Raw genomic sequence first — 70,535 nt, 5'->3', positions numbered from 1 at the left:
CCACACCCACACCCACACCCATCTGCCCATCCCCCCTCCCCCACCCCACCCCAGTCCTGCCTCATGCAGGCATTCTCTGCAGGGCTCACCCAGACATAGTCACCAATGACTACAAAGCCGCTGGGGTGGGTTCCGGGTTACCATTGGCTCAATCCAGTGTTATGCAGCAGGAGTTTAGCAAAGCAACATTAACACCGACCTCCTGAGAGCCACTTGGTGTTATCTTGCCCCTGACACTCAACCTTCATCAAAGAAGCTTCTTGAAAAAAAGATGTTGATTAACACCGAGACCCACACCTGATAAATGTGCAGAGAATGAGCCACCTTGGAATGGGATGTCTTTATCACGTCTCTCCCCTCGAGGCTTAAGGATCTGTGTAACCTGGCTTTTGGGCTACTTTACTGAGTTCCTGTATCTACCACCCTTCACCCCAATCCCTTCCAGGCCCCCAACACTAGGTAAACAAGGAAAAAACAAGGGGAAAAGCCATGCACATTTCTTTAGACTACTTCCTGCTGATTAGAGTCGTTGAGTTCCTTGGGGCGAATTTGATCTTCCAGACAGGATGTCCAATTTTTCTCTTCATGCACAACCGCTTGACAAACCTAGACAAACCACAGCAGCGGGGGAGGGGGGGCAGGGAGCCTGGATGTGGCCAGGCTGTGTCCTGAGCATGAAGGAAAACAAACCCAAAGTTTGACATCTTCAAGGCTCATTCTGCTTATGGCAGAAATATATAAATAACCCAGTTGAGAGGCCTTGGCAGCAGCTCGGGAGATAAATATGCCTTGCCTGGAGCCCATGAGAAGTGGTTGGATACACATACCCTTGGGGGTCCAGCCAATAGGAAAAGCTAATGCAAGACAGAAAAGGAGGGTGGTGACGAGTGTGAGGCTTTGGGGCTGAGCTGTCAGAGGCACCATCTCATGTAGCCAGAGGGGATGGGTCTCTAGGCATGTGGGATTAAGCATTTTATTTTGTATAGAGTGGAAATATCCATTGGTTTGTGGCATATGCCTGGCAATAAGGGATAAAAGTCTATATGACGTGGGAAGATAGAGAAGGAAACTGAGGTTAAAAAAAAAAAAAAGGAGGGCTACCATGAAAGAAATGGTCCTGGTGTTCTTGGTGGTAGACTCTGTCTCTTCTGGACAGGAACCCTATAATCATGGGGGTGATCAGATGTCCAAACTTGTCTCAGGGGTGTCTGTCCTGCCATTCTGTCACAGGCTAAATGCACTTTGACTCTACTTCAGATTCCAGACGCAGCATCTTGCACTCTGCTGAGGCATCACTAAATCATTTCCACCATCACCTAGACAGACTACAGGCGTTGGGGTGTTCTTCTACCTCAGGCCCTGTATCCCGAACACACGCCAGAGCTCCTGCTTTGCTGGGAACACTACACGCTGAGTCAGTGCTTCCCCTAAGGGTCTGGTCACAGACACAGCAAGACCTTGGTCCTGATGCTTCCTACAATTTTAGGCACATTAGCTATGGATTCACTACCACTCACCAATGTGTGTGTGTGTGTGTGTGTGTGTGTGTGTGTGTGTGTGTGTGTGTGGCGGGGGGTGGGGGAGGAGGTTTCCAAGTCAAAATCTTTTGGAATTGAAGAAATCTTGAAGTCAGATTTTTTTAGGCCCTCTTTTGAAACTCAAAACAGATGGTAGTCTACGTTGGGGCTCACTCTAAGGATCAATGGATGTCTTATAAAAATTAATAGAGAAAAACAAAGAAGCCAAAGTCTCCAGAAATTAAACTTAAAATTTTTATATTATCTCTTCATTTGTACCATTATCATGTGGACATAAGAGAGCCTGAGGTGAGTCTATGACGTCATAGCTGAAGTCACAAACTGTTGAGAGGGAAAGGTGAGCAGCAGGGGTCTTCTGTGATATGGGGCTGAAAAAGGAGAAAGCTTAAGCCGGAGCGGCGAGGGCATGGGGAGGTAAGTTTCTGGGCTGAGAACCCGGAGCGGCGAGGGCATGGGGAGGTAAGTTTCTGGGCTGAGAACCTGGTTGCTGATGGCTTGGAAGGTGAGGAGGAATCTCGGGGGAGAAGCAGAATGGATCCCCATCAAAGGAAGGATTTCTCCTCATCTGGATTGCCGCTCTGTCCTTGCAGAACCATGTGTATTGACTACGGGTTTTCCTTCCCCTTTTCAAAGCACTTGAAGGCTAGCGCTGAGGGACCTCCACCCGGGTTTCCACCCTTCGGAGCTGACTAATTTGGAGTTCACTATACACCCTTCCTATTCTTGCCTTAGATCCCAACTCAGCTCACAGAGCCTCTGGCCAACCCTTCCTACAAGCTTAAATATGATTTCTTCAGGTAATGAAGGAGAGCTTTCCTGGAACAAATGTCTCCTTCCTCTCACCTTTATCTTTCTTTATCCATAGTGTACACACACACACACACACACACACACACACACACACACACACACACACACCACTCTGACCCACTCAAAACAAGGACATTTCCTGAACTGTGTAACACAGCTTCCTATGCAGAGAACAAGTGCTTTCTTCATCCCATACATCTAAGAGTCTCCTCTGATTTATTTTAGGGCATGAAACTATCTCCATCTTCAGCTCCGAGCCCCAGCCATACCAACATAGGCAAGAATGACATCTGAGCAGCAAAGGTAGTGGCGCCACCAATGACCCGAGAGGGCCCCCTGGTCAGATTTATCTATGGGACAAGTGGCTCCACTGTTTCCCAACTCCATCTGGCTGCACCTGGGGGGTAGGGAGGGGGTAAATGGGGATTTTTTGTGTTCCCTTTACCTCCTTGGTAAAAAGGGGCAACAGTCTTTGCATTCTACCCAAGAGGGTGGGCTTGTTCTCCTGAGGGATGGCTGGCTACTTCGCCCTTAGAACATTTAGTCATCCCGGGGCCAGCATTCTCTAAAGCCTTTGTGTGCTCTGTGGTGTGACGCAAAGCCAGGTGTTCAAAACCACGCTGCCCTCAGACTAAGAGAGTCAAAGCAAAACAGAAAGACAATTCTGTTAAGTAAAAGATGCTAAGCACAAGACCCAGACAAGGGTAGCTAAAATGAGAAGAGAAGAGTTTGCTGTCAGGAAAGCTGCAGAAAGAACTGGAACTTGGCTTAAGTCCCTTGAAGCGTGTGACAAATGTTTCAAAATAAGACTTTATTTGAATTAGGGGGGTGAGGAAGAGAGGGGGGCCTCTCATGGGTTTGCACTGCCTGTCCTAAGTACTCTGGGTGGTTCAATTTGCCCAAGGCCTGAGACAGAAGCTGAATCTCAGTAAATTGGAAGAGTTGTCTGCCACACAACTGCTGACCCCGAGAGGACAATGCTGAGCCTCTTATGGCTCTATATGAACAGCACACAAGCCACGCCACAGGCTTGAGTTCTCTGCTGAAGAACAGGTTTTTTGGTTTGGGTTTTGGTTTTGGTTTGTTTGTTTGTTGTTTGTTTGTTTTTCTGCAGCAGAAGTGGACAAGGTGCCAAAAATAAATAAATAAATAAATAAATAAATAAATAAATAAATAACACAAATCACAATAATATTTTGAATGACCATAACCGTTGCAAAGGCTTTCCTATTTCTGTGTTTGTTTGTTTGTTTGTTTGTTTGTTTGTCTTCTGTTTCTAATTCTCCAAGCCCCCCAGAACTGCAGTACTACATGTTCAGTCCTCTCTGAAGTAGAGACCTTCCAGGGCTTAGCATCCTTTGGGAATCCTTTGCTATCCTCCATGTTCCCAGACTTCTTGAGATTACAGGCATGTGTGTTTTCCCTCGGAAGGGCAACTTTCTGATGACAAGAACAGCTCAAGCAGGATCCCAGACGAAGCATCAGGGTCCTTAGGTCCTTAGACATGTTTTTCCCTCCATCACTGCCCCATCTCTTTTGAAACCCTATCTGAGGGACTCTATCCAGAGGGGCCGGAAACAGGTCAAGGAGGCAATGGCCTGACGGTGCTTCTTCCAGAGCATTTCCCTTGGTTTCCTTTCCGGTGTCACCCCTACACAAATCCACACGTGGCCCGGAGATCTGCACTGAGTTCATTCGGGAGCCAATAGAACAGTGGATAACAGATTGCCCATGCTTCAACCATCTTCATTCCTCTCTCTGCTATCCGTGGCCTACTCCACTCTCAGCCACTTGGACCATAGATATGCTATTGGATTTTTGCCTATAGCTCACTTTATCTTGACTCTGTGCCCCTGACTTTAAAAAGTCTATGTACTATAGCACCCACTTCCCCTCGTATTTTCTTTCTTCGGAACTGCATTTCCTAATAAATGACACTTAAGGAAAACAGAAATAAGACCTTCGGTTCTGCTGCCCAAGAAGAACAAAGTCAAGTCTCCCTCAGAACTCCATCAATCCCAACCGCACTGGAAGTCATGACGGAAAAGTGGGATGCATTTGGGGACACAAAGACAGCAGTTTTTGTTGCTGTTGTTGTTGTTGTTGTTGTTTTTACTCGCATGCACTCCCTCAAAGGAGACCTAGGCAGCTCAAAGACAAGAGTCAGAAGTAGCTATGAAGGGTAGGGGAATAGTGAGGAGCCACCTTCACCTCTGCTGCTCTGTGGAGTTCCCAAAGTTCTACAGAATTGCCAAGATACCGAGAAGATGGAGTTAGGAGTTTGCAGGGTGGGTTTATGAAATGTAGGATTGTTGGAGGACCCTGCTGCTTGAGGTTGCAGTCCTCCTGGTCTGGATAGCCTTTCTGAGCTCGCTTGGCATTAGATGGAGGCCTCCCTCTCCCCAGCAAGGCCTCCTGCTCTCTGCCTGACCTCATCTGGAGAGTGTCTTTGGGAATAGAAGCTTCTAATTGTATCTGATATATGAACTTTGGCACGGTTCCCTGCTAACACTGCCCTACTTGAGCCTATAGGATTAATTAGGTACTGTGTTCCCGTTCATATGATAGGAGCGTGCTGCCAAAGCAAATAAAAGCAATCCCTGGAGTCCCTAGCCTTAACCAGTTGTGCACACCGATCCTGGGAGCCCCGACGCACTCACCAAAGACCATACAGCCTTTGGTTACCCAGAATACAGTTGATCTATCTCACTGAAGTGATCCCGAGGTCATTCCACCGTACTTGTGGGCCGTCCAAATCCCAGTTCATCCCTTCTGCTCCCTTGCTCTTGAGGACCGGGGGCCGATGGCCCCCAGGAATGAGGAAGAGCCACACGGAATAATGACTATTTCTAAAATTTAAGAATTCTCACTAGTGCAATGGAACTGAGAGAAGCCATTGGGTTATCTTTCCTGTTTTTAAACACATTTCTTTCTTTTCAGCACATCCACTGAACAGACGATAAAACCACAGGTAGGTAAGAGAGCCGTGGGCGTTGGTTTTCTGGGGGCACTCCTGGAGAAGAGGGAGCTGTAATCATGAGGCACAAAAGTTGTGTGGTAAATGTTGTGTCTTTGTGGCACACGGGCTTTGTGGTTTGGGTCTTTGAGAGGCTGGTAGGTCAACTGATAACAAAGTCAAGTCACAGTTCCAATGCCATTTCTATATCTGATGGCTCCAAGGTGGGCCGTTGGATATTGATAAGGCTCTGAGATTCCTGGGAAAAAATAGAACACCTTTTTATAATCTCACCTCAGTTTCAAGAAATATCTTTTACTCCATCACTTGCGTGTATGTCAGGTCAGATTGCTGGAGAGTTGGGATGATGTGGCCAAGATGTGTTTATTTCAGCAGGAAAGGGAGCTGAAGATCACTGAAACCCTGTGGGACCAGGTAAGGACACGACAGTGGTGCTTTTGACAACACTGTGGCATGTGGGGAAAGAGAGGGGAAGCTAAGTTCTCTTCTTTTAAGCAGATTAAAGATGAGAAGCCACCTTGTGCCCTCATGCCTTTTTCTATCACTCTTTCAGCCCCATACCTGCACATCTTTGTGCGGCTTCCAGCTCCCACCATTCTGGCCCTGCCAAGAGTCCCTTCTGTCCGTGTTGTTTTCACAACTGTTGAAGCCCCCCGAGGGCTGAGCAACTGTCACAGTCTTGTAAGCACAGGTTTGGCCTCTCCCACGGGCTCAATGCCATGCACGGTAAACGCTGAGTAACTGCACTCCCAAGCCAGCTTAGACTAATTATTTAGACGTTATTGACTACCTCCATCTGCAAGAATTTAAATGAAAACTCAAGGTGGAGGAGAACAGTGCACATGAGCCCCAGTTTTGTGTTCTGTCCCGGCAGCACCCCCTGTAATAGGCAGATGGAACCCCGCGGAAAAGAACCTCCAAAGTAAGTGCCTTAGAGTAAGGGTTTGGATGCAAACTGGATGAGAGCCATCTGTCTCCAGGACCACGGGTAGAGAAGACACCAGCTAGCAGAGTTACCTACAACACAATGTTTGAGTCCCACCATGGGGATATTGATGGAAGTCAGTGTAGCTTTAATTTCCCTGGAGGCCAAAAATGTTAACATTGTTTAAATTGTTTACTGCCTATTTTGTTCCTTATTTTGAGAGGTGTCTGTTCAGTTTATTAACCAATTACTGGCTGGAAATTTTAGGAGGGTGTGGGTTTTGGTTTTTTGTTTGGTTGGTTTGTTTTGTTTTGTTTTGTTTTTTGCACTTCTTTCTATAGACGTTAGCGCCCTCTGATGTCTAGTTGGCAAAGACTCCTCCCCAACCTCCTGACTCTGTTGCTATCTCTTCACTCTGGAGATCTTTTCCTTTGCTGTGACGATTTTGATTTATGTCAGTTCTTGGAGTTATTTTCTGTGTTGCTGAATTCCTTTCAGACGGTGTTTGCCTTTGTCTATGTAATTATTTTGTTTTGAGATAGGCATGCAGCACAGGCTATTCTCAAACCAATAACTTCTCGTTAGTGACACTAAAAGCCAGGAAAATGTGGAATGATACATTTAAAGTCCTGAAAGTAAATCACTGCTAACCGGTTGGGCATGGTGGCGCATACCTTTTATCCCATCACTCGGGAGGTAGAGGCAGGCGGATCGCCGTGAGTTCAAGCCCAGCCTGGTCTACCAAGCAAATCCAGGACAGCCAGGGCTAACACAGAGAAACCCTGTCTTGAAAAACAAACAAACAAAAACCCTGCTCACCAAGATCATTAGATACACAATGCTATGCTATCTTTTGAAATTAACAGAGAAATAAGAACAGATCATGACTCTTTATATTCGTATTCAACCCATTTATATAAAATATGATTTTTTTTGGGTCCTTTCGCGACATTATCTCTCAATTATACAGTTCTTGATGCCCTGAAACTCTCTATGAAGACCAGGCTGGCCTCAAACTCACAGAGATCCACCTGCCTGAGCCTCCTAAGTGCTTGGATTAAAGGCATGTGCCACCACCACCAGCTTACATTAAAAAAATAATAATTGAAGCTATCTTACACAAGGGATAATTCTCCCAGAGGCCATAAGATATTAGATAGAAACCCAAGGCCAGGTGTGTTGTTGGTTAGAGGTGTCCCAGGAGTTCCCCCCCCCCCAAAAAAAACAATAAAAAGCATTGCCATTGCTCTCGATTGCCCACCAGAACCTGATGGTAAAACCCTACTGTTGCAGGCCACATACTTTGGCCACGTGACATGGGGATGTCAAGTTGGTGCTGGCCAGGACACTTCCAGGCTGGCTGGCTTTCATCATACTGTAAAGTGCCACACAGGCTGAGAGGAGGAAAGCCAACAGCGAGCCCTGTAAGCTACAAAACAACCAATGTGGCAAGAGGTGCCTATGGGTGCAGCAGTGGTAAGGCCTAGCCGTCTTTCCATCTGGGCGTCATGTTCCCGTACCCTGCTCAGCCTCTTTTCAGCTTGATATGTGTAGTGGCCCGGATGAGAATGTCCCAGTGGGCTCACCTGTTTGACTATGTGGTCCTTGGATGGTGGAACAGTAAGGGAAGGATTAAGAGGCGTGGCCTGGTTGGAGGGGGTGTGTCCCTGGAGAATAGGCTTTGAAGTTTCAAAAGTCCACTCTCTAGCTCTCCCTCCCCCCACCCCACCCCCCACCCCCGCTCCCTTCCTGTGCTTGTGGATCAAGATGTGAGATCTAGCTACTGCTGCAGAGCCACGCCTGCCTGCCTGCCTGCCCGCCCGCCCGCCCGCCTGCCTGCCTGCCTGCCTGCCACCAGGCTCCCTACTCTAACTCTCTGAAACCTTAAGCTCCATACATTCTAGAAATTGCCTTGGTCTTGGTGTCTCGTCATACCAGTAGGAAAATAACTTAAGGCATTGTCCTTACAGCACTCCTGTCTGGGGATGGGGACGTGGGATGCAGCACCTTCCTGGCACCCACCACTGACCTCACGAGGTGGTTTGAATGCGGGCAGTCCCTGTAGCCTCATGTATTTTGGTGTTTGGTTCTCAGCTTTACTAATGTTCTCTTCCCATCCCAGGCCTTCTTGAACACATTACTAAAATTCACTCACCACATGCAGAAATGGTAGCCTAGAAACCTATGTACAGTTGGAGTCATTGCATGTTATTACCAAGGCTAGAAAGCCCCTGTTTGCTGGCACTCACACACTGCACACACTGGAGCATTTAGGCTATAATATAAAATAATAACCTGGGAAGTTGGGTGACTTAATTTTCTATATAAGTTCTCTCTATAATAAGGTGATAGTTTATAATATTCTCTCTCTCCTTCTCTCTCTCTCTCTCTCTCTCTCTCTCTCTCTCTCTCTCTCTCTCTCTCTCTCTCTCTCTCTCTCTCTCTCTCTCTCTCTCTCTCTCTCTCTCTGTGTGTGTGTTTCTTCTGTCAGGTGCTAACAGCCTTTAAAGACATACAAAAAGAGGTGAGATTAATTTTGATTCTCTAAATTCTTTGGCTTTTAACATTGTTTTTTCCCCATGTCCTGCTGATATGTGAACTCTTAGCAAGGTTTTTGTTTCAAAGAATATAACTGACGCTGAGTGTGGTGGCACACACCTGTAGTCCCAGCACTCAGGGAGGCAGAGGCGGGCAGATCACTGTGAGTTTGAGGCCAGCCTGGTCTACAAAGTCAGTCCAGGACTGCCAAGGCTACACAGAGAAACCTTGTCTTGAAAAAAGAACAGCAAAAATATGACTGCCATCTCACTCCATGCAACTGAGGCAAGAAAATCCCTAATAGTCCCCTAAGAAGAACTACAGTAAAACACTGGGGAAAAGATTTTTTTTATTTTTATTTTTTCTGAGACAGGGTTTCTCTGTGTAGTCCTGGCTGTCCTGGACTCGCTTTGTAGTCCAGGCTGGCCTAGAACTCACAGAGATCTGCCTGCCTCTACCTCCTGAGTGCTGGGATTAAAGGTGTGAGCCACCATGCCCAGCGGGGAAAGATGAATTTTCCAGAACTTCTTTCAACAGACATTCTTGACATGTTATACAAAATGCTAATCAGAGACTACATCAGCTACCTCCAGGTAGTGTGGAAACTGCCTTGGGAGGTGATTGTGCCTATTAACTGCAGGTGGTGCAAATTATAGGCTAGATCTGAATTTGTATCCTCTGCACAGAGTTCAAACTGATCAAATATTTAAACATTATATTGAAGCAAGCTCTATACTGCTGGCCTTTCCCCAGCGGCTGAGCTCATTACAAATGCTGAGGTGCCTCAGACCCCCCAAGTCCCCTGCTGTGCATCTCCTTTCTCCTTCCTCCTTCCCTCCCTCTCCCTCCCTCTTCCTGTCCTTATTCCTACCCCCTTCTTCCTCTGGAGCTATAGAAATATATATAAAGTACCTATTATCAGACTTTACATAGGCTATAATCAGAATTAAAACGAGATTTTGAACATGTGTTATAAAATAAATATCATAAAACAAGGGCAAACAGGAAACTTCCCTACATACTTCTTTTGTTCCTCTGGGAAAAAGACATAATTTCATTAAAGTTTAGACTCTAAACCTAGTAGGAGCCCCATGTAGTCTTAGTGACAATAATGGGCAAGCGGGCTGGGAAGGCACTAAAAATACCTCCTGTTTCACCATCAAGATCACTTTGTCCCTGGATCCGGGTCCCTTTCTGTGGTCCCAGTAGCCACAGTGTGTGTCCTGCCACCATGTCTGGAATTCACTCCCATGAAAAGCAGAGCAGCCTTTGCTTCCAGCTGACATAAAGTGGGCACTTGGCAGAGATCAGAAACCTCACACTTGTTTGCCTCTGGGGTCGAGACACCTTCGCTCTTACCTAGACTTCTAGTCCCCTGAGACCACAGTCTCCTGCAGACAGAACCCTTTTCCCCGGAAGTGGGACTTGGGTGTGTTGACTTGAAGCTTCTCAGGGTGTATATGAGGTCCATAGTCCATCTGCTCTCCCATGCCTCACAGAAGGCCTCTGCGGTGCTTCCCCTTGGAGTTGCTTAGACACAGTCCCTTCTCTGATAGATCCCTCAGACCGGGTACCCTAGTCATGGGATAAGGGAAGTTTTTGAACACAAATACTCAGAAAAATCGAGCAACGTGCTGGAGAAAGAGTTCAACGTTAAGAGCAGTTATTGCTCTCTAAGAACGTTCCCGGCACCACAAGGCAGCTAACAAAAACTGTAATTCCAGTTCCAGGGACACAGTGACCTCTTCTGGCCTCCGCAGGCAATGCATGCACGGGACGCAGCCGTACATGCAGGCAAAACACTCATACTCGTAAAATAAAAATAAATCTTTTTTTTTTTTTAAGAAGTCAAGCAAAAGAGAATAGAAAAGGTGAGAATTAGGACAGTACAAAACTGAGACCCACGTAAAGCAACCATCTGGGTGCCTTGCAGGAGCTCAGTAGGACCAAAATGTACCAGCAACTGCTGTGTACTCGGCAGAAAGTAGGAAGGTCTTGAAAATGGCGCTTCCTAAGTCTACAGAGAAGCACTGGAGACACCACGAGGAAAGCGAAAGGGCAAATAAAAGTCAAAGCAGAACAGCTGGGGGCGAGGGCCGGGGGGGGGGGGGGGGGGGGGCGGGGCGGGGGGCGGGAGCCGTGAGACAAGCTCATCCTGTGTGCTGCCAGGCTGTTCCGTGCTGAGCCGGGTCTCCTGTCCATCCTTAATTATCCAGCACCTACTGGCCACGTGTTGCGTGTAAGGCATTCTCTTAAGTGGTCAGCTCTTTGAGGTACAAAAACAACATACGCTCTGCTTTTAGGGAACCTAGGGTTCCGTTCCCCTAATCTGACCAATCTGTAGCCAGCACACTGACAATCCAGGGGCACTGGTCTTCCAAGTCTGACACAGAATCCCTGTTCTCTTTCAGCTTCAGGAAGATGCTCGGAATCGAGGTAAAAGAAATGAAGGTGCCGAGGTCTGGACATGGGAGTGAGGGGGGTACAGGAATAAGGGGGGACATGAATAAGTGGGGATACAGGAGTGAGGGATGGAATTTGAGAGTAAAGCGGTTTGTCGTGGAGTCTCACCTGAAGATCTGCTGTCTGGATTACAGCTGGATTCTGGCTTGCTTCTAATTGAGCTGAAGTTGGCTCAATTTTATGATCCTTCATAAACACATTTCTTCATGCAACCCAATCATGTCAGGGGCCACAAGAAGTCACATTCTTCTTAAAATGTGTGTGCGTGTGTGCATGCCTGCCTGTGTGCATCCGTGCGTGCGTGCATGCGTGTGTGCGTGCGTGTGTGTGTGTGTGTGTGTGTGTGTGTGTATGTGTGTGCGTGCGTGTGTGTGTGTGTATGTGTGTGCGTGCGTGTGTGTGTGTGTGTGTGTGTGTGTGTGTGTGTGTGTATGCACATGAGCACACTCTCAAAGACCACAAGAAGTCATCAGATCTGCTTGAGGAGAAGTTAGAGGTGGCTGTGAGCCAGCCACTGTGGGTACCAGGAACTAAACTCTGGTCCTCTGAAAAAAATAGCAATTACTTTTAACCACTGAGCTATCTCTCCAGCCCGAAGTTTAGTTCACGAAATATTCAAGAGTCTGGAGTTATCAAAGCCACACTTAGCGTTTCCTCCTCTGCTCATCCAAGAAGAGAGCCCGTCAGCCGTGGTTCACTCAGTTTTTGTGCTTATTCCAAGGGCACGGGCTCTTGCTGAGCAGCACGCTTTTATGCAGGAGTCCTAGGGTGGGCCTGAGTTCTGAAGACCCAGATGTGCGTCTCGTGTGACTTCAAAGGTGCCGACCTGTCTGTTAGGATAAGATGAGATTAATTCAGACACCTCCACGTGCCGTTAAGGACTGGAGAGACTTCACCTGTGAACACAGCAGGCAAAAGGGCATTATCCTGAGGGTCTGAGGGTCTCTCCACAAAATAGAGCTCACAGACGCACACGTCTCAGGAATATTTAAGTACAGGGAGTTCAGGAAAGAGTCCCTCTGGTCTTTCTCCAAACCCAGTCCATCACACCCACTCCAGGGCAAGGGGATATGTTCTGTCACTGTCACTGAGGAAGGTTTTCTTGGGGCAAAGGGCAAAGGGCAACACTTACTTGAAGGATCTTCTCTACATAAACCTGATTCCCAGAGAAGTCAGTGTAAGCCTTAGGAATCCCACTATGAATGCCCACACCGTAGAAATGCGGATTTGGGGTCTAACCACTGCTATTGATGTTCTGTTTCCTATAAGAAAGCAGGTGATTACCAAACCAAATAATCCAATTTTTAAAATGGGGTACAGAGCTATACGGAGGATTCTCAATGGAAGACTCTCAAATAGCTGAGAAACACTTAAAGAAATGCTCAATGTCCTTAGTTATCAGGGAATGCAAATCAGAACAACCCTGAGATTCCATCTTACACCTGTCAGAATGGCTAAGATCAAAAATTCAAGTGACAGCACATGCTGGTGAGGATGTGGAGAAAGGAGAACACTCCTCCATTGCTGGGGGGAGTGCAAACTTGTACAACTACTTTGGAAATCCATCTGGTGCTTTCTCAGGAAATTGGGAATAGTGCTACCTCAAGACCCAGCTGTACCACTCCTGGACATATATCCGAAAGATGCTTCACCACACAAAAAGAACACTCGTTCAACTAAGTTCATAGCAGCTTTATTCGTAATAGCCAGAATCTGGAAACAACCTAGATGTCCCTCAACTGAAGGATAGATAAAGAAACTGTGGTACGTTTACACAATGGAATACCACTCAGCTATTAAAGTCAAAGGAATCTTGAACTTTGCAGGCAAATGGATGGAACTAGAAATGATCATCCTGAGTGAGGTACCGCAGACCCAGAAAGATACGCACAGCATATACTCATAAGTGGATATTAGCCCAACATAGATGTCCTCTGAGAGAGACTACCCAGTGGAGGATGGGACAGATGCTGGATCTTGCTGCTGGATTTTTGAGTGGAGCACAGAGAGTGGTATGGAAGAATGGGGGAGGATGGAAGGACCCAGAAGGTTCAGGAGCCCCACAAGGAGACCATCAAAGCCATCAGATCTGGACCCAGGGGGGGCCTGCACAAACTGTTGCACCAACCAAGGATGATGAATGCAGTAAACCTTGACCCCCTGTTCAGATATACCCACCCAGTGGACAGCTTATTCTCCACAGGGGGGGGGAGCAAGGGCTGCCTCTGACATGAGTTCAAGTGGCCCAGATTTGATTACTTCCCCATGGTGAGGAGGCCCAGCAGACACACAGAGGAAGGGGAAGCAGGCTATCCAGATGAGACCTCATAGGCTGTGATCATATATATGGTGGGGGAGGAGGTCCCTTTCTATCAGAGATCTAGGAGAGGGGAATATGGCAGAAAAGGGAAGGAGGGTGGGAATGGGAAGATACAAGTGAGGGGATAACAATTGGCATGTAATCTGAATAAATTAAAATAAAAATATTTTTAAAGAACAGGTGGACTTTGTGTGTGTGTGTGTGTGTGTGTGTGTGTGTGTGTCAGGGTTTCTCTGTATAGCCTTGGCTGTCCTGGACTCAATTTGTAGACCAGGCTGGCCTCGAACTTAGAGGTCCATCTGCCAGGTGATACATTTTGAGTGATGAGAATCTATCCATCTTTTTCATAGCTGGAAATGTAGCTCAATTGGTAAGAGTTTTTACCCAGCATGCACAAAAACTCTGGGTTCAATACTTGGCATCACATAACACCTATAATCCAAGCACTGAGGAGACAAAGGCAGGAGGATCAGTAGTCCATGGGCATCCCAGCTATATCAGATCCTGTCCCAGATAATATAAAATCCACAGACTGAAGAGAATTCTGTCAGTAAGTTTCTTGCCTCGCAAGTCTGAGGACCAGAGTTCAGTCCTGGAATCCACAGAGTGTGCTTGCATGAGCTTGTAAACCCAGCAATGGGGGAGTGAAGACCAGTAGATCCATGGGGCTTGCCAGCCCAGCTTTGCTTGGTAAGCTCTGTGCCAGGAAGAGATCTTGTCTCAAAAAACAAGGTAGACAGTGCTTGAAGAACAACATGAGAGGTTGGCCCCTGGTCTACACACACACACACACACACACACTACTTACCCATTTAAAAAAAAAAAAAAATATATATATATATATATATATATATATATATATATATATATATGAAACTACAAAATGGCTCCTCAGTTGGCACTGCGTGAGATTGAGGCAGCTGCCCGCCCAGCACCGGTTTGGTAGATTTCCATTGCCATAGCTGACTGTGTTTCACAGCTCTCTGGTGCCACATCCTTCGCTCCCCTGACAGGTTCTATGTCACCATGAGTCTGGCCCCTCCCACTCTGCCTGGCTAGACCAGTAACACGGAAATGTGAGTTTTTGGCAACAGGGGAGACGTTTCCAGGTGCCTGTAACCAAATGTGTCCTTCCTCAGGAATGAGCGGCCGTTCTGTGACATCCGGGCCACCTGTACCCCCTAGGACTCGGTAAGTGTCCCTATTCTGATGGTCTGCAGAAGGCCTAATGTCCATCTAGATATGTCTGTGGTGGCCAGGAATGCAGCTGGCTGTGACACTGCCTGCAGGAGCCCACAATGTAATGCATGTCCTCCTGAAAGAGTGTGAGTCAGTCCTCCCTCCCTCTCAGTGGATGGTGAATGACAAAACCAAGGCTTCCTTCTCCATCCAAAGCTTCCCCTCCCCCTCCAAGATCAGAAATTCCTGAAATCCCACAGTCAGACCTGGACCTCACCAGAACAGATTTTCGGAATGTCTCATTGAACCTGGGAGCAGATGAGTTCTGAGGTTTTTTCTGACTCTTATATGACGCCAAAGCCAATGATAAGGACACATAGAAAGACAGTGAGTCAGAAAGAAAAGCCATGAAGAATGATACGCAGTCAAGGGCTTCCTTAGCAGGTTAAAAAGAAAAGTAATGGACGCTTCAGAGTCCTGTGCCCCAACACTGAACACATTTCCACTGAGCAGACAAGGGGGAAAGATCAGGCTAGGGATTTAATTTAAACACCAAGGATAGCCGGGCGTGGTAGTGCAATCCTTTAATCCCAGCACTTGGGAGGCAGAAGCAGGTGGATCGCTGTGAGTTCAAGGCCAGCCTGGTCTACAAAGTGAGTCCAGGACAGCCAAGGCTACACAGAGAAACCCTGTCTCAAAAAAAAAAAAAACCACAAAAAAAAAAATCAAGAATTACTTCAGCAGTGACACCTGTAAGTTTTTAGTGAGTAATGAAGAAAGACCGTAACTTCAGAGGGATTTAGAGATACTTGTTTAAAATATCTTTTTGCCCTGTTTCAGGTAGGGCCCTGCCTACACCAAGAACTGGAAAAGGTGAGCCTGCTATACCCCTGCCTGAACGTACTTTGTCCCTCTCACAGCACCGTCCTACAGCACTGTCCTTACAAAATAAAGCCGTGCAGATTTATTCGCTTCTGGTAGCGCTGAGTACTGAGCCTGGCCAAGTGCCCTGCAGCTGAGCTGTACCCCCCAGCTCTTGGTTTGCACTCTTGGTTTTGAGTCACGGTCTCACTAAATTGCCCCAGCTCACCTCAGACTCATCCAATAGCCTGGACAGGCCTTGAACTTGGGGCCCTCCTGCCTCGGCTGCCTTCAGGGCTGGAATTTCAGATCTACTCAGCCATGACCAGAAAAAGCATGTCTTTTAAGCAGGTTGGTAAGTATGCTTTAGCGTGATCTGCGCTGGACATGTGAGCAGCACTGACAAGTTTTTACAGAAACTCTAAATTTAATTATCATAAACCTTTGCTGTGTGGAACGATTTTGATTGGCCCAAGTTCCTCTAAATCTACCCTCTCATCTTAACATTCCTCTGAAGCAAGCCAGAGGCTTTTTCCTGATGAACATTTGCCTCTGGTGAGTTGTGACTCTTAATAGTAATGCCCAACGAGGGAATTTTTTTTCATCATAGTATTAGAATGCCAGAGCCAGCGGTGCCCCTTTCTTCTGTCTAAATGTTCAGAGGCAGTGGAAAATGAGAAGGGGGCACAGAGAGTGGTATCACTCACCTTTATGATCTACCCTTCCTCCCATCTGGGACAGAAGCTTCAAGCCTCCAGATTTCTCTACAGCCCCAAATAAGGATCACAGCTCAATTCTGGAGAGCAGCCATGAGAAGCCCATTCCTACAACCCAAGGATGTAACCCTGTGACAGTCAGCCTTCTACCCTAGACCCTAAACTCTTCATCAAGGTAGGAGGCACCGGCCCCCCTCCCCTTGCATTTATTCCAGGTACTAACTCAAATTCTCCCCTTCCTGACTACCCTGGTACATGTCGAGGGAACCCAGGCCTCCTAGGTACTCTTGACAACATGGCGGAGGAATGCCTTAGCAGGCAGGTATAGTCCAGAGCACAGGGGATGAGGGCAGGGCCAGCCCGGGTTCTTTGGGGTCTCTCTGGTCAAGACAAAAGACTTAGTCATAGATGGTTCTGTGTAGGAAAGACTGTTCACGAATCAGAAAAAGGTGGGAGATGAGAGATGGAAACACAAACACAAAGCCTGCAGTTTCTTTACAAGAAAGTATTTCGGAAACTCACTTTATGTGTGGGACTTAATTCGGTATCAAGTGTCAGACACCAGATGGACATGAGCAACGGGCTTCATGTTGATGTTTATTACATTTGGTTTTTTTTGACAATTTCACACAACCTATAACAGCCTCTCTCTAATCTTCCCCCCTTCAGTCCTCCTCCTTGTCATTGCTGTTGCCGCTGTTTTGTTGAGACCCTGCGAATTTAATCGCAATTGTCTCTGTGACGGTGGGTTTGGAATCATCCACTGGAGGCTGGTAGGCTCTTCAGTGAGTCCACAACTGAAGAAAATGGCTGCCTCCCCGCCCCCCCCCCCAAGAATACATCAGTAGTTGGTAATCAGTAGGGAGAGGCAGGCCCCCATGATCCCCGATCCATGACCGACTGTTGATGGAGGCCCAGTCTCAAGTACGTTCCCTATGGGGAGCCATAACTGCCGTGAAGTCTCAGCCATAAGGGCTGCCACATGGACCCATAAGAGTGATTCCCAGCCCTTCGCCCTGTCTTCCAGCCCCTACATTTATCCTGTTCCTTTTCTGCAATGTTCCCTAAGCCTTAGCATGGGGGGGGGCGGGCTGAACCCTCAACTGTCACAAGGTGTCTTTGCATTCACCACTGTTCATTGCAGAAAGACTTCTCTGATTAAAGGTGAGAGTAATATTTGTCTATTGAGATATATATAGAGAGAGATATATAGATATATATATGCACTCAGCTGTCCTCAGACTCTTTTTACTAAAACAGTTGAGTGTGATGCCCCCACAGACACTGTTTAACCAACAGTCTACTTCCTCAACTCTCCTGAAGCTCCTTTACCTTAGGCTCATCCTAACCCCATATGCAGAAGACTTCCTCAGATGTTTGCTCTCTTTATGGCCTCCGCTGGGGCTTATAGACAATCTCAAGACACAGCCTGAGTTACAGGTGATGGAAAGGACTTGGCTTCATATGTCTGAGTCTTAGTACAGTGACTGTATTTTCTTAAGTGTCCCTTTTTACATATTTTATCTCGTTTCCCCAATAACCGAAATATACAAGCCAGGCATGGTGGCACATGCCTCTAATCCTAGCACTCGGGAATCGATGTGAGTTAGAGGCCAGCCTGATCTACAAAGAGAGCCCAGGACAGTCAATGCTACACAAAGAGACACTGTCTCGAAAAACCAAAAAGCAAACAAAACCAAAATGAAATATACAAATATCCTATTATCCAAAAATAAGATCACATCTTTCTTTTTTTTTTTTAAAAAAAAATTGATCAGAAAGCTTTTGTCATCTCTCAAAAACCCACTTTTTTCTTTTTTATTAATTTATTCATATTACATCTCAATGGTTATCCCATCCCTTGTATCCTCCCATTCCTCCCTCCCTCCCATTTTCTCCTTACTCCCCACCCCTATGACTGTAACTTAGGGGGACTTCTTCCCCCTGTATATGCTCATAGGGTATCAAGTCTCTTCTTGGTAGCCTGCTATCCTTCCTCTGAGTGTCATCAGGCCTCCCCATTCAGGAGACATGGTCAAATATGGGGCACCAGAGTTCGTGTGAAAGTCAGACCCCACTCTCCACTCAACTGTGGAGAATGTCCTGGGAATAGGGCTTCCTCAAGACCCAGCTATTCCACTCCTTGGAATATACCCAGAAGATGCTCCAGCACACAAAAACCCACTTTTGATTCGGGTTCTGAAGCAGGAATTTTTCCTGTTCGGACAGCAAGGTCATGACAACAAAGGACACTAAGGTGGCCCTGCCCAGGCACACAATCTCTGCAGTAAGGGCTGGCTTCCCTTGGTTCATGTTGGACATCTGGATGGAAGCCTCAAGCTAATCATGTCCCCATGAGCACACTTCTGTGTCGCTTGACCAGCAAATTATCTTTCAGGGCTCAGCTCCGTTGCCTGAGATGCAAAGGCTCTGTGACAGACACCATCACGGCCAGAGTCTACCGTCAACAGCTGTGAACTTGGACATCAACTGAGAGCTGGCACATCCTAACTGCCAAGCAAAGGATCCAGTAGATAAACAATGGAGGGAATAAATGTGATGTAAAGCGAATGTCTTCTTGGTTCTTCCTGGGTTGTGGAATGTGATGACGGAGCTGGTAAGTCATGGCCCTGTGCGGTGGGAGAAAACCCCAGTCACAGATTGTGAACGTATTCGTTGTCTCTTAGCCTTCTTTGTGGGATTTAGTGGCATTTCATGTGAAATAAAAGGGCATCAGAAGTGAGGACTGAAGGCTCCTTTCATGTCTAGCACACTGTGACCCAAATAGTCTCAAGGTAGCGTTCCACCACAGTCACCCCCACTCCTGGGAGCACCGCCTAGTCTAACAGAATTCCCTATACTCTTTACAATTTTGTAAATATAAATACATATGTTACAGGGCAGGAAAGGCGGTTTCTTTTCTAAACGGAAGCTGGACAAATAAATACAGCATATTAAATAATTAATATGGCATAGAACGTAACCCCAGGAGTGAGAACTTGTCACACAGCCAGTACAACAATAAACAGAATGTACCAGAACAACACAGTAAGTTCTTAAACTGTTCCCCTCCTTATACACTGACCTGGTAGTAGTTAAGTGCAAACTGGAACTCACTAATTAAAATAGAATTAGCAGGGGAAGTCACATGGTAGTCAGTAGTAATTACAGGGTTATGCTGAAAACAAACGCCAGATGCAGAAATTCTCTATTTTCGCGATGGTTTAACAGTATTCCAAATAAGCCCTTGTATTTCTTGTCTTTCTGAAAGCCAAATGGCAACCTCTAAAGAAGAAGAAAGGAAGCAGCAGTGGGTGGAGGGGAGAGAAAAAGATAGTGATGGGTGAATATGATGAGAGCACATAATGTGCACGTGCAAATGCCATACTGAGGCTCGTCACGTATATTTCATATAGGCGCCAATGAGTGTATATGCTAGTAACAAATCAGGCTATCTGCCTCAGAGGTCTATACAGAACTAGAGTCTTGCTCTGCAGTGAGAGAACACCAGTCAGTGTTTCAACTACATTTAAAAATGCAGGACATTCCTAAAAATAAATTTAAATAACCAAAAAAGAAAAAAAAACTATAGAAGCATATTTACACCTGGTTCATACTGGAGTTAGATTCTGATTTAAGAGAGGAGAGAGAAAAATAGAGGGGTACCTCTAGAGACCTGGAATCTACAAAATACAGGGGGAGGGGGAAAGAAATTTGAAAATACAACAGCCAAGGGTAAACAGACTAGGAACCAAAAGGGAAGCTGAGGAAAATGTCAAAAATTGAAGTATAAGAAAAACGTTAAGAAAGCACAACATATAGTAATGAAAATCATATAGAATTAAATAAAGTCTGGTGTGTATTTAGAGGCTTGGAATAGACTGTGAGATAGAAAAATGCAATTTCATATATAAAAAAACAAGGAAACAGGAGCTGATACAGATGATTGATAGATAGATGATAGATAGGTGGTAGATTGATTGATGATAGGTAGATGATAAATAGGTAGGTGATAGGCAGGTCAGTAGATAGAGGGTGGGAGAGAGGGAGAGAGGGAGAGAAAGGTATCAATCATCTACCTTCTCTCTACCTACCTACCTGTTATCTATCTAATCTGTCATCCATATATCATCTGTATATCACCCACCTACCTATCACCTATTATCTGCCCCTCTGTGTGTGTGGGGTGTGTGTGTGTGTGTGTGTGTGTGTGTGTGTGTGTGTGTGTGTGTATGTGTGTGTGGGGTGTGTGTGGGGTGTGTGTGTGTGTGTGTGTGTGTGTATGTGTGTGGAGGTGTGTGGAGGTGTGTGTGTATGTGTGTGTGGGGTGTGTGTGGGGTGTGTGTGTGTGTGTGTATGTGTGTGTGTGGGGTGTGTGTGTGTGTGTATGTGTGTGGAGGTGTGTGTGTTTGTGTGTGTATGTGTGTGTGTATGTGTGTGTGGGGTGTGTGTGGGGTGTGTGTGTGTGTGTATGTGTGTGTGGGGTGTGTGTGTGTGTGTGTGTATGTGTGTGGGGGGTGTGTGTTTGTGTGTGTATGTGTGTGTGGGGTGTGTGTATGTATGTGTGTGTGTGTGTATGTGGGGGGGGAGGGGGTGTGTGTAGGGTGTGTGGGTGTGGGGGTGTGGGGGTGTGTGTATGTGGGGGGGGTGTAGGGGGAAGGGGGTATGTGTAGGGTGTGTGGGTGTGTGTGTGTGTGTGTGTGTATGTGTGTGTGTGTGTGTGTGTGTGTGTGTGTGTGTGTGTGTGTGTGTAGGTGCCAGATAATGCTCCTTCCACTAGATGGAAACTGTGAGCCACCTAGTGTGGGTGCTGGCCACTGAACACTCACCCTCTGTAAGAGCAACACCCTTAACTGCTGAACTGCCTCTCTGGGTCTGGACTTTCTGTTATCGATCTGTGCAGTTTTCCCAAAAGCTCAGAGGGACTGTGGATCTGAAAAGGGCCTCTCTTGCGGCTGTTATTTCTGACAGAGATGAGACTGCAGATGGCTGTGCTGAGAAACACACCCAGATACCTAAGGGTATCTGCTCTAGCAATGACATGAATATGCATGAAGTCAAAGCCTTCTCTTCTCGATGACATGGAATGTGGTGTGTTTATTGTACCAGTTGTAGGAGATAACATTGGTGTTAAGATCAACCCCCAAAACTATTTGATGATAAATTGGAAAAGATCGCAAGGAGGTTCACGATGGAACTAGCCAAGGAGGGGCTCATTATCCTAGACGGTGGCACAGGCAGACACTTACGCCATCACCGCAAGGTACCTTGAGATCAATGCATACGGCTTTTCCTGATAAGCCTCTCAGTCAGGTTGTGTTCAGGGATATGTCTCTGCTATGGGCTTTAAGGTTTACATGCAATGAGAGTTTCTTCGAGAAACCTTCCTGTGTGCGCATTGCAGAAGTCGCTGGGGTTTAGAGAGAACACAATTGTTATACAGAGACACAGTGGCATAGACCTGTACATTATGGGATGCTGTCATGGCTCCCTTATTTACATGACCGCAGATGAGTGAGCTATTTTGTTAAAACTCTCCGAATTTGCTAAATAGAATTTTGACATATAGTCCAAATGATGTGACAATGCTCTTCTTGTTTCATTTATTTTGAGCATCTAACATGTTGCCTGATTGGGCAGTAATTCAAGTACCGTAACCCAGGTTGGAGTCTCCCCTCTCCGTACCATAACCCCTCTCTGGAGTCTGGCTGACTCAGATCAGCAGTTCCAATGCTCCTAACTCTGCCTGACTGTGCATCTCTCTTCTTTCAAAAGTTTAACATTGTGTGCACAGCTTGGTTAACAGGGTGCGCCTCGATCGTTGGATCAACTTTCTCATTTGTGATTTTTTTTTTCCGTCTCACACCGTTTGAATATTTCAAATCAAACTCTTAGATATAAAGCTTTTGTAAACTTCTAACTAAACTATTCTGCAAGTGTGTGACTTAACTTGGCAATAAAAGCAGCTGCTACAAGTATATCTACTGAAAAGGAAAGAAAAGTCTTTTCAGGCAGAATGCGAACATTTGGCACCAGCACACTTGCACGATGTTCAGAGAGGCTGAAGAGTTTCAGCATGCACAGGGAAAACCTTTCTATTGGAAGCATCAGAGTACACGAATGGGTAAGGAACTAATGAAAATATTATATCAGTAAGTTTAAGCAGTAGGTTTAAACACTAACCTATAGGACAATGTCTTGTTGTCACATCATACACAACATATAAAACATACATATGCAAACACATATATGTATAATAAAATGCAATAAAAATGCAAAAGACTGAAAGGGAGCTGAAAGTGTCGAAAAAAAAAAAAAACACTAAAATCCTCACCAGCCTAGAAAGTGACAAAAGTGCCGGTTTGAAAAGGAAGGTGATTGACTGTACGGTCTGCATCAGCTTATTGAAGGACCGTGGACAAAAGGTGTCCAAAGATAAGAGTAATGCAAGAAATTTTCTATCTTTAATACAAATATTTCAAGGGAACTTTACAAACCAGGAGAGAAAATCTGGAGTCTGCTCTGAAGGGGTTAGTTTGGCCTGGGAGAGTTTCCCCACTCACAGAGAAAAAGTAGCTCCAACCCAGACATTGCTGAGAGATGTGGGTCGGATCAGAGAGCCTGCTGTGGACTGTGTCTCCTAGGAATGTCAGAAGCTGCACCCGGAAAAGTCTCACCAGCATGACTGCCCAAACGTGAGCTGAACAAGGATGACTCCAGGGGACATCCCAGAGTGGATGGGGAAAAGCCCACAGGGCCTCAGCTTCAAAGGGTTAAAAGCAACTGGGGAGAGCTGGGAGCAGGAGAGGTGGGCATCCACATCGAAGAACCCACCAACTGGTTGTTCAGTGCCACGTGGTCAGCCTTGAAAACACACACACACAGACACCATTATAGGACTAGACAGGTTATATTTAGGAATCTATATGTATAGACATATATGCGTGCACTGACAACTAATAAAGAAGCTATAAATTTAAAGGAGAGTGAGGACAGGTATATGGGATGGTTTTGAGGGAGGAAAAGGACTATTACTTTTTTTTAAAAGATAAGCTCATAAAATTAGCATGGTATTCCCAGTAATGGACATTTTTTAAAGCAGGAAAAGGATTCAAAGAAGGAGTGAAGTCACAGTAAGACTGCAGAGTTTACCCTGGACACTTGGCCAGAACAGCATCTGGATGACATTTAAGAACTCGCTCCTGAACTGGCGGTTCAGTAGCCCGTGACAGTCTGTGAGCTGCGCTTTCAGGAAGCTCAGAGCGTCTGGCAAGAGCCCACACTCAGTCTGTTAGCACAAACAGATTGCCAGGCTGCAGAAAGGGGGTCTTTGCATAAAACACAAGCTGGTGGCAGCCAGTCCTCAGGGAAACTTGAACACCAGTTCCAAGCAAAGCGCCAGACAGTGAAGGGTTGCACAGGGCCAGTGGCGACACTAGCGAACAGATACTGACCAGCCCCTCAGAAGTGGGAGAAGCATCTGAGAGCCATCTGCGAAGAATTGTCTACCGACCAGCCACATCTGTAACCCCGTCTTCCAAAGGAAGGTCCAGAGGTAAGCACATAGCAGAGACATGACACACACGTCTAGGGCCAGACTGAACTCACGCTCCGTACCCCGATCCAGGGCTCTCCCCTCCACTCTTGCTCTCCCTGTACTTCCTGTCCAATCTAGCAAGGCAGCTCTATGCTGCTCAGTTATTATTCTGTATTGTTCTGTGTGTGTTTGTTTCTTACTCGCTGTACTTTCTGCTCCCATAGAACACAGACTGGCCTGGTTTGTGGGATCTCTGTACCTAAGATTCCTGGGAACTGAGAACGACATATGCCTCTTGATTCTGTTTCTCTCTCTCTCTCTCTCTCTCTCTCTCTCTCTCTCTCTCTTCTCTCCCTCTCCCTCTCCCTCTCCCTCTCCCTCTCCCTCTCCCTCTCCCCCCCCCCTCCCTCTCCTCCTCTCTCTCTCTTCTTCTTCTTCTTCTTCTTCTTCTTCTTCTTTCTCTCTCTCTCTCTCTCTCTCTCTCTCTCTCTCTCTCTCTCTCTCTCGTCAACCTCCTTCAGGCAAGGCTATCTCACCTCTGTCTCATTTGCCTGACCTTTGCCTCTTTTTTCTCTCTGCAGTAGCTAGTGTATCACTGCTCACACGACCATTAGTGCCTTTTACTTCCTAACAACTACCAATTAAGGGATGGTTAATTTTTTGTTTGTTTTTCCAAACAGGGTCTCTCTGGTGTAGCCTTGGCTGTCTTGGACTCAATTGGTAGGCCAGATTAGGATCGAACTTACAGACATCTGCCTGCCTCTGCCTCCTGAGTGCTGGGATTATAAGTGTGTGCCATTGTGCCTGGCTGATTAATTTTTTGACCTTTACTATGCTTTAATTATGGACCTGCTGATTGGTCGTGATTATTTTACAGGCAGGTGACCCAAGTCTAGAAAACACCTCTACCCTACAACAAGCTACTTCCTCTTGAACATTGCAAATGTCCCCTCTAAATAAACAAGGAGACTTTTTAATGGATAGATGAAATTTTTAAAATAAATTAATAAAATCAACCAACCACCTAACTTCAGATGCACACACCCAAACACAAAAACAGAAATACTTTGACAAACTAAAGCCATGTCAGTCCTCAATAAATACTAATCCCACAATAACTTTCCCAGTGAGAACGAACAGATCAAATCCAAGGCAAATAATTCAAAAGAATAATAAGTATAATTTAGAGAGCTCAAACAAGACACTAATTCTCAAATTAATTCCAAGAGAGCAAAAAAAATAGTCAAATAAATTTAAAAGCTAATGCCAAGTTAAATCAAGTTCAGATAAGCAATTTAAACAAACCTATAACTCCTAGTGAAATAGAAGCAGTCATTAAAAGTCCCCCAGCCAAAGAAAAGCCCAGCAAACACTCCTCAATGATCCCACAAATAAACTAAGGAAATCCCATTGCCCAATCCATTTATAGGCTCCACTTGCGTCAAAATAAAAACAGAAGGAAAATTGCCCAATCCATTTTATGAGGCCACAGTTACTCTGATACCCGAGCCACATAAAGACTCAACAAATAAAGATAATTACAGATCAATTCCTCTTATGAACATGCAAAAATACTTGATAAAATGCTTGCAAAGTGAATTCAAGAATACATCATCAAAGAGATCATCCACCCTGGTCAACTTAGGCTACAACCCAGACATGAGGGGATGGTTCAACACACATAACTCAATAAATGCAATCTACCACATAAACAAGCTGAAAGAAAAAAACCACACGTGATCATTTCATTAGATAAAGAAAAGGCCTTTTACAAAATCTAACACCTCTTCATGATAAGAGTCCTGGAGAGATTAGGAATATAAGAGACACGCCTTAACATAATAAAGGCAGTTTACAGCAAGCCCATAGCCAACATCAACTTAAATGGAGAGGAACTCAAAGCAGTTCCACTAAAATCAGGAACAAGACAAGGTTTTCTGCTTTTGCCACACCTATTCAATATAGTACTTGAAGTCTTGCTAGAGCAATAAGACAACTGAAGGAGATCAGTGAGACACAAATTAGGAAGGAAGAAATCAAAGTATCTTTATTTTCAGATGATATGATAGTATACATAAGTGACCCCCAAAAAAAATCCACCAGACAACTGATACTTTTATCTAAGTAGTAGGATACAAAACTAACTCACACAGACACACAGACACACACACACACACACACACACACACACACACACACACACACAAACACACACACAAAATCAGTCATCATCCTATATACAAATGACAAATGGACTGAGAAAAAAATGACAGAAACAACACCCTTCACAACAACCTCAAATAATATAAAAATGTCTTGGAGTATGCATTACCAAGCAAATAAAAGACCTGTATGATAAAAAAAAAAACTTTAAGCCATTGAAGAAAGAAGTTGAAGATATGAAAAGAAGGAAAAATCTCCAAAGAATGCAACTGTTACCAAGACTATAGGTTGCTCTCCACAAACTGACAGCAAAGCCCATTGCTGAAGGCAGCACCTACACAACTTGTTGAACATGGAGACCTTAAGGTGGTGCTTACTTTGAGCCTTCACACCTATGTTCAAGCATCTTTGACACAGGAAGGTACTCTACATGCTAGCAAACAAGAAATGTAAAAACCAAACCAACCACAAACTCTTTGTCTACAATAGTGTATTACCTGCAAGAGGCTAAGGCAATAGTCGCACAAAGCTTTTGGGAGTAACCAACCAATAACTAACCTGGCTTAAAGCCCACTCAAATGAGATGGAACCCATGCCTAACACTGCTTGGATGACCAACACCCCAAAACTAGATAGACCAGGGGTCTAGGGAAAACCCAAATAATACTGGTCTTAAAAGAAAAAGAAAGAAAGAAAACTGCAATGTTAAAAGTATTCCTAATGAAGCATCTTCCTACAACAAACGGCGACAGATACAGAGATGCACAGGCAGACATTACACAGAGAGCAAGAGACCTTGGAACTTTCCATCTAAGTGGGATGTCGCCATCAAATCTCCCCCCTCAAAACTCAGGGAAACCCCCACAGAAAAGGAAGAACAAAGATTGTAAGAACCAAAGGAAATAGAGGACACCAAGAAAACAAGACCCTCTAAGTCAACATGATCAACGTTTCCATGAACTCACATAGACCAAAGCATCACGCACAGGGCCTGCACAGATCTGCACTAGGTCCTCTGATGGCTTCCTGCTGAGTGTTTTTATGAGATTCCTGAGTGTGCAAACAAGTGGGTCGCTGACTCTTGCGCCCTCTCTTGGGCCTCCTCCTACTGTTGGTCTGTCTTGTCTGCTTTGTATTATTATATTTTATTTTGCTATATGTTTTTAAGTGAACAAATGTAAACCTAACCACTAGGGTAAAGGTTAACAACAGAACTGTCACTCACATCTGATGGGAGAGGGAACATTGGCACTGGGCATGTCAACCCCTCCAAGGCAGACCTCATGTTCAGGAGTAGTTATGAACTCTACAGTTGTGTGTGTGCTTTTATTTGATTACAGTTGGTAGGGTCTTGTTTCTTTGTTTCTTTCTAGGTGTTGTATTTTGATTCCTATGTTTGGGGGCTTCTATGGTTGTATTGGTTTTTTTATTTGTTTTGTTTTGTTTGTTTGTTTCAGAAAGAACTTAAAATTTGGTGGGTAGGGAAAAGGAGAGGATCTGGACAAACTTGGGGGGAGGGAAAAATATGATCAAAATATATTGAAATCTAAAAGTTGTTTTAAATAATAAAAATGTTTATAAAACAAAGTACCTTGTAATGTGTAGTTTATAACCAATACTAAGTCTATTGCTAATATCTTTGAAAGAGGAGAAGTCAAAGATCAAGGTGCCAACAGGTCTAGCATCTGGTAAGAGTGTGGTCTTTGCTTCCAATATGCATCTTCAATGCTGTTTTCTCCAAGAAAAAAAAAATACTCTGTCCACCACCATGAGAACACGACCCACGAAATCAACTCAGCAGGACTCATAGGGGCTCACAGAGACTGAAGTGACGGTAAGGACCTCTGCTTAAACATTATGATTGTGTAGTTTAGTGAACTTACAGGACTCCTAACAATAGGGGTCAGGGAGCTCTAACTCTTGCCTGCTTTTGGGACTCTTTTCCTCCTCCTGGGTAGCCTTGCCTGGATTTGAGGGTACATGCCTAGAATTGTTGTAATTTGTTATACTATGTTCAGTTGATATCAGGGATTCTTGCTCTTTTTTTTTTAATTATAATGGAGCAGAAGTGGATGTGGGGAGAAGGGAGTTGGGGGGGGTGAGGAAGGGGAAGCTGTAGTTGGGATGCCACGTATGAGAATTAAAACAAAAACAAAAACCTTTGTATTCAAATAGCAAAGAGGATGAAGGGAGGGCGAACCTAGCTTGTTCCCCCAGATCCTTAGTAAAGCATTACCCCTCCCCTTGAAAGATGACCTACCACAGTGTAATCACTTGCTAAAAGCCCCACCTCCTGATACCGTTGCATTTGGAATTGTGTCAATACAAATTTTGGAGGAGTCACAAATATTTAAGCTACCACGGTCAGCAACAAGAAGGCAGGACCTACCTTCAACAGCTTCCTCAGAATCTTCCAGTTAAGTCAACAAGTTCATTACTTACAAGTTGTGATTTTTTTTTCCAACAACTGTAGAACATAATTCATCTAAACTTTATGGGGCTGTATATAAAGATTTTTTTCCCAGTGTCCAATGGAGAAAAAGTATGCCTGATACAGCAACTTTAATATTCACATTCACACCAACAGGCTTCATAATGAAACATAAATTATCTAACCATAGCAGCCGTCTTTGCTGAGCTCCCTCATCTCAAAGTGACCCTCATCAGAATAGCTCTGAGCATCTGTATTTCAGATTCTTTAAGAAAACTTGAGGTTTTTTTTAATATCCTGTGCTTCACAATTCTTCTAGAATTCAACCATTACTAATGCTACTAATATAGTTTACATTTCTATACTGAAAGTTTCTTTATTAGTTTCTGTAGCTACTATGACAATTAGCAAAATTTAGTCACTTAAGACAGTGGAATGTATTCTCGCTCGGTTCCGGAACTCAGAAGCTCTCTGCTCCCGCAGGAGGCTCCTGTGCCTCCTCAGCTCCTAGCAACTGTCAATATTCCTTAACTGGCCCCATCCCTCTGCTCTCTGCATTCATGGTCTCATTGTCTGCTTCCTTTCCTTCTGTCTGTCTGTTCCAAATGTAGCTTTTCTTTGTGAGGACACCTGACATTATATTTAGGGCTCTCAGGGTAATCCAAGATGATCTCATCACAACATCTTTTGTTTAATTTAATAATATTTTCTATGACTTTTTTTTTACAGGATAAAACTTACAAGTTCTGGAGATTAGGACTCAGGCGTATTGTTTGGAGGCCACAATTTACCCTCTGCATAGTGAGATGTAACATAGATATTAAAGTAGATAGGCTAAAATAATGCCCTTTTTTTCAATAACTATAACTTGTTTTCTATGTAAGCCAAACTACAGATATACTGGAACAAAACAGGGAAAGTTTTACTTTCATGAAGCTTAACATGCTTTCATTTAATAAGAGGAGCTGGGTAATAAGGTAATAAGCAAATAAGTAGAAAAGTCTATATGATGGTTATTACATAGGAAAATAGCATAGAGCTGAGTAATAATGTCACAGCTTAGATCACTCGAAGTCCCTAGTGAGCATTTTAGCTCCAGTGTGGTCATGAAGAAAATAAACTTGATTGAGAATAAATTTTCCTAAAAAGAAACCTTCTTAACCCTCCGTAATTTCCACCAGTTCTCGTCAAGGCTTCAAATCATTGTCTTACTCCAGAAAGTTCAAGCCTTCTTGTTCTGCTCATTGCTTTTCTTTCTGGTTAATGAGGACCTGTGTGATTAGTGAGTCCAGAGACTGGCTTCAGGCCCAGACTTCAGGGGACGCTGGCCCAGCATCCCCTGGGGCCACAAGCAGCCTACTGATACAGGAGCATATATAGCCTTCTGATTGGTTCTGCCAGAGAGTTCCTTAACTAATATTCTTAAAATAACAGCATTCAGAATATCACAAAGGAAATAAATATTCAGGCTAGCACAGAGAGAGGGCAGCTCACTTATCTGAGATCGTGTGATAAAGTCTTAATGAAATGGATGCCTTATGAAATATCAGCTTCCTTAGCATTTTCCCTTAGTGTTTTGCACCACAGAATGACACCGCTCTAGGGTTCACACCAGGACTATCTTCTCCAGGAGAACAGCCTCAGTCTTGTAGCATTTCAAGTGTTTCTAGAGTCACTCTAAACCCAGCACTTGCTGACAGCAGGGAAAGAACTGCTGCTCCCGGAACAATGCTCTTGTGACAAGGTTCTCTCTCTCTCTCTCACTCTCTCTCTCTCCCCTCTCCCCTTCCTCTCTCCCCTCTCCCCTTCCTCTCTCCCCTCTCCCCTTCCTCTCTCCCCTCTCCCCTTCCCTCTCTCCCCTCTCCCCTTCCTCTCTCCCCTCTCCCCTTCCCTCTCTCCCCTCTCCCCTTCCTCTCTCCCCTCTCCCCTTCCTCTCTCCCCTCTCCCCTTCCTCTCTCCCCTCTCCCCTTCCCTCTCTCCCCTCTCCCCTTCCTCTCTCCCCTCTCCCCTTCCCTCTCTCCCCTCTCCCCTTCCCTCTCTCCCCTCTCCCCTTCCTCTCTCCCCTCTCCCCTTCCCTCTCTCCCCTCTCCCCTTCCCTCTCTCCCCTCTCCCCTTCCTCTCTCCCCTCTCCCCTTCCTCTCTCCCCTCTCCCCTTCCTCTCTCCCCTCTCCTCTTCCCTCTCTCCCCTCTCCCCTTCCTCTCTCCCCTCTCCCCTTCTTCTCTCCCCTCTCCCCTTCCCTCTCTCCCCTCTCCCCTTCTTCTCTCCCCTCTCCCCTTCCCTCTCTCCCCTCTCCCCTTCCTCTCTCCCCTCTCCCCTTCCTCTCCCCCCTCTCCCCTTCCCTCTTTCCCCTCTCCCCTTCCCTCTCTCCCCTCTCCCCTTCCCTCTCCCCCCTCTCCCCTTCTTCCCCCCAAAGATTCTATGTGTGGTGCACTAACTTTCATAGGAAAGCCTAATGAAGAGACTTCCTCCTCCAGAAGACACAGAGCATGGTAACATGTGCTGTGGGGGGCTGATTTTTCCTCCTGAAAGATAATTGTTGTTTTGATTTTGCTCTCTCTTTCTCCATCCCAACAGGGCTAGGCACTGGATCTCCTGCCCTGTCCACCTCACGTCCCTCAGCTAAAGATGGAAACATGCCAGTCTTTGGTAGGCCTTCTCCTTCCCTGAGGTAGGCCCTGTTGTCATAGTTCCAAATGCTTTAGACAGCTTTCTCAGAAAGGGCTCTTCACCCTCACAGCATGGGATGGGGAAGCAACACCTTAAATCCTATGCATAAGCCTCCTGCTTCAGGGCTGCAAAAGACTCTAGAAACACTCCCGCGAGGGGCCAACAAGAACATCAGAAACTGTTAGAGTCACTTCTCCCCCAGTTTGCACAGAGCCCCTGATAGTAAGGTTTTCTAGGGTTAAAACCACCGTGGATATAGCAACCACCGTGGATACACCAACCACCACAGAGATGGCTGAGCAGGGGAGATGGGTGGAGAGAGCCTCATCCTAAATAGGTCCTACATTTTGCTCCCAGCCCCAAAGATGCCCTACATTACCTTGTCCAGCCTGACCTTCCAAACCCATACTTTACTCACTTTCTTGTTCCAAGCGCATCTCCAAACAACCAATGAGTGAGAGACCCCTCCTGAAATCATCTTTTCCTGATTTTCACTCTTAATCATCTCTTATTGAACCCCAGTCTTTTGCTCTCGCCCGCCTATGTATAAACCTGACATGCATCTAAGTAATAGTATAAATGTGAGTCAGAGTCTTTCACTCAAAATAGTGATTGAAAGCTAAGATATTTATGGGCCAGAGAGATGGCTTAGTGGTTAAGAGCACTGGGTGCTCTTCTAGAGGTCCTGAGTCCAATTCCCGGCACCTACATGGCAGCTCACAACTGTCTGAAACTCCAGTTCCAGAGGATCTGACACCCTCTCACAGACATACATGCAAGAAAAACACTAATGCAAATAAAATAAATTATCAAAAAAAAAAAGAAAGATGATATATTTGGCCTGCTTAGAATTTATCTTGAATTTAGAAGAGTTTGTACATTGTCATTTTAAAATGACTGAATTGGGCTGACCCATCCTTCATTAGGTAAGGTTCCCCAATGGACTCAGTGGGACTTTTGGAGATGTTTTGTCTCATAATGCTCTATTTGGCCATTTTTTTTAACCTTATTGGACTTTTGCTTTTATATTATGGTTTCTGATTATGTTTTTGTTTTGTTTTGTTGTTTTGTTTTTTTGAGACAAGGTCTCTCTGTGTAGCCTTGGCTGTCCTGGACTCACTCTGTAGACCAGGCTGGCCTCGAACTCACAGTGATCTGCCTGCCTCTGCCTCCCAAGTGCTGGGATTAAAGGCGTGCGCCACCATGCCCGGCGTTCTGATTATGTTTTTAATGAATTTTTATGAGTGTGTTGTGTTTATACATGTATGTGCTTCTTGTGGTTTTTCTTTGTTTTTGTTTTTTGGGGGGGCATTGCTTTGTTTTATTCTGGTTTGGGTATTTGTTTACCTGCTTGTCTCCTAGAGAGTGAGAAAGAAGACGTGGAGTTTGATAGGCTCTGGGAGGAGATGAGATAAGAAAAACCATGGTCAGCCTGAATTGTGTGGTAAAATTTAAGTTTTTTCTAATCCCTAGAATCAAGGCACTGCGAAAATGGCTACATTGGTAAAGTGCTGCTGTGTGAACATAAGGACCCATGTTTGGCCCCAAGCACCCATGTTTGGCCCCAAGCACCCATTTAAAAGCCTAGGCCTGTGGTGCACGCTATAATACCAGTCCCAGGGAGATGGAGACAGAAGACAGGAGGCCACTGGCCTCGCTTGCCAGCCACACCTGCTGAATCAGAGAGTTCAGACTTCAGGGAGAGAAGTTAAGGAAGACAACCCACAGTGACCTCTGGCTTTCACATGCACTCACATATGTGTGCATACACACGCATGTGCACGCACACGTACACACAAACATAGCTGTGATAAAACAAAATGACTCCGACATCAGTCGAAGAAACCCTTTAAGATGGTAGAGAGCTGGAGCCTTTCTTTGTGATTAATTCTAAAATCATATGGTATAAAAAGATGTATTCCTTCATCCATACAGAATATGAACGTTTATAAGGAAAAACATTCCGGAAATGGCTACATTACATTATTCTTGAGTGAGGCTTCATGGACCCCAAAGACCCTGTGTCAGCTTCTCCTTGTGACTATAAATGAAAGAATAGTTAATTATCAGGAATGCTCTACCAAAAACAAAAAACAAAAAAACAAAACCTTTAAAATATCCAAATCCTTGAAAACAATAGAACAAGTTTATCGCCTCACACTGCTTACGTAAACCTTAAGTACAGCATCTGTTTTCAGCAGCATTCACGAATTTATTCACGCAGGGTCATCAGAGGTTGTGACTACACATGACCAAGCTTCTTCGGCACGCCTGGGTCCAGCTGAGGCTACACGCACTGATGCATCATCTCTTTGCCTATGAGCACAGGTAACCTTGACTGGGATCTAAGATGCCCTTTAGCTTTGGCTGATGGATCTGCTCTTCTTGAGGGCAGAATGTAAGCTGTATTTGAGGAAGAAATAACAAGATATGTGTTGGGGGGCCGGGGTGAAAGGCATGTAGGAGTCTGGATCACTAGAGAAAAAGAGGGGTGTTGAAATGGAAGACAGTCTAAGCAAAGCCACAAGAGAAAGGCTTTCTGTTACTAAAGGGGAAACGTGAGTCCTGTCACCTGACTGTAACTCCAGCATTAAAGCCAAGAACCAGGAGATCAAGGTCACTCTCAGCTAAATAGAGAGCTCAAAGCTGCCTGGAGTATGTAAGCCTTGTCTTTCCCAGCACTCGGGAAGCAGAGGCAGGTGGATCTCTGTGAGTTCTCGAGGCCAGCCTGGTCTACAGAGTGAATCCAGGACATCCAAGGCTAGAAAGAGAAATCCTGTCTCAGAAAAAGAAAACAAGCAAACAAATGAAAAACTGGAAAATCTTGCCCTCTGTGCAGTCAGTCCAGAGCCACCACAAACGTCTGTCAGCACACCTGCTTTTCAACGTCCTGGGTCAGAAAGGGGTGACTTAACCTTTTCCTTCTCCTCTGTTTCTTTCTGATGCTGGCCAGGGGCTAAGCAATCTTTCTCTGATATCTAGGATTTCCACCTTTTCACATGGCCCTGACATGTCACTGCTTGTCCTCCAGGTGGCTGACTTCCACACCTAACTCAAACAGCATGGCTCTCTCCCTCCATCTCCCTTCCCCAGGAAACTGTGGGGATTTACAGCTTGCTACCCTAACAGGAGTTTGATAGTGGTGGTGCTTTGTTTTTTTTTGTTTGTTTGTTTGTTTCTTTCTTTCTTTTTTTCTTTTTTTTTTTCAATTGTAATAAAATTTCACTCAAGCTTCAAAAAAAAAATGGAATAAAAGAAAGACAGAAATGACTGAAAAATCAAGCTAGGGTAAGCTAGGAAAATTCCAGAATATTGTGGTAGGAAAATTGTGGAGGGGAATTAGAAAAACAACAATGCAATATTTTTCCCCCTGGCTCTTCAACTTGACATCAGCACCACTCACAGGGGCAGAATGAAAATAACCCTCCAGGCCCGAAATGTTTCCTAAATCACTGTGAGAACAAACAAGGAGAGTAAGAAAGTCCCGTGAATACAATTTTTTTTAATGTTAATAAAAGTTCACGTGCTGGTAAATCAGACTCCTCAGCTTGTCCTGAACAGAGGCGCGAGGAGAGTAAGGAAGTTCGGAACAACCTGTTGTCATACTTGGTACAATGTTCTTTAAACACAATGAGAATGAGGGTTTCTGAGCTACTCCAGAAAGTGTAGCGAAAAACACAATGTGTAAATAACCAGGCAGTCTAGTAAGCCCATTAGGAGCAGAAATGGAATTCTTTGAACCACGAACAAATAGCGAGCGCTGACGGCAAAGAACAGTAAAGCGCATCCCAAGGTGTGTGGAAAGCAGCCCGATATGCCGTCGCTCAAGTTCAAACAGCAGGGGAAATGTTGGAGCAGCCAAGATGATGCCCTGGGTGACAGGAAGTAGCATAGGAAACCTCACCCTCTTTCCACTTTATTAGAAGGAAATAATTGCAAATGGCCTGGGGTAACCACAGCGCCGCCGTCACAGAGTTCACTCTCACCGGACTCTCTGACGACCCCCTGATCGCGGCTCTACTCTTCGCGCTGTTCCTGGGGATTTACCTCCTAACCATGACCGGGAACCTGCTGCTGCTGCTGGTGATCAGGGCTGACTCCCACCTCCACACTCCCATGTATTTCTTCTTAAGCAACCTGTCCTTTGTGGATCTCTGCTTCTCCTGCGTCACGGTGCCGAAGCTGCTGAAGGACCTCCTGTGCGCGAAGAAAAGCATCTCGGTAGAGGGCTGCCTGGCTCAGGTCTTCTTCGTGTTTTTTTCATCTGGGACTGAAGCCTGCTTGCTCTCGGCCATGGCTTATGACCGCTACGCTGCCATCTGCCACCCATTGCTCTACAGCCAGGTGATGAGAAACGAGCTGTGTGTGAGGCTTGTGTTGCTCTCATGGGGCGTGGCCTCTCTCAACGCAACCGTCATTGTGCTCTTGGCTGTGAACCTGGACTTCTGTGAGGCTCAAACCATTCACCACTACACGTGTGAGCTGCCTGCCCTTTTCCCCCTGTCCTGTTCGGATATTTCCATCGCTGTCTATGTCCTGCTTTGCTCCAGCTTACTGCATGGTCTGGGAACCTTTATCCCGATCTTCTTCTCCTACGCCCGCATTGTCTCCACCATCTTGAGCATCAGCTCCACCACCGGGAGGAGCAAAGCCTTCTCCACCTGCTCCTCCCACCTCGCGGCAGTGACCTTGTTCTTTGGGTCCGGATTTCTTTGCTACCTCATGCCCCCTTCTGGCTCTTCCCTCGATTTGCTCCTGTCTTTGCAGTATAGTGCCGTCACGCCCATGTTGAACCCCCTCATCTACAGCCTGAAAAACAAGGAGGTGAAGGCGGCTGTGAATAGAGCTCTGAGAAAATATCTGCTTTAGGTAGTAAGCTGCGTAAAACTATGTCAATAATATTCTTTTTTTCCCACATCCTTCAATCACACGCTGTCGGGTATATTGGCGGGGGTGGGGGGTGGGGGGTGGGGATTGCGGGTGGGGGCAGGGTGAGGGGCATCCATCTGTGTCTTGCCTGAGCATCTAAACTCATCGTTCCGAGGTATAGTGGGCTCTTCTTGATTTTGGACTTTTATTTGGAGAGTCGTATTCCATAGAGTAGAATAATATGACAACAAAATAGCCAAGGTGGACAGACACACACTGGGAACACAGCACAGTGGTAGAATACTTGACAAGTCAGTGTGCACACAGCTCTAGGTTCAGAGTTTCCTTGCTCCCACAAAAAAAGTGGGGGGGAGGGAGAGAGAAAAGATCCAATGATTGCTCCAGAATATTCTTACTCTAACAATGAATTTTCTAATGACAACTTTACAAAAAAGGAAAAAAATCTCTCTTTCATTAGTTAATTTATTTATTTACATCCCGATCAGAACTTCCCCTCCCTCTTCTCCTCCCAACCCCTCCCTCTCCCCTTTCCTCTCCCTATGCCTCCATCCCTTTCTTCTCAGAGAAGGGAGACCGTCCATGGACATCAACCCGCTGTGGCACATCAAGTAGGACTGGGTATTGAGGCTAGAGAAGGCAGCCCAGCTATGGGAAAGGGAGCCAAAGGCAGGCAACAGAGTCAGAGACGTTGGCTCAAATCTTAACTACACTTATAAAACAGACTCAGGCCGACTGACTTTCCACAGAACAACTAAATCTTAACCAAATTGACATATAAAATAAGCCGTTACAGTACCAAGCAAAGTTGGCTCAAGGGGCTTAAGGTTTTTTTTACTTGCCTCTGTCTAAATATTTCTCACCCAAAGTCTTGAGGTTCACCAGTTTCCTGTTAGGACCTCAAATTTAGCACAGGAAGTTGCTGACCATAAATTGAGCTCTGAAACCCAGCCACTCTCACACTGACCAACCGTCTCAAGGAAAGAGTGTTTTCCAACACTTCCTAAAGTTCTTACGACCTCGGTGGCTGGTGGGTAGCCCGAGTCTGCCCTGTTGTTTCTTCAGCATGTCAGTTATGTTTCAAAATGGCAAATTAGTTACACTTTTATGTCTGTCCGTGAGCTTCCGGTTTCTAAAAGCAAACATGTCAGGGCATTTCCTCTTCCCTAGTGCTTAGCTCCCTTCCAAGCTCGGCACAGCTGAGACTTGCACGATTGTGATGTGCACAGCATGAGCAACGGTTACAGAAACACAAAGACCCCAGAAAAAGAAATTCGATACGACTTTTGGGATTGAGCCCACGTGTGTTGATGTGGCACATATATTTTCATGTATCCCATATGTTTTTATCGCTACAGGTCCATACTGATGGCCTCTGCTATATTAAAATATTAACATGGGACTGGTTCATGTATAAGACTTCCAGATATTACTCATTCCAAAATTAGAGTTTGACAAATTATACAATCAAGAAAGTAGGTAACGCCCCACCCTCACCCCGTGGGCAGCAGCGGCAGCAGCACATGCCTTTAATCCCAGCACTTGGGAGGCAGAGGCAAGTGGATCTCTGTGGGTTTGAGGCCAGCCTGGTCTACAGAGTGAGCCCAGGACAGCCAAGGCCACACTGGGGAACCCTGTCTGAAAATAAATAAATAAATAAATAAATAATTACATAATTCAGTGATCCCCCCCACTTCTGTTTACCTACTGAAATTAATTAAAATAAATATCTCAAAAATATATCTATATGCTTCTGTCCATTGCAGCATCGCTCACAATAGCCAAAACACAGAAACAACATAAAATGTGAGTATGCATGTGCATGTGTGTGTTGGTTCATATGAATCTTTACCATCTCCTCGTAGACCTTGATACATCAGTGTTACCATTTTATCCTAACTTTTAAGTTCCTGTTCTATAAGTACTTTTCTATAGGTGTAAACGCACTGTTTTGTCCCATCATAAAAATAAAAATTGTCCAAGAATTACGGCACACACCTGTAATTCCAGTACCTGAGGGGCTGAAAAGGGAAGGTCGGGCACTCAGAGGCTATGGTGGGAAGAAGCTGTCTCCAAAAAGAAAGAGTGACCTTCCTTCACTTCTGCTTCTCAGAAGTCACATTCATATGTTCATAAGCTACCGACTCACTGCCAGAGAGATGGATGCTGATCAGGACACTGTGGACTTCAGGGAACTGTCGAGGGTGAGCGACAGTTATGAACAGGGAACTGTGTCCCTACGCCGTCACGCACAGCCTGGCCTTCCTCCAGCAGTGCGCACTACTTCATCTAACGTCTTTCTTCTGCTTGGAAGATGAGTACTAATATGGCCACGTGGAGAACATCAGAGAAGGCGTAACCATGAAGGGGCCCGAGATGTGTCCTTCCAGGACCTTCGCTCCTTGTCTTCTGTGACATTCTGCCTTTTGTGCCTCCTGGGGGTCACCCCCAGGCATAAAGACAAGCCTACCTGAGTCTGTTTGCGCTTCCTACTTCTACCACCCTTGACAATGCCACTGCTGCTGCTGCTGCCGCCGCCACACCCAAAATTCTGTTCTTGTGAATCTCTTTGCCACGTATATGCTTCCCTGGAATTATTCCGTATACCTCCATGGCTTCGACCACACGCTTGTTTCTGGGCTTATAATCTATAAACTGGATATGTTTCCTTATCTCAAAGGAAACATATAAAATAGAACATATCTTCATAATTCGCAAAACAAATATTGTTTAAATTAACTAACAATCAAACGCTGAAAGCATACACATCCGTCGTGTCATCCCACGCACTTTTCTCATTAACAAAATAATCTCTCATAGCCTTCGTGTTTGCCGCACCTAAAACAGAAGAAACCTAAGGTGTGAAAATCACATTGTCAACCAAAACCAAAAAAACAAAAACAGCCAGGTGGTGGTGGCGCGCGCCTTTAATCCCAGCACTCGGGAGGCAGAGGCAGGTGGATCCCTGTGAGTTTGAGGCCAGCCTGGTCTACAATGTGAGTCCAGGACAGCCAAGGCTAACACAGAGAGACCCTGTCTCAGAAAAAAAAAAAAAAAGAAAGGAAGGAAGGAAGGAAGAAAGAAAATCACGTCGTCACCACCTGTCTCATTTTAATTCGCATTTGTTCCCTAATTTAGCGTCAATGAGGAGTTAAAGCTTTCAAGAGTGTTTCAGCCCTGATTTACATTATGTATTTTTAAATCTCCCATAAGATCATAAAGGATGGAAATGGCTAACTCGGACCTGCTCTGCATTAACTGGCAGCTCTGAAAAGATGCAGCCCCTGTCCCCTCCCCCCACCCCCCTTCTAAGTCTACAGGGCGGCTCTGATCCTCACTGAGAAACATCAAGTCCTAACCTTCCAGAAGCACCAAAGGCACCGGCTCTACCCTCTGGCTCTGGGTCTGCATGTCAGCTGTCCTAGGTAGGTTTCTATTGCTGTGACAAAACATCATGACCAAACAGCAGCTTGGGGAGGAAAGGGTTCATATGACTTACACTTCCACAGCATTGTTCATCGTGGAAGGATGTCAGGACAGGAACTCAAGCAGGGCAGGATCCTGAAGGCAGGAGCTGATGGAGCGGCCATGAAGGAGTGCTGCTTACTGGCTTGCTTCGCGTGGCTTGCCCACCCAGGACCACCAGCCCAGAGGTGGCCCTACCTACAATGTGCTGGGCCCTTCCCAATAAATCACTAATTAATAAAATGCCTGATAGCCAGATCTGATGGAGACATTTTCCTCAAGTGAAAGTCCCTCCTTTCAGATAACTCTAGTCTGTGTATCAAGTCAACAGAAGACCAGCCAGCACATCAGTAGGAGCATCATGCTACAGATGCTGCCAGAATTGCACCGCGTGGACCTTGCTTGCTTGCTTCCTGGAACTGAGGTGTTTCTTTGCTAACAAGCCAACAGCTGCCCAGGAATCAGTCAAGTCTAGATTTAAGTTCTCTCAAAGGGTAACTTTTGATAAATAACACTGGGCCCAAAGTTGTAGTTCAGTGATAAAGTGTCTGCCTAGCAAGTAGGAGTCTGTAAATTGGATGCCCAGTGGCGTGTGTGTGTGTGTGTGTGTGTGTGTGTGTGTGTGTGTGTGTGTGTGTGTGTGTCTGTGTATGTGTGTGTGTGTGGAGAGAGAGAGAGAGAGAGAGAGAGAGAGAGAGAGAGAGAGAGAGAGAGAGAGAGTTTATTTCCACATAAGAAAGCTTTAACTTGGTTTTCACACTATGACTTGTTCATTCTGGGACCCTCTGTTTCTCATTATGCCTGGTCTTCACCTCTTACTGAAGAAATGATGCATAAATGAATGTTTTATTGATGTCTCATCACTTCAGCTCAATTCAGAATAAGGCAGCCTCTGTGCTTGTTATTTACATATTAACTCCGTTAAAATACCACTGATAAAAAAAAATACCACTGGTCAAATAATAAAAAGTATACCTCAGATAGCTTTTAACCTAAGTAAGCTTTTATGCCAGAATTATCTCTGTTTTGACAAAATGTTTAAAAATACACATTGTAGCCGGGCGTGGTGGCTCATGCCTTAATCTCGGCACTCGGGAGGCAGAGGCAGGTGGATCACTGTGGGTTCGAGGCCAGCCTGGACTACAAAGTGAGTCCAGGACAGTCAAGGTGACACAGAGAAACCCTGACTCAAAAAAACCAAAAAAAATAAATAAATAATACACATTGTATGTGGGGCTGGAGAGAATGGCTCAGTGGTTAAAAGCTCTGACTGTTCTTCTCAAGAATTTGGTTTCGATTCCTGGAAATCACACGGCAGCTCAAAACTACCTGTGGCCTCAGATCCAACACCCTGTTCTGGCCTCCTTGGGTGCTGAGCACAGACATACATGCAGGCAGAACACCCACACCCCTAAGGTTAAAAATTTTAAATCATATTCATGAAATGAAATCCAAGGCTCAGTATCTCTTTCAGGGCAGAAAAAAAAATAAAGAAAACTTGGAACTAAGGTTCAGTTGGTACAGTGCTTGCCTACATTTAACAAAGGCCTGGGTGCCAGCCCCTGCACCGCACAAAACCAGGCATGGTGGCAGGTGTCAATCAGAAGTTCAAGGTCATCCTCAGCTACATAGTGAGTTCAAGACCACCCCGAGATACTTAAGAATCGAACTCAAAAATAAATAAACCAATAGTGAAAACTCAGTGTGTACTAGGCAAATGACAGGCAATCTGTAATGTGTCAGACTGTGCTCCCTCAAAAACAGCCTGAGGGCACTCTGAGCCCCACGCTGCCACGAAGAAAATGGCCGTGTTCTAGCTGTGTCTTTTTCTTTAAGTCCTTTCCTTTTCTCCACCACCTCTAGTCTAATAAGAACTGACTTCTAGGCTTTAAATGATTGTCTTAGATCGTAGGTTCAAATACTGCCCTGCGGGTCATCCCCTGTGCCTTTAGACTCAACCTCTCAGCAAGCCGGAAGCCAAGCTCGGCTTCAGGCTGAGGCTTCAGGGAGCCTGGCCTTGGCTCGGTTTCCCTTGGGTACCTGCCTGAGCACAGAGGGCCTTCTCATTGGTTCTGCTAGGGCAATTTTTCTCCTTACATAGCACTTCTCCAAGAATAGTCAAAGTCACTGAAGAAATAGATGAAGTCAAGTGTGGCACCTGGAATTGCTGGAGGAGGTTCGAAAGTGAAGCTTGCCTGTGGCGCATGCCTGTTGTTCCACATACAAGAGGCTCTGCAGAAAATGCCCTGGTCTTCTCCTCCAGGCTTCTGCCTTGCAGAATGGCACTCTGGACTTGAGATGCTAACCCTGAGTTAATATTAAGAGAGAGCCTGTGTTTTGTGCTTGGTCAGACTCCTAGAGTTGGGGTTACCTCATATGAAGAATATTTTTTCCCTTGTGAAATGTCTATCGTGATGAGAAAGAGAGAACACATACATCTACTTCCTCCAAGAGAAGCCAAGGGAACGGTAAGGTGACAATCTCTGATCTTCCTGTGCACCCCGTGTTTGTCTATGTGCTGCTTTAATTCTGCCACTGCCCTTTGCTGTATCCGTCTCTTACACTTAATGATCTATTCTGTTCGTCTTGGTCTTCTGAGCATCCTTCATCCCTAAGCTAGGGGTGGGCAGTTCCTAACCCCTGGCATTTCCCTCGTCCTCCTGGCGTTTCCTCCCAAATGTCCCTCTGCTTCCTAAAAGGCTGTCTATACGCTCTGCCTTCGATACCATATCAGACGGGTCTTTATTCCTTCCCTGTGGACCGCTAAGGACAGTAATTCCTTATAGACTGTCTTAAGGGCAGTAACGCACAAGCCCTTTCACTCCGAGGTGTGCAAAGATTAAAAGTAGCAGATGCCTAGGATGCAGTAAGGGTATACACATGGATGCTGTGGTGTCGGGCTACTCATTTCCCAGCCTGCCCAGATCTCCAACCAGGGGAGCCTCACTAAAGCTTTGCTGGAATTGAAACCATCTTCAAATCCGCTCACCACGGGCACACTGCAAACAGTGCGAGTGTGCACAGAAGAGGACAATTCAGAGGACAACCCTTCCTGCTGCCAGCACTGCTGTCCACCCCAATGCTGATCCCCCGTGGGCCCACAGTCTGGACGCTGGTCCTCGGACCCCACGGTCCTCCCACCACCTTTTCCTGCCTCACCCCCTACACCTGCCCCTAACTCTAACGTCTTTGAGTAACTAGTGTGGAAAGGCCACTTCTTGTCTCACAACCTTGTTATAACTTGAAAATGAGAGAGGTGGCTTCTACCTTCTCATACAAATGTGGATACAGACAGAGACGATGGGCAGAGGTCCTCCAGTGATGCCTCAGTGTTCTTAACACAAGAGCCTAAAGCTCCTATCTTATACTGAAGGCCCCTTTAAAAAAAAAAAAAAGAAAGAAAGAAAGAAACAAAACAGAAGAGGTTTTCAGGATCACATCGTGTACAGACACTTTAAAATATCCAATCTTCACAGAAAAAATGTCTCCTATTTGTCTTATGTAGATTTCAAAGTATGTGCTTTCAACATTGTTGTTTGTTTTTGTTTTGTTTTGTTTTGTTTTGTTTTGTTTTAGGTCTGCGCAGAATCCTCGAAAGTAGCTTCTCCAGCTGCCCGTGTTTGCCCATCGCTGGCTCTAAGCTGTCCACCTCCCGGCACACAAAGGTAGGTTCATCCAGGAACGCAGGTGACCCAGACTTGGAGCTAAGACAAGCTGGAGCTTGGGTTGGTAGAGTCGCTAACGTATCAGATTTTAAATTATTCTTTAAAGAGTGACCACCTGTTTAAAGACCCCTGGCAAGGATAGGCGGCTTGGGAGTCACAGCTGCCTCAATAAGAACATAAAACACCGTTTTTATGCAGAAGACAACCGTAGACCCTGGCTATAGCAACCAAACAGAAGCGGAATATTGGTAAATTAGAACTGCAAGGGGCAAGTGAACAGGATCTTTACCCAGGGTGATGACTGACTTACACAGCCCATAGTCGGGTTTATATTATTTGTAGAATCACCATTACCGTGAACATTGAACTCTTAGCCCTCTAGGACACAGAATTTAGGTAAGGAATCTTTTAGAGACTATAATAAGGGTATAATAACGACACAGCGGATGAAAAAAGAACGGTACGTGGACACCATGAATGCAAACGGTACACTGAAGTAATGGTGGTGCCGTTTGAAGCCTCTCCAAAATGGAGGGCATCAGAGGGTGCTGCAGCGATTTGAAGGATGCGCTCTGCCAGTGAGAGCATCCTTGAAAAATCTGCAGCTCTGAAAAGATGAGCAATACTTCTGCTTGTGTCCGAAGCATGCCCAGAGTGGGGGGGCTTCCAGAGCAGCACAAGAGGCATGGCCTGAAACTGGCACGGATTGAGCAGAGGTGGTGCCCAAAGCAGGTGACGGTTTGAGACAGTTGGTGCAATTACGGTCTGTGTCTCAGTCTGGAGAAGGAAAAACATATTTGACATGAGGAGCGGAAAACACACACACACAATTCAGACTATGACCAAAGCAGGAGGAATTGTGGGTGGAAGAAGGAAGCTTCCAGGCAGGCTGTCTTTCTAGTTGTCTCTTAGGTGACATTGGAAAACCCATGGAAATTTATTTAGATTTGTACAAATAAAAGGAGGATATGTTTTAAGGGGTTGAAAATACAATACAGAAAGAAGCAAATATTTTTATATCAAAAATAAGTAAAAGGGCTGAAAGATTAAAGGCAGAGAGACATCAAAGTTGTGTATGTGTGTGTGTTTGTGTGTGTGTGTGTGTGTGTGTGTGTGTGTGTGTGTATAAAACTTATCACTGTAATCCAAGCTAGACACTGACTTGACAGCTAAAGCAAAATTGTGTCTCTAATTTAGTTTCTTTTGCTTGTTGCCAAGCTGACATTACAAAATATCCCTGGTCACCAAAATTCTCACAGGAAATATAAGAGACAAAACCCTGAATCCTAGGCATAAGAATTTCCTAGCTATTCCTACAGATTTTCTATGAATCCAGCTGAGGCCCTGACTGAGAGAGTGCTCTTTCTGTGTGAGGTGCTGCTGAAGTTAAGTGTGCTGTCTTCGGGGCCAATACAACTTCATGCACTTTGTAGGTCTCTTTTTCTATAAAAATTCAATTGCTATTTTATGATTATAAAGACAACTTTATGGTCATAAAGATGACTAAGATTAGTCTCCTTACAGCCATTGTTTTCTTCAATTTTTTAAAGATAACTTTTCCTTTCGTACCTGATGTTAGCCTAGTAATACATATGTAGCCCAAGGTGGCCTGGAACTCATAGCAATCCTCCTGCCTTAGCTTCTGAAGTGCTGAGAGCTAAGTCTTCACAACCATGCCCAGATTTTTCTAATCTTATAGAAATACATTTCCACCTGCCACCAAAAGGTCATGGCCCCAGGCACTGTGTCCTCTGTACCTAATGGAGATCACCCCCAGAAAAGAGCCACTGAATGACCTTGAACCAAAGAGAGAAAGGGAGGGGGAGGGGTCAGTATCTGCAAATATGCGTTATGCATTTTAAATTTTCTAAACTGTAGAAAGAGTACAATATAAGCTAAGACGGTGAGTAGACGGGTGGTCCAGTGACACTCATTTTTCCTGTACACGCTCCTGAGAAATGGAGGGAATTCTCTTGAATCATGGGAACACTGCAACAGGAAATCAACGGTGACCAAACAGGATTTGAAACTTTCACTGAGATACAGGTGAGGGCAGCTCTGAGGTGCCTGAGCAGAGACCAGGCAACGCAGAAGGGCGTCCTAGATGGGACCCCAAAGGACATAGTCACGATCATTAGAGAGATCGCCTCTTTCTACTTTATTCCGAGGAAGGAAGCACCATCCACACATGGCCTGGGGTAACCACAGCGCCATCACAGAGTTCACTCTCACCAGACTCTCCGACGACCCCCTGATCGCGGCTCTACTCTTCGTGCTGTTCCTGGGGATTTACCTTCTAACCATGACCGGGAACCTGCTGCTGCTGCTGGTCATCAGGGCTGACTCCCGCCTCCACACTCCCATGTATTTCTTCTTAAGCAACCTGTCCTTCCTGGATCTCTGCTTCTCAAGCGTCACGGTGCCGAAGCTGCTGAAGGACCTCCTGTGCTCGAAGAAAAGCATCTCCGTCAAGGGCTGCCTGGCTCAGGTCTTCTTCGTGTTCATCGCCGCGGGAACCGAAGCCTTTCTTCTGTCAATGATGGCCTATGACCGCTACGCAGCTGTCTGCCACCCGCTGCTCTACGGCCAGATGATGAGCATCGAGCTGTGTGTGAAGCTGGTTCTGCTTTCATGGGGCGTGGCCTCTCTCAACGCAACCGTCATTGTGCTCTTGGCTGTGAATCTGGACTTCTGTGAGGCCTACACCATACACCACTACACGTGTGAGCTGCCCTCCCTCTTCCCTCTGTCCTGTTCTGATATCTCCATCAATGTTGACATCTTGGTCTGTTCCACCTTGGTGCACGGGCTGGGAACCTTTCTCCCAATCTTCTTTTCTTATGCCCGGATTGTGTCCACCATCCTGAGCATGAAGTCCACCAGAGGGAGGAGCAAGGCGTTTAATACTTGTTCTTCGCACATCCTAGCCGTCGTCCTATTTTTTGGGTCAGGCTTGGTCCGTTATCTTATGCCCACCTCTGGCTCTTCCCTCGATTTGCTCTCTTCCTTGCAGTACAGCGTGGTCACCCCCATGCTCAACCCCCTCATCTACAGCCTGAAGAACCAGGAGGTGAAGGCGGCTGTGAAAAGGACATTAGGGAAATGCTTGCGTCACCTGGAGTGATGACCAAGACACGGAATGGCGGGAAAAGAGTCAGTGTTGCCAAGTGCTTGAGCTTAAAGGAGAGTTTTAGACCACTGACTTAAAGGGACACCTGTGCCTCTCTCCCTGGCTATACTAACAATGGGGGAAAAAAGTATATAAAACTGTATTTGGATAAAGTTAAATCTAATATATATGGCCTGTCTTGTCTTTGTTTTATTCTCTGACATTTCTACAACTTTCTTCCTAAGTTACAGCTTAGAGCTATAACCCTTGAAATGATATCTTATTTTTTAATGTATTTATTTTTCTCATACATCAAATCCTCACCTCAGTTTCCCCTCCCTCCCCTCCCCCCAGTCACTCACCATCACCTCCCTTCTCCTGCCTCCAGCCGCCCCTCCTCCGGTCCCCTTCAGAAAAGGGCAGACCTCCCAGGGATAGCAACCAAACACGCATGTCAAGTTGCAGTAAGACTAGGCACCTCCCCTCGTACCAAGGCTGGATGAGGCAACCGAGCAGGAGAGACAGAGTCCCAAAAGCAGGCAGAAGCGTCAGCCCACGCTGCCACGGTGAGGAGCCCCACGACACTGCTATCAGTCCTTTGAGACGGTCATACAGTTGAAGTTTTGTGATTGTACCCACCCCCCTACCCCTAACTTCAGCACCCGCGCCTCCTTCCCACCCTCCCCACAACTTCATGTTGCAGAGTCTTTTTTTTTTTAATTTATTTAAATTGTTTAAGAATTTCATGCTGAGTTTATATGATTTCCACCCCTCCTCTCCCTTCTCCAACTCCTGCCACATCCTCCATCAAAAATCTGTGACCTTGTCTCCTGTGGTCACTAGTGTGCGTGTGTGTGTGTGTGTGTGTCTGTCTGTCTGTCTGTCTGTCTGTCTGTCTGTCTGTGTGTCTGTCTGTGTATCTGTGTGTGTCTGTGTCTCTGTGGTGTGTGTGTGTGTGTGTGTGTGTGTCTGTGTGTATCTGTGTGTCTGTGTGTGTATCTGTGTGTGTGATGTGTGTGTTGTGTGTATGTGTGTGTGTGTGATGTGGGGGTGTGTGTGTGTGTGTCTGTATGTCTGTGTGTATCTGTGTGTCTGTGTGTGATGTGTGTGTCTGTGTGTCTGTGTGTGGTGTGTGTGTCTGTGTGTGTATCTGTGTGTGTGATGTGTGTGTTGTGTGTATGTGTGTGTGTGTGATGTGGGGGTGTGTGTGTGTGTGTGTCTGTATGTCTGTGTGTATCTGTGTGTCTGTGTGTGATGTGTGTGTCTGTGTGTCTGTGTGTGGTGTGTGTGATGTGTGTGTTGTGTGTATGTGTGTGTGTGTGATGTGGGGGGGGGGGGTGTTTGTGTTATAAAGCACGCTGAGTCCATTTAGTGTTGCTCGAGTGTTCATGTGTTTAGAGCTGACCACTCATCTGAGCGCTCACCTCTGGAGAACCCTGATTCTCCCTCCTGAGCAGCCGTCGATCGCCTACAGCTCTTTAGCTAAGGGTAGGACTGTGTGAAATTGCTCCCATATGTGTTAAGACATTAACTGGCATTGCCGTGGCTCAGATCTCGTGTGGGCGACAGTATGGTTGGGATTCCATTGAGTGCGTCATCACTGTCCTGTCTAGAAGACCCTATTTCACAGCAGGCATCCAGGCCCTCGGCCTCCTGCAGCCTTTCCCCTCTGTATTCCACGCAGTTGCCTGAGCCGTGGGTGTGAGGGTTACACTGTTGATGGATTACTTAGGGCTGGGCATCCCCACAATAGTCTCTTCTGACCAGTTTGGATTTCTATTATCTGCATGGCTTAGGTACTGACCTAACTGGGGTGACAAGGGAACGTAGAAACTAAAGCCAAACAGACACACAGTGCTGCCTAGTTTCTTGTCAGCTTGACCCGAGTTACCTGAAAGGAGGAAACTTCAATTGAGCAACGCCTCCGTTATGCACAGCTGTAAGGCATTTTCTTAATTAGTGCTTGATGCAAGAGGGCCCAGCCTATTGTAGGTGGTGCCATCCCTGGGCTGGTGGTCCTGGGTGCTATACAAAAGCAGGCTGAGCAAGCTATGGAGAGCAAGTCATCCCTCCGTGGCCTCTGCATCAGCTCCTGCCTCCAGGCTCCTGCCAAGACTTCCCTCAGTAGTGGACTGTGACATAGAAGCCTAAGCTGTAAACCCTTTTTCCCCCAACTTTGTGTGGTCATGGTGTTTCATCACAGCAGTAAGTAACCCTAACTAGGACAGAAACTGGTACTAGGACCATGGAGTGCCTGCTGTGACAGACCTGACTGTGTTGTTTGGGGCAAGGGGACTGTGGAAGGACGTTGGAACTCTGGGCTAGAAATGCCATTGGGTGCTGAGAGCTCAGCGAGATGTTCTGTGGGAGCCTGGAGGATGAGAATGTTGAGAGCAGGGCAGACAATGGAGGCCTGGCTTGTGCACTGTCAGAGGGAAACAAAGACTCTTCCAGGCCTTTTGTGTGAAGAATCTGTGGTGTCTGGTCAGCTGGGCTGTGATTAACAAAAGACCAGAACCACTAAACCAACCATTTGCTTTGCTGGGACAACGGATGCTGGTCACCCTGAGGCTGAAAGATGGGCTGTGGTTACAAGGAGACAAGCATCATGGAGGTGAAGTCTTCCGAGAAATGCTTCCTCAGGGTCAGCACAAAGCTGTGTTCCAAGGTTGCACCTCCTGCTCGAGCGTGGTTAACAGAAGAGCAGCCACACCAGGGGGACTGGTTTTGAGGGGCTGGAGGGGTCATGGAGAGCAGCTGAGGCTTGGCACTGTGAGAGGCCTTTGGTGAAGGTGCACCCTCGGTCTCAGTTGAAGCCATGGGGTTGAAAGGGTCATGCACAGGACTTGAGGTTTGGCACCGTGAAGAGGCTGGCGAGGCCATTGGTGAAAGTGCAGTCCAGTCACAGCAGAAGACTCCAGTGTCTCAGAGATCCACTGCCATGGATGGCCACCGAAAACAGCAGCAGCAGTGGAGTGGAGCCAGCTGGAGCCAAAAAACATGCTGTGTGTACTACAGAGGGCAGAGCTGGAGACGTCACCCAAACCCCTTGGAGGATCAAGAAGATCATTAGTGAATCCCATACAATTGGACATTGAGTTATGTACGCTGTTGGAGTTTGGTTTGGTTTTGTTCAAACTGTGACTGATGATACCCTATGAGCATATACAGGGGGAAGAGGCCCCCCTCAGTCACAGTCATAGGGGAAGGGAGTAAGGGGAAAATGAGAGGGAGGGAGGAATGGGAGGATACAAGGGATAGGATAACAATTTAGATGTAATATGAATAAATTAATAAAATATATTTTTAAAAACTGTGACCGAGCTCTGGTTCTTCCCTCTTGAAGTAAGAAAGTATTTTTACTTTTTATTTTATAGGAGCCCACAGCTGAGAGACTTTGACTTTTACAAATAGTAAACATGAAAGTTCAAACCCACTAGCCATCGGGGAAACCAAATCAAAGCTATGCTGAGATTCCATCTTGATGTCTCTTCTCCCCCAGGAGCCTGCCTAGCATCTTCTGGTACTGATGAATGCTAGCCTTTGGGGAGGAAGCTTCCCAGTGAGTAGAACAGCTTGATTTCTCTAAGTCCTGGGACCAAAGTGTGTGGTGCCTTCATCAATAGGGTCTACCCATCGAATCCTGCTCAGCAACCAATACTAAGGAGTTGGTGATGTCTCATCCCCAGGCTTCTTCAGGGATGAACGTCTCCACCTTCTCACCACATACTTGGTCTGTCTGATCACCAGATCTCATCCTGATGCTGTCTAAGAGCTCTGGGCCACATTAGTGTAAACTTAGGTAGAGTAAAGGGGGTTGGCAATGAACAATAAGAGATGCTCCTATCAGTAAATGCTTACGGGCTGTGAAGTCAAGTACCAAAATGTGAATCCTGAAAACTGTAGTAGCAAATGGCATGAAAAGATATGCCCATAGCTGCAATAGTGACATGAATGTTGTTACGGAGGTAGCTGACCACCTTCTGACTGGTTCTAAGGCCCACATCACAGGATGAAACGCATGCCTGGTGCTTTAAATCTGGCCAAGAACCTGTAGCTGGGGAGCTCATGAGTCCTAGAAGTGAATCTACCACTGTTATTTTGCTATCTGGACATAGCATCAAAGTGCCTTTTAAATATGTGTCTTTGCACCTACAGACTAATGCAGCGCTAGTCCTCAGTAGAGAAGCATCTGTAGAGCAGCTACCCAAAAGATCCACAACTGGTCCAAGTTCAGAGAGTAAGCATCAGTGGAGTTCTCGGCCGTCAGTGGGGCATCTACATCAAGCCCTTTCCTCCAAAGACCCGGAGAATATCTGTGAAGAGGGAAGGAAAGAGTGTAAGAACCAGAATCCAGTGAGGACCAAGGCAAAAGAGTCTTCTGGACATAACAAGACTGTTGTTCTCATGAACTCTCAGCAGCTGCGGTTGCCTGCAGAAGAGCTGCACAAGATGAAGCCGGTCAACATTCCGGCACGGTGAGGTAAGGACACATCACCCCCTCCCCCCTAGCCAAGGACCTTGACAATAGATGGCTGCTATGGGAAGGGAGTCAGTTTTCCTTAAAAGTGTAATAGGTTGGCAGTGCTCCAGTGAATAGCCCCACGCCCATGAACACGTGGGCAGCACTGATTGGATTCAGTAAGTTTGTTTGTTTGTTTGTTTGTTTGTTTGTTTGTTTTAAGAAGGGAACATAAAGCTGAAAGAGGGACATGAAGGAAGGGGAGGGGAAGAGGGAGGATAAATATACTCAAAATACATTGTCTGCATGTATAAAATTCTCAAAGATAAATACAAGTATATGTGCTTTAAAAAAAAAAAAAAAGCTCTTGAACAGAGAGCTTCTGGGTTGGTGAACACACTGAGGTAATGGGAGAACAGCACTGAGAGGCAGGAAAGCCCTGTCTGTCATGTTATATGAAAATCCCAGGTCATTCTGTTTTACCAATAAAGACTCAGGAACCGGATGCTGGGGTTGAAAACCTGCTGGTTCAGAGAGGCAGAGAAAACATCCAGCTGGCCTTCCTACTCAGCTTAAGTCCCAGTGGAGAAGGCCCCAAACAGTCACTAGCTCATCTGACTGCTCAGGAGGAAAAGGCCAAAAAACCCAAGAGCAAAGGCTTGCTGGCTCAAGACCTAAACAGCCATAGGCTAAGGTGCTAAAGAGCTCAAGAGCCAGAGAGCTAAGAGCCAAAGAGCTAAAAGTTAAAGAGCTGAGGGTAAAATCCCAAGAGGAAAGCCCAAGAGCTAAAAGCGCCAAAGACCCCTTCTACTTCTCCACGCTGGCTTAGACTCAACTCAGCTCTCCTCCTACTCTTCAACCCTTTTCAGCCAGCTTCTTGCTCCGCCTCTTGTCTTGACCTAGGGTTAACTTTATTAAATCCTACGTACAGAACGCTCTTGGATTAAAGGTCTGTGCTAGGGCTGGCTGAAGCACACCTTAATCACCTGTTTACAAACAGAAAGTTCTTGAATTAAAGGTGTGTTAGGGCTCAACCCCAAGAAATGGGGGTTTACAGTTCAATATTAGGGATCACAATGGGAGCCATGACAGGTTTTTACAGTTCACGATCTCAGGGATCACACTGAGATCAAAGATCCTGCGACATCTGTCTGTGCACAGCCTCCCACGCCATCTCCTATATATCTCATGTAATTTGACTCCTCCTTTGTTGAATCTTTTACAATAAACTAGTGACCTCTTGGAAACCATTGGGACTAAGGTGAATGTCCTCTCATTCCCAAACCCTTCCAGGATTTGGGGTTTGGGGTTTGTTTGAGGCGGGGGGGGGTGTCATTGTTTTGTTTCAGTTTGTTTTGTTTTGAGATAGCCTTGGCTGTCCTGGAACTATGTAGATCGGGCTGGCCTCAAACTCCTAGAGGTCACCTGCCTCTGCCCCCCACTAAAAGTGCACACCATCACATCAGGCCCCTTATCGGTTCTTGAACTGAGTACCCACATCATGTGGCCACGTCCCTTTGGTCACTGGGCTTCTCCATTGGTGTTTCTCATTTTGTAGGCGGCCAGAGTGGATGTCTGTGGCAGGACCATCCATCTGGAGCTGGTGAGTGACTTGAAATGATGTTGTCATGGCTGGAATTGCACTTGGTTGGATCTGCCACTCTTGTCTGAAGAAGCCCCCCCAACCCCCACCCTTTGCTTGTGTTCCTTTTAGTTTATCTAAAACACGTTGAGTCCATAGTGATACGGCCCTTGACAAAAATTACAATAATTACAAAAGTGAAAGGATGCAGAAGGGTCTTCAACTGAAATGGAACTGGGAAGCAAGCACGTGTCGGCAAAATGGATTTCACACAAAAATTAGACAGAAAAAAATCGTCAGCTGAGATCAAGCCACCTCATACTTCATGGGCCCATGAAATTTTATTTAAAAATAGATCACATACTAGAAAACAAAGCATGCCTCAACAAATACAGAAAAACCTAAATACCTTCATGTATCTTCTCTGTCCACATTGGACTAAACCCAGAAATCGGCACAAAACAAAGACAAAAACAGAATCTACATAAAATGCACAAATTCACTATTAAATAATAAGTGAGCCATTAATGAAATAAAGGAATAAAATTTTTTCTTCAATTGAATGGAAATGAAAATACAACAGTATCAGTAATAATGAGTTGGCATAACTAAGACAGCAATGCCTTGTCATGGGGGACTGATCTGTGTGTTGTAAGAAGTTTATCAGTGTCCATGCCCTCTACTGAGTAGAGGCCAGTGACCAAAAGACTATAGATGCTGCCAAATAAGCCTGGGAGAAAATATCACCCAATAGGGACACTCAAGTATATATAAAGGTTCTCCAATAACCCAATCAGCTCTAAATTTCCATTTTTAATAAACTTGATCCGACTTAAAATTTTCTCCCTCAGTAGATACAAGGCACGAATCCAGATGCTAGTCTCTGAGACAGCGTGCATTTACACTTCCTAAGGTTTCCACATCTGTGTCCAGTCACCAACCTCCCACAATTCCCTCCACCAAACCAATCTATCACAATTCGATTCAGCGGGCTCATGTGGACATAAACACTGTTTCATTGTGTCCTGCTATGACTTTGATGATCAGTTAAACTTCTAAAGGCAAAGCATACCACAAAAGAAACTGTCGCATGACTGTCGGGTGGCCAGCACAATGTCCATAGAACTTACCTGATTTTCAGTTGATAGAAATAAGTGAGCTAGCGTTTCACTGGAGTTTTCTGCTTCTTTCGTTTGATTTGATTTGATTTTTTGATTGTCTGTGTAGCACTGCCCGTACTGGACCCACTCTGTAGACCAGCCTGGCCTCGAACTCAGAGATCCGCCTGCCTCTGCCTCCAGGTGCTGTGATTACAGGCGTGTGCTACCGCTCCCCGCTTATAAACTCCTTTCTTAAGGTGCATGAGTGGAAAGGGAAGGGGTTTGCCACCCTCCAGGTGTGTCTTAACCCTGGGCATCACTGAAAATGAGAATTTCTCTGGCCAAGGAGTTAGAAAGAAGCCAGACAGACACTCTGCTTTCCTTTCCCGTTGCGTTCTTCACGCTGAAAGGCTCAGTGGTCTGACTGAGCCCCTCTCCCCATGTCCTGCACCTCAGATGACCTCATGTCCCTTGCATTGATGCTAATTAGCATTCCAGAGACACACGTCCCACAGCTCAATAACTCACAAGAATTACAAGTTACAAATCAGAGTTTACAGGTAATGTAATTGCTGGCAGGTTTTAGCTTTGCCTTTGAGATTCCTTTCCGGAAGAGCCATCACTTAATTAGCTTGGGACTGAAGGCTGCTCTGCAGTTTCTCTCACCGGCCTTTCCAGGCAAGGCACAGAGAAAATGATGTGAAAGAATGCGGGTCGCCTTTCTTATTTTCCACTTTCAGAATTTATTTTCACGCCATACTTAAATGAAAGTTCAAAAGTTGCAAAACAGAAAATAACACCTTTTTGGAAGACAATTTGTTGAGGTTTATCCTTTTTTTTTTTTTTTTTTTTTTTTTTTTTTTTGCTTGCCTTTAGAACCACAAATCCAGAGTTCATTCTGCACAATAGGCATCTACACAATTATGTAACTGCAGCATTGATTGTTATTGAAAAACAAACAGTCATCTCTAGTGAACTCGCTAGATCGGCATCTGTCCTGTAAAACAATCTGCATTTGTAGAAAGGATGATACGGATGAAAGAGACTAGCCAAAAGGCATCCATGCGCTGCAGATGAGGGTCGATCGGCAAGCTTTATACACCTCAAAGTTTCTGAAGAATGATTTATTTTTATTTCATGGCCGTGGGTATTTTGTCTGCTAGTAGGTATGTGCACCACCTGCCTGCAACTGAACTTACAGGCAGTTATAAGCTGCCACATGGGTGCTGGGGCCTGAACCAGGGTCATCTGCTTAATCACTGAGCCATCTCTCCAGCCCTCAGATTTACTTTCAAAGATATATCCATGTGAGAAGATATTAAGTTATAGCCTTCTCTTGTGTTAGGATTTCAGCTAAATCCCCGGAGGTTAGGACACACAGAGGCAAGTTCCTGATATCCTGAATGCCACGAAGGCTGTGATGGTGCCACGCATAATAGTCAGTGTTTAATTAAAGACGGGAAAGAGCCCTGGTCACTAGTGCCTGAACAATCCAGTAACTCTGCATAACAAGACGGCTAGAAACATAACTGAACTGATGGTAGAGGAATCCGTCTACAAAAGATCTGTGACTTTTCTGTTCTTCTCTATGTGGGGAGATCAAGGGGGAATGGTCCATGAAAGAGGCATTGGCGAAGCTGAGTAAGAAATAGAGGGTAAAAAGGCAGATGTGTAAGCATCATAAATCGGGAACTAGAAAGACGGTTCATTGGCTAAGAACACTTGCCACTCTCCCAGAGGACCCAAGTCAGGTTCCCGGCTCCCACGCCAGGCACCTCACAACAGCTCTGAGGTATCTGACACGCACGTCTAGTCTCCACCGCCACCCTCACTTACATGGCATGCACTCACAAAGACACATACACATAAGGAAATATATGCCTAGTATTTAAACGTAATAAATCATACTACTAAAAGAATGATATGCTGAGAATTACAAACCTAAATAAATAGAGATTTTCAACATCAACCTGAACACAAGAAGATAAATACTCACTGGCCGTTGTGCTGGTGCCCACCTGCAATCCCAGCACTCAGGCGGCTAACACAAATATGAATCTTCACATCTGATTAGAATCAGTCCATAAGAAACATGTAGCCAGGTGTGGTGGCCCACTCCTTTAAACCCAGCGCTCGGGAGGCAGAGGCAGGTGGATGGATGTGAGTTCGAGGCCAGCATGGTCTACACAGCAAGTCTAGGACAGCCAGGACTACACAGAGAAACTCTGTCTTGAAAAAAAAAGAAACGTGACCAAGTTGACCCACGTTTAGTACCTGCTGCAGAATTCAAGTCTAATTGAATTGATTTCAGTGTGGTCATTAGTTTGAGAGCAACTTGGGCTACAAAAAAAAAAAGATTCTATCTCGGGCCGGAGAGATGGCTTAACGGTTAAGAGCACTGTCCACTCATCCAGAAGTCCTGAGTTCAATTCCCAGCAACCACATGGTTGGTGGCTCACAACCATCTATACTGGGATCTGATGCCCTCTTCTGGCACGCAGGTGTACATGTAGGTAGATGCATAAAATAAATAAACAAATCTTTAAAAAAAAAAAAGATTCTATCTCAAAAAGGGGAAACCTAATGGACTAGGAAATATTGAATGATAGAAATATAATTAAAGATTGTTCTCCTCACTAGGTGTGTAGTGGTACAGCCCTTTAATTCCAGAACTCAGAAGGCAGAGGCAGGAGGATCTCTGTGAGTTCAAGGCCAGCCTGATGTACAGAGTAAGTTCCAGTACAGCCAAGATTACATAATAAGACCCTGACTCAAAAGACTAAGGTTGGTTTTTTTGGCTTTTGGTTTTTGGTTTGTGTATGTGTGTCTCTGTGTGTGTGTGTGTGTGTGTGTGTGTGTGTCTGTGTGTCTGTGTGTCTGTGTGTCTGTGTGTGTGTCTCTGTGTGTGTGTGTGTGTATGGTTTTTTGAGACAGGGATTCTCTTGTAGCTCTCGCTGTCCTGGACTTGCTTTGTAGACCAGGCTGGCCTCGAACTCCCAGAGATCCACCTGCCTCTGCCTCCTGAGTGCTGGGATTACAGGCATGTGCCACCACACCAGCTAAGACCAAAGATTTTAAACAATGATTATTCTCTTCAGTCAGATAAATACACAGAACACTGGCCATAGGGTAGCCAACACTGACTGATCCTTCTACAGCACGACCCTACACAGAGGACTCAAGAGTCATCATGGGGGACTGGAGAGATGGCTCAGCGGTTAAGAGCACAAGCTGCTCTTCTAGAGGTCCTGAGTTCAAATCCCAGCAACCACATAGTGGCTCACAACCACCTATACTGAGATCTGATGCCAACTTCTGGTGTGCATGAAGACAGTGTGCTCATATACATAAAATAAATATTTTTTTTAAAAAAGAGTCATCACAGAAGAAGGGGTGGAGAGACTGTAAAGCCAGAGGACCAGCGCATATGCCTCAAAGGACTGTCTTCTGTATATGACAGGGAAGCTGTGCCCATGACACCTCAGCAATATGGCCAGCTAAACAAAAGCTGAAAAGCTGCGACAATTGACCTACCAGTGTGGATGGCAGGAATCAAGGCCCCACCCCTAGATGAAGAACCAATAGCAATAAGTGGCTGCTGAGAGACGGATAATCCATCTGTGCCAGGAGATCCAATCCCAAGCAACCAGCACTAAATACATATACCAATGAGGAGCATTAAATAAACCCTGCAAGCCATACTTTGTGTGTGTGTGTGTGTGTGTGTGTGTGTGTGTGTGTGTGTGTGTTCAAAAATCCAAGAATAAGGAAGCCATGCTTTGGGCTCTTTAACTTCGTATGTGAGTAAGTTAAGTCACATATATGTTCAGCGTAAGGAATGTTTAAGTTGAAAATACTCTAACAGCTTTTTCAGAGTTTTTCCATCAGTTAAACATTTTGTTAGAGCCAGGCATGGTAGCACACGCCTGTAATCTTGGCACTCTGGGAGGCAGAGGCAGGAGGATCTCTGTGAATTCGAGGTCAGCCTGGTCTACAAAGCAAGTCCAGGACAGTCAGGGCTACACAGAGAAACCCTATCTTGAAAAAAATTTTTATTAGATTAGTGGAGATAAGTGATCAACACGGTGGCATTATAGGTAATAAAAGTGCAGTTCTGAGGATAGAGCCTAAGAGAGGAGGCATAGTAAAGATAAAAGGAGAGCTGGGTGGTACTGGGGTGTAAAAGCTGTGTGTGTGTGTGTGTGTGTGTGTGTGTGTGTGTGTGTGTGTGTATGTGTGTGTGTGTGTGTGTGTGTGTTTCAGAATTTTGTGCATGTATACAATGAATATACCTATAACCTACTCATATATCAGTGATATTTTTGCATAACAACAGAACTTTAAAAACAGATTCTTGGCCACCTCAGGGCCCTCTTATATGATGTAATCCACTAAAACAAGAGCAACACAAAGAAAGAGTCTGCCTGGGAGCCCACTCAGAATCAGAGAGGACCTGCTTAAACATCTCTCCAGGTACTTCCTTCATCCTCTACGGCCTAAAAATGACTCAAAGTCCCTCTGGCCATTGTCATTTGTAGAGTGGAATTTTGGGAAGCTGCCCTTCCCCCTGGACATAAAGACTAAGGAGATGAATCCTTACCCAGAAGTCTCTTGTGGGCTAGAGAGACAGTTCAACCATTAAAGGCTAAGGCTCGTAGCCAAATCTAAGGAGCTCAGTGCCCAGAGGTCCCCTGCCAGCATCCCCTAGGACTGAGTCAAGGGAGGCCCACGGAAACCAAGTCACCAAAGACTCATTGCCTTTATGTGGTGGTAGAAAGGATGTTCTCGGCACATCCTCCTCTAAGCGCATCTCGTGTTGTCCTTGGGATCCAGGTAAGGATAAATCTTCTAACTCACAACCATCTTCTCCTAAAACTGCCCACTCTGGTTAGTCAGTAGCCAGACAGTCCTGAGGAGAGGGAGAGCAGATCCTCACTTATGAAGCCCCTAGCTAGTCTTTAAGGAAAAAAAGTAACTTCTTTAGCTTCCTCTAGTCTCAACTGCACCCTGTAACTGTCCATTCTTCCAAGCACCCTTTCCCTCTCCTCCTTTGGGGGAGATGAGAGTGCCGTGAAAGCCGAGGGCATTGTAGATCCAGGGAACCCTGGCACTGGACGGCTTCAGAAGGGCCAGTGCTCACAGCCTCACCTCCACTTTGAGGGCTTCCCCACCTACCTTCCTTGAAACCGTGTGCCACTTGTGCTTGGAGTAGCAAACAGGGGCCCGGTGGATTTCTATTCAGTAGTAAACACACCCAGGAGACATTCTTAGAACATCTGAGATAAAGTGAACCTTGGAAACCATCTAGTTTCCCGGTTATTTTTCCACTTACTGGGGTGTGGCACAAGTGCACCACTGCACATAAGTGTAGTTCAGAGGACAGCTGAGGATTTGTCACTCTCCTTCCACTATGTGTCCCCTAGAGTCCCCTAGAACTCAGAGCAGCCTTCGCAGAGCAGCCTTACTCGATATGCCATCTGACCTACTCAAGTGATTTTTCTTTTCTTTTCTTTTCTTTTCTTTTTTTAATGAAACATTCAAGTGATTTCTAAGCTTATGAAGGCAGGGAAAGGACTTGTGCCACCGTGAGGTGACATGACACTTCTATCAATTAGTCAGACTGCCGGCCAAAAAAAACGTGCACTGCTGGTTTGCTGCGCCAGTCAGTCCTCCTGCAGGGTGAGCTCGACTCCCTTTGGCGGTAGGACGTGATACCTCAGTGCCCCGGTCTGCCCTCAGCCTCCTTCCCTTCTTTCTAATCATGCTTTGCCTTCCCTACCTTTCTAGGTCTCCTCCGCTCCACTTTGGCCAGGAGGCCACCGCCCTGAGTTTGAAAGCACTGGGGATCTGACAGGCACAGAGGGTTTGCTGCTACCACGTGAGTCAACCCAGAAGCTTAATTCGTCATTCTGGGGGGGGGGGGGGTTGCACGGCACAGACGAACAATCGTTTGAGGTCTCGTCCTTCAGCCTGAATGCTCCATGGAAGCTAGAAACGTCACTGAGTTTGTGCTGCTGGGACTAACCAGCGACCCTCGGGCCCAGGCACTGCTCTTCGTCCTGTTCTTGGTGATTTACGTCTCGACCCTGGTGGGGAACCTGCTGATGCTGGCTCTGATCAGCTCTGACTCCCACCTCTGTACCCCCATGTACTTCTTCCTGAGACACCTCTCCTTCATGGACGCCTTCTACTCCTCAGTCATTGTGCCTAATCTGCTGAGGAACCTTATTTCCGAGTGGAAGACCATATCCTCCCTTGGCTGTTTCATGCAGATCGCCCTGGTCATATTTTCTGGGGCCACCGAAGCCTGCCTCCTTTCTGCCATGGCCTACGACCGCTTCCAGGCCGTGTGCCATCCGCTGTTGTATGTGGTCACTATGAGCGGAAAGGTATGTTCTGGCATGGTGGCTGTGTCCTGGGCCGTAGGAATGAGTGGTAGCCTGGTTAACACCCTGCTGCTGGCTCAGGAAGACTTCTGCGGCCCGAACCTCATCCGCAGCTTTGCCTGTGAGCTCCCTCCAGTGCTCTTGTTGGTCTGTTCTGACCCGCACACTACTATCGCCTCCATCCTGACCACCTTGGTGGTCTTAGGTTTCGGTACTTTTGTGCTACTGCTGGGATCCTACAGCCGCATCATCATGACAGCCCTGGGCGTCAACTCGGCCACCGGTCAGAGCAAGATATTCTCCACGTGTTCATCTCATTTCCTCGTAGTCACCCTCTTCTATGGCTCAGGAGTATTCAGGTGTGTCGCACGGTAGTTCCTAGTCCTAAATGCTGCGTATTCCTCTCCTAACAGCCCTTGATCTACAGAACAGAGCATCGCAATGTAGCAGGCAAGACTCACCCTGAAATTCTATCCTGGAATTCCCAAGGCTTGAGTTCCAGTCCAGATTTGCTGCAGACTAGATGTGTGGTTTTCAAAAGGAGAAAGGGAGAGGAAGGAGGGATACAGACAGACAGACAGACAGACAGACAGACAGACAGAGGAGAGAGGGGAGGGAGGGAAGGAAAGAGAGAGGGGAGAGAAAAAGGGGAGGCGAGGAATAGATTGAGAGAGGTCCGATAAGCCAGACATAGGGGCACATGCCTGTAATCCTCAGTACCAGGAGGCTCACAAGTTCAAAGCCAGCCTGGGTGCAACAGTGAGACCCTTTCTCCAAAAGAAAAAAAAAGAAAAAGAAAAAGAAGTCCTTTTCTTTCCAAGGTTCAATTGTCCATTCTAGAAAGGAGTTTAGACAAAGACTAAGCACTGTTCTGTTTTGTTAAACTATGATTTGGGAGTTCTCAAAAGAAAACTCAGAACCTGCGGTAGGTTTTTATGTAGCGGCAGACAAAGAAACAAAGTGCAGCGTCCTTGAAGGAGATGCCCCCTCCCTCTGCTGCTGGAGGTTGGCGTCACCAAAGCTTGTCCACACTGTGGTTGCAAGGCACTCACCGTTGGCTGGCTTCGCTATGTGGTCAGGCTCGGTACTGGCCTAGGAGCTCACTCCCATAGCTATCGTTAACCTCACCATCAGGTAAGCAGCTTGAGCTCACAGAGTGACCGGATTGCTCATCAGAAGCCCCAGAGCTAGGTGGGTGGGGCCCCGGCTAAGCATACCCCAGGCTGTCCCCTAACCAGACTTTTCTCAAGTGTAAGCATCTCTAACCCACGAAGAGACAGAGTGAACGATGCCAGAGCTTCTGTCCCCGAACTGGACATGTTTGAATGCACTGCCCAGTGCTTTTCCTGGCTGTGACTGGGTGAGAAGCAGTAAGGGAAAGGGGGGCTAAGGAGTAGCTCGGATACCATAAAATGGCCAGAAGAGTTCTACTATTATTCACAGAAATATTTCTGCTGCTAAAATTTACAGAAATATTAGAAAAACTAGATAACTAAAAATTATAGTTAGAAAAAAAGAAACTATAGTTAGATGGACATCTTTTCCCTAAAGGTTATGTGTGTATGTTTGTGTATGTGTGTATGTGTATATACATATGTGTGTGTGTTTCTGTATGTGTATGTGCATATGCATGTGTGCATGTGTATATGTATATCTGTGTGTATATGTGTGCAAGTGTGTATGTATGTATGTATATGTGTGCATGAATGTATGTGTATGTGTGTTTATGCGTGTGTATGTGTACATGCATGTCTGTGTGTATATGTGTGTACATCTCTATGTATGTGTGTACATCTGCATGTGTGCATATGTATGTGTGTATATGTGTGTATGTCTATGTACATGTGTATATATGTGAGGAGTGTGTACATGTGTATATATGTGTATGTATATGTGTGTATGGCTATATGTGTATGTGTGTATGCATGTGTATATGTGTGTGTGTGCGCTCCTGTGTATGTGCGTGTGCATGTTTGTGCCACATGAGAGCATTGGATCCAATGTGGTACATGTATGTGGTCATGAGCTGTGTGACATGTGTGCTATGTACTGAACTACAGTTCTCCATTAAAGCCGCAGCATTCTTAACCACTGAGCAACCTCCGCAGTCCCTGGATATCTTTTTAGCTCAAATCCACAGAATCCATAAGGAACAGTCTTGATATGTCACATTTATCCCAGTGAAGATCATGCCACTGAAAAAGTAATAATCTTAATTTGGGAAATAACCCTAGGGATATTTAAGATATGCCCAATAATTTAATCTTATGATTTTAAAATCATACGTTTTGCTTAATCCAGTTTTGTCTCTCATTTTATTCACCAACTTTGACTCCTTTTCCAAGCCAAAGAAAAACGCAACTAAAAAATTGTTCCACTGCACTTTATAAAAAGAATGTTCTGGGGCTGAAGAGATGGCTTGGTGGTTAGGTGCATTTGCTGCTCCTACAGAGGACCCAGGTTCAGTTCCCAGCACCCAGATAGTGGCTTACAACCACCCACACTTGCAGTTCTGGAGACCAGGAACCCTCCTCTGACCTCCATGGGGACCAGGCATCCACATGCACGCACACAGGCATGCCCATGTAATAATAAGAATCTGCTATGGTTGTGAGAGCCATGCAGTGGGACAGTGGCAGTGCTGTGAACGAGAAAAGTGGTTTTACAAGAAATATCACTAAATGAAACATAGTGTATCTGCATTGTGAGTATAGAGAAAGGGTAGACAGTCATCGCTAAATGAAAACATAGTGTGTCTACATTGGTGTGAGTATAGAGAAAGGGTAGACAGTCATCACTAAATGAGAACATAGTGTGTCTACAATGTGAGTATAGAGAAAGGGTAGACAGTCGTCACTAAATGAAAACATAGTGTGTCTACATTGGTGTGAGTATAGAGAAAGGGTAGACAGTCATCACTAAATGAGAACATAGTGTGTCTACATTGTGAGTATAGAGAAAGGGTAGACAGTCATCGCTAAATGAAAACATAGTGTGTCTGCATTGGTGTGAGTATAGAGAAAGGGTAGGCAGTCATCACTAAATGAGAACATAGTGTGTCTACATTGTGAGTATAGAGAAAGGGTAGACAGTCATTGCTAAATGAGAACATAGTGTGTCTACATTGTGAGTATAGAGAAAGGGTAGACAGTCATTGCTAAATGAAAACATAGTGTGTCTGCATTGTGAGTATAGAGAAAGGGTAGACAGTCGTCACTAAATGAAAACATAGTGTGTCTACATTGGTGTGAGTATAGAGAAAGGGTAGACAGTCATCACTAAATGAGAACATAGTGTGTCTACCTTGTGAGTATAGAGAAAGGGTAGACAGTCATCGCTAAATGAAAACATAGTGTGTCTGCATTGGTGTGAGTATAGAGAAAGGGTAGGCAGTCATCACTAAATGAGAACATAGTGTGTCTACATTGTGAGTATAGAGAAAGGGTAGACAGTCATCGCTAAATGAGAACATAGTGTGTCTGCATTGGTGTGAGTATAGAGAAAGGAAGGGTGGTATCATGGTTGTCAATCAGGACATCCTGAAGAGTGGAGAGTGCTGTGGAAATTGCGCTAGCCCTATCCTATCCTATCCTGAACCCCTTAGTACACAGAAGGTCTCCTTGGCGGGGGGGGGGAGGGGGGGCTCCTCTCTGTGCGTTCACTCTTGCTTGGAGGCATGTGAAGGCAGAAATGACTGACTTCCTGGTGAGGTTAATGATAACTGAGGGAGTGAGAGTGCATACTAATATCAAACCTGGGAGAGCTCGCCTGTTGCCATGGTGACGGTCCACTTGACCCCCATCAGCGGGAGTGGGATGGACCATAGCTGCCAGCGGTGATCCTCATCCTGAGTTCACATTGGTCCTTTGTATAACTCCTCCCAAGGTACATGACTCCAGCATCCGGCTCAGCCATGGAGCAGGTGTTATCTTTGCAGTACAGTGTGGTGACCCCGCTGCTAAACCCCCTCATCTACAGCCTGAAAAACAAAGACGTAAAAGCAGCTCTGAGGAGGATGCTGACCAGGAAGTCCAGACTGAGCTTATAGCCAGACTCCTGCCGTAGAGGGAAGATGCTAGAAGAGATCTTATGGCTCAGTCACTTCCATGTTGCCACAGCAGGGGTATAGTTTCTCTTCCTCCACTGCCTTGCCTCTAGTCAAGGGAGAGACATTAGGAAACCTCCAGAACAGAGCAGGTGACACTTGCCCCATCCAAGCGACCCCACTTAAGTACATTAGAAAAGCCCCAGGGCCCCACCAGCCATTACACAGCTACTGAAGACCTGTCAGACCACCAACAAGGACAGTGTCAATTGTGAGAAGGTCACATCTTGGCTGAGCAAGACTCAACTCACCGTTTGTTCCCACCCCACTCTCCACCTCCCACCCACCCCCCAAAAAAAATCCATTACAAGATCTAAATCTTTGTAATGAGCGGAAAAAAAGAAACAAATTAAGTATGTCTCTGGAAAGGCCGGGCGTAGTGGCGCACACCTTTAATCCCAGCACTCAGGAGGCAGAGGCAGGCGGATCGCTGTGAGTTCGAGGCCAGCCTGGTCTACAAAGCTACTCAAGGACAGCCAAGGCTACACAGAGAGACCCTGTCTCTAAAAACAAAACAACAAAAACAAAAAACAAAAAAAAAAGTATGTCTCTGGAGTCCTGTCTTCATTCATAAAACCGGTGCCCAGAGCAGGCTCACCAAACCCACAGCAGTCGCTTGTGAGCAAATCCATCTGAAGATGCCCTTCTCTTGCAAGTTCCTAGGAGACTGAGCATCACCACCTAATTGTAAGTGTCCCGGGGGCAGAACTTCTAGTAGTTTCTGTGTCCCCATGGTCTAGTATAGACTGTTACTTAATTACACTAGATAAAGGACTGAAACTAGTGAATGGTAGAGGAAGGGAGAGAACATTTGAAAAGGAACACTGCCTTCACAAGAAAGGTGCCAGAAAATATCCTAGAGGCTGGGTGCCCTCCTATACTCCCTCCCAGCACTCAGGAGGTGGAGGCAGGTGGATCGCTGTGAGTTCAAGGCCAGCCTGGTCTACAAAGTGACTACAGGACAGCCAGAGCTACACAGAGAAACCCTGTCTCAAGAAAAAAGAAAGAAAAAAGGAATGAAGGAAGGAAGGAAGGAAGGAAGATAAAAAGAAAATATCCTAGCGGAGAAATAGAAAGAGAAGGAAAAGAGACCCCATGTTGCGGAGCATCACGCTGAGTCCTCGCCGTGAGCCCAGTGGCTATGCTGTGGCAGGTCTTCCTCCAAGCCTTCCCACCTCCCATCTGAACCTGAGCTGCCTCAGGTCCTTCCTTGTTCCAGACCTAGAGGAAAGAGAAGTTTGGAGAAACAGAACAGACGCCCCAAATGCCCCGCCGCTGTCCTCCTCCTCACAAGAAGCCCTCCCAGACAGATCCATGGTTTCCTGTCCTCCTTCTTCCCAGATGCCAAGAGTTCTGCGTTTGTTAAGACTGCCACCGTCAGGGGATAGAGTGCAGCTCGGTGGTGGAGCACGTGCACAGGAAAGCAAAGAAAACATCGCCCTCCCCATTCCGTGGCTAGGCACAGGTCACCACGTGAGGTGACAGCGTGTGCAGAGCTACTCACCACGTGTCTACCAACATCCATCTTCTGCCTATACCATTTCACGTGGAAGAAGGAAGAGGTGACAGAGCTAGCACTCGCCTCTGGCCAGCAGATGGGATGATCGCGCTTGGCTGAATCACAAAGGTAACATCTATTTTTGCAAGACAACTCACAGTTCTGTGAATGCCATATGAATTATTGAATAAAGGAAGAACATAGTAAGCTAGTGGGGGGGAAGAGCAGACTAGGACCAAGCGTGCCTAAGGCTGTAAATGCTGACCTCACGTGTCCTCAGCCGCCGCTTGTTCCAAACAACACTATCCACTTGCTTTCCTTAATGGATTGTTTTTCCACTTGCCACACAAAAACTGGACTGAGGAAAAGTACATTTTAAAAACTGATCTGAAGTACCGGTTTTTGTATACTTTCGTATGCTAGCCTGTAGCAATAAATGAATGGATTTTTTTTTTTAACTGCTTCCATGCAGGCTTTCTGTTCTCACTCCTCCAACCAGCCTGCTAAAAACTTCTCTGTTTGTAAGTTGTTGCCAGCTTGATTCAGGCTATTGAAGATCGTGACTGCATGTATGGTGTCCTGATGTTCATAAGGTGAAGGCCAGGGCTGTGGTTTGAATGGTGAATTGTTCCCTGTAGTAGTTTGAATGAGAACGCCCCCCCTTAGGCTCATGTCTTTGAATACTTGGTTTCAAGTTGGTGGTACTGCTTGGTCAGGATGAAGAGGTTTGGCCTTGTTGGAGGACATATGTGAACTTTATAGCCCCGCCCCATTTCCCTCTCCCCTCCCACGCCCCGCCCCGCAATAGGAAAACACAGGACAGACACAGCAAGTCGGGTCCTTTATTTGGAACAAGGGGGGTGGGGGGGGGACTCTTGCTTTGATGCAAAAGGCCATCAAGACCCTCACAGTCACTAGGCGAGTGTCTGCAGCCCAGTGCTCCAGCCACATAGCCATCGAGAAACGTCCTCAAAAATCCCGTGGTATCACTACAAGGTACAAGGCTCAGAGACGGATCGTCTTCACGGTGATAGAAAGAGCCAAACTGAGGTGTCCTTAGGGAAGAGGCGCTGGGAACACGGGTCAGGAGCAGCACAGACGGGAGCTCACGGCTTCTCGCAGCGCCACTGGTCCAGCTTTTCGGAGCACATGGGCTTGCGGGCCGCCCTGATGGTGGAGAAACGGAAAAGAAGCGCTGGCTGGCTGGAACTTTCTTTTTAACTTACTGTGCCAAATAACAGGTCCCATCATGACATTTTCATAGATGTGTATCATTGCACTTTTCTCAGTTATCAAATACTATGTGCACACATCCTCTCTCCCCTCTTGCTAGTGATTGGCAGTGTCGAGCATGAAACACCGCTTAGCTGCATCCTCAAAGGTGAGGTGAAAGGTTACAGAGGAGAAATACAGACATACGGGGATAGGTGGCGAGGGATCTAAATGGAATAGGGCTCGCTAAAATAATAGTGATGATGATGATGATGATGATGATGATGGTGATGATGATGGTGATGATGATAAGGCGTGGCAGTGGTGGTGCATGACTTTAATACCAGCATTTGGGAGGCAGAGGGAGATGGATCTCTGTGAGTTCGAGGCCACGCCTGTTCTACAGAGCAAGTTCCAGAAAAGCAGGGCTGCACACACACACACAAAAAAATCCCTGTCTCAAATAATAATAATAATAATAATAATAATAATAATAATAATAATAATAATAATAATAATGTGAAGATCTAGAAAAGAAGTGGAATGGTGCCAAGCATTGCCTTAAGGCTAAGAATTGGCCAAGGGAAGGGAGGCCTAGACAGTAACCTTCTAACAGAGAACTTCATACCAGGAAAGTTGTCACACAGGTATGTCACAAAACGACATTTTTTAAAAATGGGCCTTTAGGTCTCTAGAGGAGTTCTGTTCTCGAGACTCTATCCAAGATTAAATGGTCCAGAGAGACACGGAGAAGGAAGTGCTAATGCTGGGGGTGACAGGGTAGGGGCAGACACAGAAGACAATGACTTACCAGTAGTCGATTCCTTTGACGGCCAGGATCTTCTTAACGCACTTTATGTCATCAGCAAAGTCATTATCCAGGAACTCTAGCAGAGCGCAGAAAGAAGGAGCAAGACAACTAAGAAGTTCTGCTCAGTGGACACCCAGGAACTCTAGCAGAGCGCAGAATGGAGCGAGACAGCTAAGAAGTTCAGCTCAGTGGACATCCAGGAACTCTAGCAGAGCGCAGAACGGAGCAAGACAGGCCCCACACCAGGGCGTGGGAAGAGGGAGCGAGGGGGGGGGCTGGTTCTAAGCTTCTGGGCTGAAGGCTTGGCCTAAAGACTTTCCATACCAAAAGGCCAATCTAGTAGCACCTCCCCCTTGGTAGGGACTTCCTTCCCTTCCCTGGGATGCCTCTGGAGACACCATTGGCTTCACCACGCCCTGAGAATGCACAGTATCAGACTTCAAGGCTCACAGATGGCTCAGACTACCCTTCCCTGAACCCGAGAGGACTCAGGGCATGTGGAGACCATGACCAGCGACCACTTCAAGTCACACGGTTCTTAGAGATGTCCCTCCTGAGGATGTGCTGGGTACCAAAAAGGAGATGCCTCCAAGGAAGGCTGTAGGGAGAAAGAGGCAACTCACTGTCACAGGAAATGGCGCAGATGTTCTCCGACTCGGAGATCTCACTGCTCTTGCACCAAAGTTTGTCATCGATCTGAAAGAGTCCATACTGGGTGGTACCATTGTTTTTGACTATAGCTTCGGTGTCGTAACCACTGGTATGGAATAAAATGCACGTCCCTGTGGGAGACAGAAGAGAGAAGTTTCACAGTGTGTGTCCGGGAGCAGCATAGCTAGCTGAGTTTCCAGGCAGAAAACAAAACAAAAAAAGTCCTCCCAACCAATCTCCGACAGTGGTGGGGTAAACAAAACAAAACAAAAGTCCTCCCAACCAATCTCCGACAGTGGTGGGGTACAAAATAGCTTGCTGGCGTGAGACGAGTCAGACAACAGGAGAAAGGAAGGGAAACTAAGTGAAATAACAGAGCGCAGAAGGCAGAAGAGACATTAAGACTACAGGGAGATGTGGAAAGCAAAGGAGACACGGGGCGGGGAGGAGACGGGAGAGGTGAGGCGTGGGACGAGGCAAGGGACGTAGAGTGGTGAACTCACATTCAAGCGCAGTGACATCTTGGTAGCCGGCTATGCCTTTAGTGGCCTGGGACACTTCACATTTCGTGAGCTGTGCGGCTTGAAAGGCAGGGACCAAAACGCACAGCAGGAACAGAGGGACAGAGCGAGTCATTTTGGCTGCTCCCAGGGCTTGAAATGTGGGTTCTACTCAGATCCACCTGCTTTTATTTATGAAGAAAGCCCCCAGATCCTGGCACCAGGCCTTCCTGTCTAGGAAGACGGTGAAGACGGAGTGTTTATGCCAAGGGAGAAATGCTGAGCCTGCCAGCTTCCTTCCTTCGCTTACCCTACCTTTCCTCTCCCTGCTCCGACATCCACCCGATACCACCTATTGTTTCCTGCCCATCGTGTTCCACACACAATCCTGTTTCTCACTGGCTTTGGTAAGCCTTCGTTCATTTCAGGGTTGTTTCTAGGAAGCAGGATGTCCCTAACCTACTTTAGGAACAAAGGAGGCTTCAGAGAGGACACAAATGAGGCAACTCAGTCGGGGTCACACAGCCAACTCCCTTCTTACCCCTCAGCACATCTGGAATGTGGAAGGGGGCTGTATTGCATCCTAGGATCAACATTTGGCATTTGTCCGGCCAACCTAGCCATGGAACAAAGTCCAGGGAGAACCCCCTTGGTAGGATGTCTCATAGGTGAGGGCCTCAGGAAAAGGGTGAAAATGTGGCGGCATACAGCCTGGGAACCAAATACAGCTTATATCCTAGGGCTTCCTATAGAGGAGCATAGACAATGTGAAAAGTTTCGTGGGGAAATACCTAGCTATCCTGTAAGTCACTGCCGAGCTCCCCGCCCCCCTAACTACCACTACCATAGATGCTACATTGGCATTAATTAAGACATCAACCCAAGGCTAATTTCATGACAGCATTATTTGTAGGAAAGTAGTTTGTTGCTAGTCCCAGAGATGGCCACAGACAGGAGCAGGAAGGGTGGCCCAAGTCACAAAGGATATTTCTGAGTTCTGGGTCAGCTGAGCAAGTAAAGCCCAGGTACTAATTCTGAGTAATTCCATGTAACTTCCTGTCACCAAGCACAACATTCACAGTGTCCGTAATTATTGTCTTCCTTCCTGCCCGTGCTCATTTTATAAACTTGAGCTCTTACAGCTCCCAAGGTGTCCATCCTAACCAAGCCACTGAAGAATTAAAAGCTGGATGTCTTCCAATTGGCTGCTGTCTGTAAATCTTCAGAGTCAAAGAACGTCTTCTCCGTTTAACCCCGTCTCCTGCACTCTGGGTAACCAGTGTAGTAAAACACCGCATGGGCAGAACCCGAGTGGAGGCTGAAGGAAACCAAGACACACGAGCTGAGACCCCTGAACCGAAAGAAACACGTGCTCAGAAGCACCTGGCAAACCTGGTGCCACTGCAGGTCTCTTGCATCCTACCCAGAAGTATTGGGCGGGTGTGTGACAAGAATGGGAATTCTGTCACACAGATCAAGTGGCACGGAGAAGGTGACCGGGGATGGAAGATTACTGTGAACCATGCAGGGGAAGAAAACGCCTCTGGCCCTGGGCTACAGGTTAAGTATCTAAGGCAGAATGAAGCCGTGGCCCACAGTCTCAGACCACAGGAGTTTCTACACTTCCAGACACGACCGCTTGCCCGTAATATGAGCGCATCTCTGCCCTTCCCTGTGAGCAATAAAAAGCAGCCTACGGTCCAGGAATCACGGCTAATTCTGGAAAGGAAGTCAAGTGTGCCCCAAGCAAGAGGAACCATTATTTCTCTGAACTGTTTGTAGCAGTGGGGCCACCTGAAGACAGGGCAGCTAATGGAAACAACTGCAGACCTTCAGCGGGGAGATGTCGGTTCCTGGAGGTCCAACAATAGACAACGGCCACAGCACTGAAGGAGGAAGAAACGGCAAGGCGGAAGTGGTAGGCTTCCTTACAGGGTGGGGGGCAGTGACGATCCCTCTCTGAGATCAGAATCAAA

At 46.1% G+C, this 70,535-nt stretch overlaps 5 protein-coding genes across 5 annotated transcripts; 4 read left to right on the top strand and 1 right to left on the bottom strand.

Moving 5' to 3' along the window:
- The first annotated feature begins 1,871 nt into the window (after positions 1–1,871).
- Positions 1,872–18,893, top strand: LOC311580034 (uncharacterized protein C12orf54). The gene is made up of 10 exons (XM_084751193.1): positions 1,872–1,952; positions 2,574–2,651; positions 5,289–5,319; positions 5,647–5,739; positions 8,742–8,774; positions 11,200–11,224; positions 14,711–14,762; positions 15,591–15,623; positions 16,353–16,502; positions 18,726–18,893. The coding sequence occupies exons 2-8, from the start codon at positions 2,632–2,634 to the stop codon at positions 15,592–15,594; spliced, it is 258 nt and encodes an 85-aa protein (XP_084607319.1). The 5' UTR covers positions 1,872–1,952; positions 2,574–2,631; the 3' UTR covers positions 15,595–15,623; positions 16,353–16,502; positions 18,726–18,893.
- A 16,144-nt stretch (positions 18,894–35,037) lies between these two features.
- Positions 35,038–35,995, top strand: LOC311580032 (olfactory receptor 8S1-like; the record flags this gene model as incomplete). Its single annotated transcript, XM_084751191.1, has 1 exon — positions 35,038–35,995. Exon 1 carries the CDS (start codon positions 35,066–35,068, stop codon positions 35,993–35,995), a length of 930 nt encoding a protein of 309 aa, XP_084607317.1. The 5' UTR covers positions 35,038–35,065.
- A 7,108-nt stretch (positions 35,996–43,103) lies between these two features.
- Positions 43,104–46,281, top strand: LOC311580031 (olfactory receptor 8S1-like). The gene is made up of 2 exons (XM_084751190.1): positions 43,104–43,143; positions 45,312–46,281. The coding sequence occupies exon 2, from the start codon at positions 45,332–45,334 to the stop codon at positions 46,265–46,267; it is 936 nt and encodes a 311-aa protein (XP_084607316.1). The 5' UTR covers positions 43,104–43,143; positions 45,312–45,331; the 3' UTR covers positions 46,268–46,281.
- Positions 46,282–59,377: 13,096 nt separating this feature from the next.
- Positions 59,378–63,830, top strand: OR5BS1 (olfactory receptor family 5 subfamily BS member 1; the record flags this gene model as incomplete). Its single annotated transcript, XM_084748194.1, has 2 exons — positions 59,378–60,141; positions 63,668–63,830. The coding sequence occupies 2 exons, from the start codon at positions 59,378–59,380 to the stop codon at positions 63,828–63,830; spliced, it is 927 nt and encodes a 308-aa protein (XP_084604320.1).
- Positions 63,831–66,215: 2,385 nt separating this feature from the next.
- On the bottom strand, positions 66,216–68,897 carry LALBA (lactalbumin alpha). The gene is made up of 4 exons (XM_084749239.1): positions 68,563–68,897; positions 68,032–68,190; positions 67,409–67,484; positions 66,216–66,552 (listed from the first exon to the last, which is right to left on the bottom strand). Exons 1-4 carry the CDS (start codon positions 68,693–68,695, stop codon positions 66,492–66,494), a joined length of 429 nt encoding a protein of 142 aa, XP_084605365.1. The 5' UTR covers positions 68,696–68,897; the 3' UTR covers positions 66,216–66,491.
- Positions 68,898–70,535: the final 1,638 nt, after the last annotated feature.

This window comes from Acomys minous (assembly GCF_964271855.1).
Source record: "Acomys minous genome assembly, chromosome: 12".
Taxonomy (NCBI): Eukaryota; Metazoa; Chordata; class Mammalia; order Rodentia; family Muridae; genus Acomys; species Acomys minous.
Note: the sequence above shows the minus strand (reverse complement) of the source record. Positions and strands in the feature narration are given on the sequence as shown.

Excerpts from the sequence above, each read along its gene's own strand:
- LALBA (XM_084749239.1), bottom strand. The coding sequence starts at position 68,695 with ATGACTCGCTCTGTCCCTCTGTTCCTGCTGTGCGTTTTGGTCCCTGCC. Across the intron at positions 68,191-68,562 it reads AGATGTCACTGCGCTTGAAT|GGACGTGCATTTTATTCCAT; the intron begins GTGAGTTCACCA and ends TGTCTCCCACAG. Across the intron at positions 66,553-67,408 it reads GTCAAAGGAATCGACTACTG|GGCGGCCCGCAAGCCCATGT; the intron begins GTAAGTCATTGT and ends CTCCACCATCAG.
- LOC311580031 (XM_084751190.1), top strand. The coding sequence starts at position 45,332 with ATGGCCTGGGGTAACCACAGCGCCATCACAGAGTTCACTCTCACCAGA.
- LOC311580034 (XM_084751193.1), top strand. The coding sequence starts at position 2,632 with ATGACATCTGAGCAGCAAAG. Across the intron at positions 5,320-5,646 it reads AACAGACGATAAAACCACAG|GTCAGATTGCTGGAGAGTTG; the intron begins GTAGGTAAGAGA and ends CGTGTATGTCAG. Across the intron at positions 8,775-11,199 it reads TTAAAGACATACAAAAAGAG|CTTCAGGAAGATGCTCGGAA; the intron begins GTGAGATTAATT and ends GTTCTCTTTCAG.